Source organism: Bombina bombina, chromosome 3 (genome assembly GCF_027579735.1).
Source record: "Bombina bombina isolate aBomBom1 chromosome 3, aBomBom1.pri, whole genome shotgun sequence".
NCBI classification, from domain to species: domain Eukaryota; kingdom Metazoa; phylum Chordata; class Amphibia; order Anura; family Bombinatoridae; genus Bombina; species Bombina bombina.
Window position 1 is genome coordinate 524,179,709 of NC_069501.1, and position 72,089 is coordinate 524,251,797.

At 39.2% G+C, this 72,089-nt stretch overlaps 1 protein-coding gene across 1 annotated transcript; it reads left to right on the forward strand.

Annotated features, from left to right (window-relative positions):
• The first annotated feature begins 42,721 nt into the window (after window positions 1-42,721).
• Window positions 42,722-44,544, forward strand: LOC128653568 (posterior protein-like). The gene has a single exon (XM_053706949.1). The coding sequence runs from the start codon at window positions 42,722-42,724 to the stop codon at window positions 44,087-44,089; it is 1,368 nt and encodes a 455-aa protein (XP_053562924.1). The 3' UTR covers window positions 44,090-44,544.
• Window positions 44,545-72,089: the final 27,545 nt, after the last annotated feature.

Consider the following 72,089-nt stretch of genomic DNA (forward strand, 5'->3'; position numbering starts at 1 on the left):
TCACAGCTATTACAAAGTAAATGTCACCAAAACAGAGGCTTTACCAGTATGCATGCCAGCATTTGAATTGGATATACTACAAACAGCCTACTCCTTCCAATGGTCACAAACCACCATTCGGCACTTGGGAGTACAACTTGGTCCGGATCCGAAATCAGTCATTTCCATTAATTATACAAACCTCGTTAAAGAGGTCACTGAGCTTACATCCTCGTGGAGTCTTAAAGAAATCTCATGGCTGGGCCGCATCGCCTCCTTCAAAATGACGATCTTGCCAAAAATTCTGTACTATTTTCGCTGTATCCCTCTTAATATACCTACCGCTCTAATAGATAAGCTCCAATCTCTTGGATAACACTATATCTGGAATAAGTCCAGGCCCCGGATAGCGGCGAAGATACTCCAAAAAAGATATGACTTTGGAGGAGTTGCAATGCCTAGCATACGTGGATATTATGAGGCAGCCAGGCTTTCTCATATCTCAGCGTGGGCAGACAAGGGGGAACAGCAGGGCTGGAAAAGCATAGAAACATTGGCCCTTCCCCTAGGCCTAAAGTTGGCAGACTTACCCTGGGTCCCTCAGCACTGTGTTGACAGCTTGGGGTTACAAAATATCATTATCAGAGATAATTTGAAAGTCTGGTATAGTCTTAGAAACCTACGCGACATCGCTCCACACCCGTCTCCCATTCATTCTATACCAGCCTTACTGGCGGCTCTCCCTGACACACACATACAGCAGTGGAGTGATTGGGACCTGAAAGTGGTCTCCCGTGTATACCTCTCAGGCATCTTAATCCCACCCCATAATATCAGTACCATTATCCCAGAGACCCCCCCGTGGGCCTCATTCGAATACTCGAGGCTCTACGCCTTTATGATATCTTGGGGATTCCCCAAAGCCCTAAACAGGCCCCTGACTAACTGGGAAAAGCTATGGCAACTCCCTGTTAGGACTCCTAGGCTCATATCGTTCTACTATGATCTACTACAGTCGTCCACTAGCAGAGACAGACCATGGCAGCTAAGGGCTTGGGAGGGAGATTTATCCAGACCTATTTCAGATAAAGACCTATCCACAGCCATGACGTTGACTAAAAAGATGGTACACTGTGCAAATACATTAGAAGCTTACATGAAATTATTCCTAAAATGGTACTATACTCCCACGAGGTTGTCACAGATGTTCCCCACAACGCCCCCTCTGTGTTGGAGGGAGTGCCTGCAAAGAGGCTCTGATATGCATATTTGGTGGGACTGCCCAAAGCTAGCGCCTCTCTGGATACAGGTAAAAACCCTCTGCACCAACCTTGGGCTCTCTATCCCACTCACTCCTGCAATCGCCCTTCTACACATTTTCCCGAGGTCCGTTCCAACCCACGTCTCTAAATTGGTCATCTTTGTCCTAGCGGCCACAAAATTGGCGATAGCAAGGGCCTGGAAACAAACCCATCCCCCAGATGTAACGGTCGTTACATCTATAATGCAGGTATACGCCAACATGGAACAAAGTTTTTATTCCCATATGGACAAGGAAGAACTTTACTGGCAGATCTGGGAACCCTGGTTTAATTACCAAGGAGCTCAAAGCTAAATACCTAGTCGAATTAAAGGTTCCAGCTACCCCTACCACCATATTCCTGCCCCTCCCCCCTTTCCCCCTCCTCCCCCTCCCCCCTCATGTAGTGTGGAAACTCATACTATGCCTCCCCCTGCCTCTCTTCAACCCAGGCCCCCCCCCGCCTGGAGATGCGCACTATAATTACTAGTTGTAGTACACGGAGAAGCATCCCTAAGCTGACTTCACGAAATTCCTAGAAAGTTGAGTTACTGTGCAGGACTGAGGTACTACCCGGTCCTTGTATTCTAAGTTTGTTCATACTGTTTGTAAACGAGGTTTTCATAATTGTTATGTTTCTCAGTTCACATTACTCGAAAATGAGGTTTATATGGTAGATATCTTAATTCATATTTGACATGCTTGACCTATATGCTCAGTATTTTCATTAATAGCTATATCTACTGTGTCATTACAACGGCATAATGTCTATGTATATGTTCATCTGTAGGTCACCTACGCTGTGACATCTGCTGTAATGTTTAATCCTCAATAAAAAAATCTAAATAAAAAAAAAAAAAAAAGTAACAGACACAGAGGCAATGTTGTACATGGAGTAAGAGATGGAGGTGAGCAGAGTGTGGCCCTTAGTGGCATATTCATAGTACAGTACTGTAATCAGGTAATATATGTTGTTTTAAATAAATATAAACTGTTATTTACCTTTATAGAAAACAAAAATCAAACCAAAGGCAGAGAAGACGACTTACAGGCAGGGAAAAATATATATTTATATATGATTATTTTATTTTTTTAAATATATGAATTAAAACATTTGGATTTCAGAATAAGTTTGGATTTTGGAATTCCGGATTTGGGGATTTGTACCTGTATATTATTCATATGAATATACTTCTCAACATATTAACAGTATAACAATATACACAAGTAGCTATGCATCTATACACACACACACACACACACACACACACACACACACATATATATATATATATATATATATATATATATATATATATATATATATATATATACACACACACAATCAGTATATACATTTACGTATATATTATATATATACTGTATGTATGTATGTATGTATGTATATATATATATATATATATATATATAAGAAATACTGACTGACTCATCATCGCCCACCTCAAACCCTTTAACCTAGGAATGTGAAATTTGAAAGGTATGTTGTTTTTAGGATGTAGGCAACCACTGAGAGAGGATTTTTAGAAATTACGTCCTTAAGGGGGTGAAAAAGGGGGGGGGTGATTTTTTTTTATGAGGATACCTATATCTAAAAAACGAAGATGTTACAGACGTGAAAATTGGTATTTGGATTCTCCTTTAAAAATAAAAAAACACTTATTTTACCATTTCCCGAAAATCCACTTAAGGGGGTGAAAAGGGGAGGGGTTATTTATGAGGATACCGATATCTCAAAAACCAAAGTTGTTACAGGCGTGAAAATTGGTATTTAGACTCTCTAGATTACTAATCTGTCAGGTTGATAAGTATCTACCACCACTGTCTCCTCAACTAATCTTTACACCTGTCTGCCTGTTTTTCTCTCCTGTACCCTTTTTTTTCTTTTTTCACTCTCTTTCTTAAAGAGAAATTATAAAAGTCTTGTTTTCTAAATTAAATTAATGTATTTTTCAACAATATTACTATATTACTTTGAAACCAATACAAATAAAACAAACAGTGGGTATCATAGGGGCACATACAATATAGCATTTTATTAAAGAAAATTGATTAGATGTATATTTAGTTAAAAAGCCAAAAGAAAAAGTTCAATATAAGATGATCAACACTACGGTTTTACTGATCCAGGAAGGAAGCTCAAAATACAGCTACTCAAAATCCAAAGTAATGTAACTAGCATTACACAAAAATACAATTTATACCAGCTTTTTGTATATATATGTGTGTGTGATGAGAGTGTGTATGACGTCACAGAAAGTGGGGTGTGGCGGTGCACCGTTATATTCTGTTGGACAGTAATGAAGCTGTATGTGGGGGACTGTCACCTGCCGAAATAGGAGACATCTTCAGCCAGTATCTGAGGGTTTGGGAGTGGAAGCTTTGGGACCACAACTGGTGGGATCCCCTATTATAAGAAAGGTACCTTCCCCGCAGTAAGATTCCAGTGGAGATACCTCAGTGCCTTCATTGGACTCTCAATTACCCACCACTGCATTGGAAGATGGCTCTTGTAAAATTACGTCAAGTGGAAGAGTCTTGAAACTTCCAGCTCGCTACTGAGACTAGCATTGTAGTTAGAGCAGTAACCAGAAGAATGGGCAGAATAATCCCATGGTCATTGTGGACTAGGGTAGTCTATCCCGATGTCCAGGACAGAATTGTATTTTCAATATATATATATATATATATATATATATATATATATATATATATATATATATATATATATATATATATATATTCTGTTATATTCAGAAAGAAAAAAGTTTTTTGTTCTTCGAAAAGGTGGGAGATGTTATGAGATTGTGTGTGTGTAATGAACAAGCTCAATTACTCTCCTAAGCAACAGGTTTTGAATTATGTAAAAACTGATAACATCTGAATTAGTTACAATACTATTGGCAATAATAATTTGAAGCATAATAAATAAAGTCCCAACTGCAGAGCTTCTATAGGATTTGTTCCTAAATAAGGAAACACTGCTTGTAAGAATGTATGCAAGCTATGTTCCCAAATCTAGATACATACTCTCATAGACACTATTACTGGTATCAGGTGTACGCAACTCCTGTAGTGTTATAAAGTATATTTCAAGTTTAATCCAGTACAGCAGTAATGTGTATATTTATTTAATAAATGGCAAACAAAGTGTGAAGGATACAACAGCCTACCCCAGGTGCAGAGGTGGTGTTAGAATTTTAAAATTGAGCCAAGCTTTCAGAATATCCTCAGAGTGAATAACGTATTCAATACAATGTTTGCAGGCTGCAGGAGATGCAGAGCAGTCAGCTGTGGAAAGGCTCAGATAACAGCTCACACTGATGACGTCACAGGGAGTCAGTGGGAGGGAGGAGATGAAAGAGCTTTGCAGTACTTTGTTTCAATCAGGAACAGACAAGCTCAAGAAGTAAGGAGTTACAGCTGACAGAAAAATCCTCCAGTAAATGTCGGCAGATGAAACACAGCAATACAGCTTGGAGAAGAAATTAATCCTTGCAGAACAAAGGTAAAATCTGAAGTAGGAGTCACTACTTCAATACCAAGCAAGGAAATGTCTGACAAGCGTGCTTTTTATGGGGGTTAGATAGATAAAGGGTTTACTCCCCTTAAAGCCACAGTAGTATAGGCTGGCTAATAGAATACATTACAGTGTGTGGCATCACAGGAAGTAGGGTGTGGTGGTGCTTCATTATATTCTGTTGGACAGTAATCAAGCTGAATGTATGGTGCAGTCTGTTAATCTTATGCTCTGCAATAAAATCGAGTTGTACCCAGCTTACCGTGTCCTGCATCTTATGTGTCAGAAGTATGTACATGCACATCTGTTTTCTGATTAATGACGATGTCGAAATTCACTCCACCAGAGCTATTTGATTTATCCCAGCCTGCATCATGGCCAACATGGTGACAGTGGTTTTCATGCTTCAGGATCGCTTCCAAGCTGGACAAGGAGAGTGGTGAAGTACAAGTTAATTATCTCCTATACTCTATGGGGAAAGATGTGGAGCTGGTGTATAATGCTTTTACATTTCATGAAGGGGAAGAATTTGATTTTTAGATAGTTATGAATAAGCTCAGCACCCATTTTGTGCCCAAAAGAAATGTGATTTATGAGAGGGCCTGTATTCACAAATGCGCCCAGCATGTGGGGGAATCTGTGGAGTAATTTGTGCGCAGCCTGTATGAACTAGCAGAGTTCTGTGAGTTTGGAGCTGCTAAGGAAGAACAAATAAGAGACAGAAAAGTTATAGGAATTGCAAACACTGAGGTCGCACTGAAGTTACAGTTGGAGTCTGAACTGATGCTGATGAGGCTGTTAGGATGGCCTGCCAGACTGAACTGGTAAAGAAGCAGAGTGCTGATATGAGATCTGAGAGTACTGTAGATGAAGTGCAGCAATTCATGACTGCTGCAGGCGACAGGCAAGATGTGAGCGGCAGACCGATGGCAGCAGACAGGCCCAGAAATGGGTGGGCGCAGCAAGCTCGTTGTACGTGGTGTAACCACACCCATGAAGCAAACGATATATGCCCTGCTAAAGACAAGAGATGTAGGAAGTGTAACCGAATGGGCCATTGCAAAGTGGACAGTGACCAGGAAATTCAAGAAGTGTCTTTCGTAGGGTCTGTAGTAGAACAGTCTTGTTCAGATGAAGATTGTCGGGTTATCCTCACAGTGATGGGAGCCAGGGTTTCCTTTAAGATTGACACAGGAGCAGACATTAAGGTCATGTCCTTTGCAGCATTTATGAAACTGCCTCAATGGCTTCAGCTTGAAAAAGTCACGACAACAGTTCACAGTCCTGGAGGCCACATTGATTGTGGGTACATGTAATCAGAGGGCAGTGTGTTATTAACCTTTTGAGTTGGAGAGCAGCCTGTAGTCTGGGCCTTGTTGCCAGAGTGAATAAGATCACGGAAGACATGTTTGGGGAATTGGGCCTGCTGAATTGTGAGCCAGTTTGAACATCAGCTGAACTTCTGAGAATGAAGAACATGGGAGTTATTGAAGAAGTGGCTAAAGCAACTGACTGGTGTGCTCCCATCTTGCTGGTTGCAAAGAAAAAATGGGAAGGTACGCATCTGCATAGATTTGAAATGGCTGAATGAGGATGTGAAAATAGAGAGATATGTGTTGCCGACACTTGAAGATATAGCTCCGAAATTGTCAGGGGCAAAATTATTTTCTACACTCAATGGTTCCAGTGGATTCTGGCAGATACCCCTAGACCCGAAGAGCCGCAAACTGACTACCTTCATTACACCGATAGGTTGATTTTGCTTCTGTAGACTCCCCTTTGGGATATCCTCTGCCCCTAAAATTTTCCGAAGAGAGATGAGTTCCCTACTGAGAGATCATGAGGGCACTGAAGTCATCATGGATGATATCCTGGTGTACGGTTCCACCCTGGAAGAACATTATCAGTGGTTGTACTGTAGACCATAAAAGGATCAGGACTGAAACTGAATAAAGAAAAATGTCATTTTAGGAAATCTGAATTATGTTACTTTGGATATATCATTAGTAGATATGGTATCAAGTAGTGATGTCGCGAACCTAAAATTTTCGGTTCGCGAACGGCGGACTCGAACTTCCGGTATTGTTCACGAACCGCCATTGAATTCAATAGGCAGGTGAACTTTAAAACCTACAAGGACTCTTTCTGGCCACAATAGTGATGGAAAAGTTGTTTCAAGGGTACTAACACCTGGACTGTCGCATGCTGGAGGGGGATCCCTGGCAAAACTCCCATGGAAAATTACATAGTTTATGCAGAGTCTGCTTTTAAGCCATAATGGGTCTAAATCAACTAACATTCCCAAAGTGGCTGTCTCAAAACATCCCGGACAGAAGATAGATTGATAGATAGGATAGATAGATATACATAGATTGATAGTTAGATAGAATCGATAGAAGAGAAATAGATATATTTGTTAGATATATAATTACCCTAATAAAGTCTAATAATTAAACATGCGTTCTTGGACCCAACTAGCTTGTGTTAATTAGTACTTTTCTTAGCACTTTAATCCCTGTCCCCCCCCCCTATCGGGGGTGTTCTATATGGCCTGCCAGATTACCCTGAAAAATTATAATAATAAGACATGCGGTCTGCTACCTATTTTAACTAGGTTGTGTTTTAAGTACTACCATTCTTAGCACTTTAATCTCTGTAACTCCCCCTATTTGGTGAGGTCTATACGGCCTGGATGATTACCCATACAAAATATAATAAGACATCTGCTCTTGGTATGCGACCCATGGTAACTATGTTGTGTTAATTAGTAATGTCCTTCGCATTTTAATAGCTGTTACTCATACTCACCCTATTGGTGGAGGTCTATATGGCCTGCATGATTACCCTTACAAAATATAACAACCAAACATATGCTCTGGGACCCATGGTAAGTCGGTTGTGTTAAGTAGTACTGTTCTTTGCAGTTTAATACTTGTTACAACACCAAATGGTGGCAGGTCTATCTGGCCTTCATGATTAGCTGCACCCAAACCCAAAAAAAAGCTGAGTGGCCTTAGACTAACACCCATGGCTAACTCGGTTGTTTCAATTAGTACTATTCTTAGCACTTTCATCCCTGTTACGGGTGGTCTACACGGCCATCATAATTAGCCGAACAAAATACTACAATCCAACCTTTGCTCAGTCTTCATAGGCCCTTCATTGTCTGTATTTTGATAGTACAGTTCTTATTATTTTTATAGCTGATACAACACCGAATGGTGGCAGCTCTATATGGCCTGCATGATTAGCCGCACCCAATACAAAAATAAATCCAAGCGGTCTTGGATTACCACCCATGGCTAACTCTGTTGTTTCAAGTAGTACTATTCTTAGCACTTTTATCTCATCATCCCTGTTACTTCCAGGACTCTCGGTGGTGGTCTACATGGCCATCATGATTAGCCTAACCAAATACTACAATCCAACCTTGGCTCAGTCTTCCTAAGGCCCTTCATTGGGTGTATTTTGGTAGTACTGTTCTTATTAGTTTAATAGCTGATACGACACCGAATGGTGGCAGCTCTATATGGCCTGCATGAATAGCCGCACCCAAAGCCAAAAAAAAGCCAAGCGGTTTTGCACTAACACCCATGGCTAACTCTGTCGTTTCAAGTTCTACTATTCTTAGCTCTTTCATCTCATCCCTGTTACTTCCAGGACTCTCAGTGGTGGTGGTCTACATGGCCATCATGATTAGCCTAACCAAATACTACAATCCAACCTTGGCTCAGTCTTCCTAAGGCCCTTCATTGGCTGTATTTTGGTAGTACTGTTCTTATTAGTTTAATAGCTGATACGACACCGAATGGTGGCAGCTCTATATGGCCTGCATGATAAGCCGCACCCAAAGCCAAAAAAAAGCCAAGCGGTTTTGCACTAACACCCATGGCTAACTCTGTTGTTTCAAGTTCTACTATTCTTAGCTCTTTCATCTCATCCCTGTTGTAGTGGTGGTCTACATGGCCATCATGATTAGCCTAACCAAATACTACAATCCAACCTTGGCTCAGTCTTCCTAAGGCCCTTCATCGGCTGTATTTTGGTAGTACTGTTCTTATTAGTTTAATAGCTGATACGACACCGAATGGTGGCAGCTCTATATGGCCTGCATGAATAGCCGCACCCAAAGCCAAAAAAAAGCCAAGCGGTTTTGCACTAACACCCATGGCTAACTCTTTTGTTTCAAGTTCTACTATTCTTAGCTCTTTCATCGCATCCCTGTTACTTCCCGGACTCTCGGTGGTGGTCTACATGGCCATCATGATTAGCCTAACCAAATACAACAATCCAACCTTGGCTCAGTCTTCCTAAGGCCCTTCATCGGCTGTATTTTGGTAGTACTGTTCTTATTAGTTTAATAGCTGATACGACACCGAATGGTGACAGCTCTATATGGCCTGCATAAATAGCCGCACCCAAAGCCAAAAAAAAGCCAAGCGGTTTTGCACTAACACCCATGGCTAACTCTGTCGTTTCAAGTTCTACTATTCTTAGCTCTTTCATCTCATCCCTGTTACTTTCAGGACTCTCGGTGGTGGTCTACATGGCCATCATGATTAGCCTAACCAAATACTACAATCCAACCTTGGCTCAGTCTTCCTAAGGCCCTTCATCGGCTGTATTTTAGTAGTACTGTTCTTATTAGTTTAATAGCTGATACGACACCGAATGGTGACAGCTCTATATGGCCTGCATGAATAGCCGCACCCAAAGCCAAAAAAAAGCCAAGCGGTTTTGCACTAACACCCATGGCTAACTCTGTTGTTTCAAGTTCTACTATTCTTAGCTCTTTCATCTCATCCCTGTTACTTCCAGGACTCTCAGTGGTGGTGGTCTACATGGCCATCATGATTACCCTCACCAAAATATAACAACAATACGTGCGTGCAGGGAACCATGGTAAGCTTACTTCCTTTCGCAAAATCGAGTATAACAGTTGCAGGCAGAGTTTCTGACCCTGCATTATGGCTGCACCTCTCCCTAAAAGAGGCATGCATTACAGAGTCTGTGGGCATGTATGCAAAGAGCTGGCCTTCTAAAAAGAGGAGCAAGGCTGTACAGGTTGTTCTCCTTCAGTCGTTTTATACGCTGTCCCACGGCCACGACCCTCAACAACCACAACAGAATGAAACACCACATATGCCATCCTTTTGAACAACCGAGTACAAGTATGGCATTGATTTTAGTTACACGGCGATATTTATTATGAACCGTGAAATAGAAAACAAAAACATGATTGGACACCCAGTACAGTACAGGTCATTCTCCTTTTGCCTTTTTAGAATAGTGTTCCGGACCCCCAACAAAAACAACAGCATGAAAGAGGAGATATGTCATCCTTTTGAATAATAGATTACAGGAAAGGCATTGATTTTAGAATCCCAGAGATCATTTATATGACCCTTGAAATAGAAAAAAACATTGATTAGACACCCGTTACACTTATTTATCCTCAGGCATTTTTAATAAGAGGGTCCCGGAGCCTCAACCGAAACAACAGCATGAAAGAGGAGATATGTCATCCTTTTGAATAATAGATTACAGGAAAGGCATTGATTTTAGAATCCCAGAGATCATTTATATGACCCGGGAAATAGAAAAAAACATTGATTAGACACCCGTTACACTTATTTATCCTCAGGCCTTTTTAATACGAGGGTCCTGGAGCCTCAACCGAAACAACAGCATGAAAGAGGAGATATGTCATCCTTTTGAATAAAAGATTACAGGAAAGGCATTGATTTTAGAAACCCACAGATCATTATTTGCAACTGGCAACAAATGGCTAGGTGGGCCTGGCTCAAAGCAGGCTGCAAGGCAGGAGGAAAGTGCTATTCAATGGCACCAGCAAACTGAGGATTCACAACAACTATTACCAAAAATTTTAATTTTTAATTATTAGAATACTGTCACAACAAATATGATTGGTGTAACTATTTTTTAAGTAGGCCTGGCACACAGGCTTGGAAGGCTGTAGAAAAGTGCAATTCAAGGGCACAAACAAACTGAGGATTAAGATTATCAACAATCAAGAATTTTTTAATTTTAATTTGTAACTATACTGTGACAACAATTATGATTGGTGTAAATAGTTGGCAAGATGGCCTGGCACAAAAGGCTGGCAGGCAGGAGGTAAATGCAATTCAAGGACACTAGGAGAGTGATTACTGACAGTCAAAACAGTGATGATTGACAATTTTTGCAATACTGTTAACAGAAATATGATTGCTGGCAACAATTGGCTATGTAGGCCTGGCTCACAGCAGGCTGCAAGGCAGGAGGAAAGTGCTATTCAATGGCACCAGCAAACTGAGGATTCACACCAACTATTACCAAAAATTTAAATTTTTAATTATTAGAATACTGTCACAACAAATATGATTGGTGTAAATATTTTTCAAGTAGGCCTGGCACACAGTCTTGCAAGGAAGTAAAAAAGTGCAATTCTAGGGCACGAGCAAACTGAGGATTAAGATCATCAACAATCAAGAATTTTTTAATTTTAATTAGTAACTGTACTGTGACAAAAAATTAGGATTGGTGTAAATAGTTGGCAAGACGGCCTGGCACAAAAGGCTGGCAGGCAGGAGGTAGATGCAATTCAAGGACACTAGGAGACTGATTACTGACAGTCAAAACAGTGATGATTGACAATTTTTGCAATACTGTTAACAGAAATATGATTGCTGGCAACAATTGGCTAGGTGGGCCTGGCTCACAGCAGGCTGCAAGGCAGGAGGAAAGTGCTATTCAATGGCACCAGCAAACTGAAGATTCACAACAACTATTAACAAAAATTTTAATTTTTAATTATTAAGAATACTGTCACAAAAAATATGATTGGTGTAAATATTTTTCAAGTAGGCCTGGCACACAGTCTTGCAAGGAAGTAAAAAAGTGCAATTCTATGGCACGAGCAAACTGAGGATTAAGATCATCAACAATCAAGAATTTTTTAATTTTAATTAGTAACTATACTGTGACAACAATTATGATTGGTGTAAATAGTTGGAAAGACGGCCTGGCACAAAAGGCTGGCAGGCAGGAGGTAAATGCAATTCAAGGACACTAGGAGACTGATTACTGACAGTCAAAACAGTGATGATTGACAATTTTTGCAATACTGTTAAAAGAAATATGATTGCTGGCAATAATTGGCTAGGTGGGCCGGGCACACAGCAGGCTGCAAGGCAGGAGGAAAGTGCTATTCACTGGCACCAGCAAACTAAGGATTCACAACAACTATTACCAACAATTTTAATTTTTAATTATTAAGAATACTGTCACAACAACTATGATTGGTGTAAATATTTTTCAAGTAGGCCTGGCACACAGGCTTGGAAGGCAGTAGAAAAGTGCAATTATAGGGCACGAGCAAACTGAGGATTAAGATCAACACTAAAAAATGTTTTTATTTAAATTAATAACTATACTGTCTGTGACAACAATTATGATTGGTGTACATAGTTGGCTAGACGGCCTGGCACAAAAGGCTGGCAGTGGCAGGCAGGAGGTAAATGAAATTCAATGGCACTAGGAGACTGAATATTTGCAGACCAAAAAATTATGTTTTTTTTTTTTTAATTACTGTTACAAGAATTGTGATTGGTGCCACTAATTGGCTACTTGGGCCTGGCAGACAGGCTGGCAGATATGAGTCGTGGATGGTAGGTAGGGCAGCAATTTAACACAGTATGCTGTGTAAGTGACAAAAACACAGGACTGATAGAAAATTAAATTAGATTACACTAGCAAAATATTTTAAAATTTTAGATTTTAATATTAAAATTATGTTAAGAAGTGCAATGCACATATGACTCTATGAGTGGTCGCACTGGCTGGCTGCTACGTAGGGCAGCAATTATAACAACAGTATGCTGTGTAAGTCAGATAGACAGTTAGACACAGGCCTGATAGAAAATACAATTAGATTACACTAGCATAATGATTTAAAGACTTTTTGTTGTAAATTTTAAGAAAAAGGTTAAGCACATACATATGAGTCGTGGCTGATAGCCTTGGAAGGGCAGCTATTAAAAACAGTAGGCTCTGTAAGTCGGATACACACACGCCTGATAGAAAATACTATTAGATTACACTAGAAAAATGATTGGAATTATTTTTTTGGCGGTGGAAATTAAAAAAAGGTTAAACACATATGAGTCGTGGCTCATAGACTAGGGAGGGCAGCAAGTAAACACAGTAGCCTCTCTATGTCAGCAAAACACACAGGCCGGATAGAAAATTATATTAGATTACACTAGCAAACAAATTTAAACTTTTTTTTTTTATATTAAAATTAAGGTGAAGAAGAATAGATTTAAAATAATGTTATAAACGGATATTAACACTGGTGGCTGCTGGCTGGCACAGAGCAATAAACCAGAGTATATGCTGTGTGACACTGGCCTGATAGAAAATGAAAAAAAATTACACTAGAAAAATAATTAAATTTTTGGGTTAGTTAAATTTAAACTAATGTTGTTAGGGAGATATCAGTGGTGGCAGTAGTCACAGCATATGCTGTGAGCCTTAAACACACAGCTGAAAGCCAGGCAAATGCTAATAAAAAAAAAAGAAAAAAAAAAACGGCACGAAATATAGCCCTAAAAAGGGCTTTTTGGGGTGCTGTGCTTGCCGCAGAGATGAGTGGAGTCCTTCTGGACACTAAATACACTAGCCTAGCTATGTTTTTCCTTTTAATGTCAGGAGCAAAAACACAACACGTCCTCTCATTAAGAAAGCAAGGTCGTTATGAGTCTAAAATGGCGGATTCCGAGTAGCTGGGAGTGTCTGTGAGGGAGTGTCTGATTGATTGATTGGCTCTAATGTGTCAGGCGGCTGTGACATAAAGGGTCAAAGTTTCCACAATGATGACACATAGGGGCGGATCGAACATCGCCATGTGTTCGCCCACAAATGCGAACACGAACAAGCTATGTTCGCTGTGAACCGTACGCGGGCGAACAGTTCGGGACATCACTAGTATCAAGCCAGACACTAGTAAAGTCCTTGCCATCGTGCAAATGAAAAGCTCTTCAGATGTACACAAGCTGAAACAAGTATTGGGCCTTGTGAATTATGTGGGCAAGCCTATCAGGAGGCTTTTGCTCGAGTCAAGTCTATGTTGGGATCTGCCCCTGTGTAGGGGTTATATAACCTTACCAAAAAAGACTGTGGTAAGTGCTGATGCAAGCAGTTGTGGGCTATTAGCAGCCCTTCTACAGCTAAATGAGAATAAACTATAGCCCATCACCTATTGCTCCCGTACACTGACCGCAGCAGAATCAAAATACACCCACAACAAGTGTTTGACTGCAGTTTGGGCATGTGAGCACTTCCAATGTTATCTAGTGGGTCTGGAGATGTTTAGCCTGGGCACTGACCATAAACCGCTGATTCATCTAATTCCTATGATATTTACAAGATGCCCCTGAATTGTCAGAGACTCCTGATGAGGCTGCTCAGATTCAACGTTCAGGAAGTGCATATGCCGGGGGAAAAACTAGTAGTGGCATACACGCATTTCAGGCTCCCGCTGGCTGCTGCTGAAGGGTCCTTGACTCAGTCAGATGTGAAAGTATATGTGGATTCTGTACTGGCATCCAAATCTATCTCTTCAAAAAAATTAGAGCATATAAGAAGAGAGACGCATCTAGACACAGATTTTTAGGAAGTTTTAAAGTATATAAAGTAAGGTTAGCTCAAAAGCAGGGTAGCCTGGATGTCGATGAGCTCTTACCAGTCAGAGAGGGCACAGCTCATAGAACTGTTCTTTGAAAAGGGGGGGAGATGTGATGAGAGCGTGTGTGACATCACAGGAAGTGGGGTGTAGCGGTGCACCATTATTTTCTGTTGGACAGTAATCAAGCTGTATTTAAAGTGCAGTCTGTTAATCTTATGCTCTGCAATAAAATCGAGTTGTACCCAGCTTACCCTGTCCTGCATCTCATACAAATATATATATATATATATATATATATATATATATATATATATAAATCAAAAGTAAAAGTCACTGTTGCCGTCCCTTTAAGTAATTAGTTGTCTTGTCGACATAAACAAAGTCCGGTGAATGTGTATACTCCGTTCAAAGCAATGAGCCGTACGAAATATGTATTATGTTTAACAAGCTCAGAGCTACTGGAAAACAGCTTGACAAACCCCCTATATACGCCTGTGATGTGAATGAATGTATCAGAGACAGAGTGTACTTCAGAAAACCGGAGGCTTAGGAGCACAACAAGCGGTTACATGCAGAGTGAGTGGTACCTTCAAATCTCTAACATAAAGAGAGAAGACCAGGACTTATAATCCAGGTGGCGAAAACGCCTTTACTCACCACTCCTCTAGACCGCTGACCCCAAATGACTCAGTCTCTGTTTTTGATTAAAGACCTCCGGAATTCACTGTATCTGCACTCAAAAGTCTCCTCCGCGTTTCTTCGAAAAGGCGTCCTACTATGCAGGAGGGGGCGTGACGTACGTGCTGCAGCGCGGTGAATCCATGCGCTGATCCTTTTGATGTAGAAAACAGAGTTCCCATAGACCGGCTTTGGAGCTGTAAGTCCCAGACCAGCTGCTGCTGCCCGGAATAATTAGAATAAAGTAGAAAAAAAAGTTGCTAGCAGCGGTCTTAAAAGCAATAAGTCTTTATTGAAACATCAAAGGTAAAAAACACTCCAGGAGAGCAAATGTGCACACAACATTAGTCCGCTAACATGTTTCGGCCGAGGGCCGTAATCATAGCTACTGGACCTTGCACCTGCGTACCTTAAAAAGGACCAGGATCACCCTGATAGGATAAAAACAAAGTTACACGTTGTGTTGCTGTTTAACTCATTGAGTACTTTAACATAGAAATACTATATATCAATTGAGAATTATCCATTACACTGAACCTGTCACAGTTTCATATCAAATAGAAGTGGACACAAGCATATAAGACAGAAAATGATTTGATGTAAACTAATTATAAGGTCTTAAAACTTATTACAATATTACATATAACATGCAAAAAAGACACATAAATGCATACTACGTGGATTAACTGACATCCGGCCAACTTTTCTAAACCATTTAAATGCGATACAATACAAAATAATTTACTTATTTGAAGTCACTAAAACAGTTTACATGACACATTATTTCACTGTAAATAACAGTTGTACCGCATTGATACAAATAGTGGCAAAAAACGATACAGTTAAATATGTGAAAAATCTATGGAAAATATTATTACCTATTCTGCCTCATAAACAAAATCTATCAAATGCAAGATGGGGGATATGCTAATACATTGAAATGAAATACTAACCTAGAAAGAGAGGAAGCCTAATATTTACTTACATTGCTTACTATAATAATTAAATGATCCAGTATGTATTATATGGGCAACACACAAATATTTATGGCATTTATATAAAGCATTAATGAGAATGGATTCAAAGGACATTTAACTTCCAATATTTTAGAATCCCTTATGGAGAACACATTATATTGCCAATTGATACCTTGCCCACCAAAGCAATATGGACTAGGAAAAGGCTCTGTATATTATAGTATATGGAAGGGAATGGCTTGAGAAACAAATACACAATGTTGTAGTGTTACAGAGATTACAAAATTGTAGATTAACAAAAACCACAAAACTTCAGAATTACAAAGTGACTGGGAGGGAGGTAATTGAGTTGGTCACTGCAGGAAAGGGAATGAGGGCCCTGGTCAAAAAATCACTGCCAGTAGTTAATTAGGTCATACTCAGAGTTTAGGCCCGTAGGCACACGTGTCTGGAGTCTGAAGATCCAAAACATTTCCCTTTTCTGCAGCAACCTATCCCTATCTCCTCCCCTAGGAGGACAGGTAACTCTTTCAATAGCCTGCCACTTCAGTGTATTAACGCTACTACGATGATGTTTTGCAAAATGCTGCACCAAAGGTGTAGATGCAGTTCCTGCCTGTATGGTAGACAAATGGTTACGTATGCGGACCTTCACCTCTGTTGTAGTGAGCCCCACATACTGTAAATGACAAGTGGTGCAGCTGAGGACATAGACCACATATGTGGAAGTACACTTTAAACATGTTTGTATGGGAAACCTTTCACCTGTCACTTCAGACTTGATGTGATCGGCAGGGAGAACAAATTCACATACCCTACATTTATTGTGGCATTTGAAGATACCCCTATGTGTAAGCCAGGAGCTCTGTCGTATATCAGTCTTGGGCAAGACTGATGGTGACAACACATTCCCCAAAGTGCTGGTTTTTCTATAGGAGCACCGCAGACCTTGGGAGACACAATTCTCTAATTTGTCATCTGCAGCAAGAAAGGAAAAATGTTTTTTCACTATTTTGCAAATGTCCTGATATTCCTGACTATATTCTGTGACAAAGGTTACTCCTTTGTGTTGTCCCTCAGATGTTCTATGAACATTACTAGGTGTATCCAAAGTTTGCATCCTATCCAGCGCATCAACCTGATTTCTTGCTTTTTTTATGACGTGGGAGGTGTATCCCCTACTCTTAAGTCTGTGTGTCAATTCCTTAGATTGTTCTGCATATTTAAAGGGCAATGTGCAATTGCGTTTAACCCTGGTAAACTGTCCCTTGGCTACCGCATACGGTACATGCCTCGGGTGACAACTACTCACATGGAGAAGAGTGTTCCCAGCAATGGGTTTCCTAAAAATCTCAGTAAGCACTTTGCCATCATCTGTACCTTTAATAGTGATGTCTAAAAAGTTTATTTTACTTTCACTTAGTTCATAGGTGAACGTGATACCAATATTATTGGAGTTCAAATACGCCACAAAGGATGTAAACTGCAGTGTACTTCCTTCCCATACTAGTAATAGATCGTCTATGAAACGAACATAAAAACAAATCAAATGTCTGTAGGGGTTTCCATCTCCAAAGACGTGGGACAGCTCCCACCAACCCATGAAAAGGTTGGCATAGGAGGGGGCAAACTTGGCCCCCATAGCTGTCCCACGCCTCTGGAGATAGAACCTATCCTCAAATGAAAAATAGTTATGAGTAAGCAAAAACTTGAGTACTCTGAGTACAAAGCACCGAAAATCCAAAGAGAAATCAGAATAGCGCTCCAGAAAAAAACCAACTGCAGTTAGACCCTCTTTGTGAGGGATCGAGGAATACAATGCTACTACATCAATAGTAGCCCATTTATGACAGGCACTATTCCACTTTAATTTGTCTAGAATCGTTATAACATCTTTTGTATCCCTGATGTAACTATGTAAATTCTGTACGAGTGGTTGCAGGATACTATCAACCCATTGTGACACATGTTCCAACAGAGAGTTAATACCACTGACTATTGGACGACCCCTGACTTCTGTCAGGGATTTGTGGACTTTGGGCAAGTGATGGAAAATGGGCACAACTGGATGGTCGACTACCAAAAACTCAAAGGTTTTTAGGTCGTAGTGCCCATTCTCCAGCCCATCGTCCAAAATGTCCAATAGTTCTTTCTTAAATACCGTGGTAGGATCCCTATCTAAAGGGATGTAGTCCTCAATGTTGGTAAGCTGACGCAGTGCCTCATTTACATAGTCAGTCTTGTCCAAAACTACGACAGAGCCCCCCTTATCGGCTGTACGTATAACAATATCTTTGTTCTCTTGGAGCTCCTTAAGGGCCGCTCTCTCAGACCTAGACAGGTTAGGAGTCTGATAGACTGCTGAGTTTTTAAGTTTAACCAAGTCACGTTCCACCCGTTTAAAGAAGGTCTCTAGGGTGGAACCCCTGTTGTGAATGGGGTAAAACTCAGATTTATTTTGAAAACCACTTACTGCATTAATACTCTGTTTATTGGTCAGTGATAATGAATCATGCGACAAGCTCTCCAAATTAATTAAATCACACGTTTCACCAAAATTAAGTCTACTTTGTTTAGGGGCATATGTGAGCTGTACTGCCTGTGGATTAGGGCTATCCCCTTGTGTAGAGTACTGGGATTCTGTGAAAAAATGTCTCTGGAGGGTCATATTGCGTATAAGTTTATTCACATCAAGGATAGTGTTAAATACATTGAAGTGATTAGTCGGAGCAAAATTTAGGCCATGACTAAGAAGAGAGGTTTGTGGATCTGTTAAAGTAAATCCTGATAAATTGATCACATTATTTACATTAGTTATTTGTACTTCTTCCTTCCTCTCTGACCTCTCAACTGGTAATGGTCTTGACCTGTTTGTCCTATCCCTGTACGCTGTGGGGGAAGACGAAAAACCTGCTCTATCTGGCGCTGATCATCATCAGATATACCTGTTTGTGAAACAGTTGTATTATTGTCAACATACTTAGTGGAAGAACCCTTAGGTTCAGCATGTTTATTCTTAGGTATCACTACTTGTAACTGATGCTGATCAGAGCCAGACGCCTCACTAGCCACTTGCAATGATGAGTTCTGCTGGGCTTTTTTAAGTATGCTTCGTGGTGGTTCGTCACCACTTGAAGCCCCATTATCATCCCCTGATTCAAAATCAGTGTCTGAATATGTGACTCGCTTAACCTCTGTATTGTGTGTAGCCCCTTGATCATTGTTTGTGTTCCTATTCCTGCTACCATTACGTCTATTTCTAGATCTGCCTCTAGATTGCCTTCTTGGTTTATTATCTGCCCTTTTCCATATATATACAGAGTTACTATTGTAGTCTGTCTGGTCCCTTATAAACTTAGTTTGTTTTGTTTCAAGGACTGCTTTTTTCACCTGTGCAACTGTTACTTTAAGAATACCATCAAATTTGGCAAAGCTGGTTTCTAGCTGTCTTGAATTCATTTCTGTCTGTAAAAGCCCTATCTCTCCTCTAATGGCCTTCAAAAGATTAGACTTATATGAAATTAATAAAATTAATAACAGCATTAGGCGTGCAGAACAATCAGACAAAATATCATTCCATGTACTAATAAATTCTATATCAGTAACATCAAATGTGGGAAATTTATTCAATCTCAAACCACGTGGTATAATCTTTAATTTGATGTATGTTTCCAACGGAGTATACACATTCACCGGACTTTGTTTATGTCGACAAGACAACTAATTACTTAAAGGGACGGCAACAGTGACTTTTACTTTTGATTTGTTTATTCAGGTGCCTTGCCTGGTTGCACCTTACTGTTTCAGTCCGACCAATAGAGCTGTCCTGTTTTCTCCATGGAGGTCACTAATTTTTATTCATTATTACCTGTCACTGAAAGGGACTATCCGACACTGGAAATTGAGAGGATTTTTTCAACTGATAAGTCTAACTATTCACTGTCCACTTTGTTTGAGGATATGGAAAAGCTCTTAATAAGGGAACACAAATTACAGTGGGACATTTGGACTTTGGAAACATACATCAAATTAAAGATTATACCACGTGGTTTGAGATTGAATAAATTTCCCACATTTGATGTTACTGATATAGAATTTATTAGTACATGGAATGATATTTTGTCTGATTGTTCTGCACGCCTAATGCTGTTATTAATTTCATATAAGTCTAATCTTTTGAAGGCCATTAGAGGAGAGATAGGGCTTTTACAGACAGAAATGAATTCAAGACAGCTAGAAACCAGCTTTGCCAAATTTGATGGTATTCTTAAAGTAACAGTTGCACAGGTGAAAAAAGCAGTCCTTGAAACAAAACAAACTAAGTTTATAAGGGACCAGACAGACTACAATAGTAACTCTGTATATATATGGAAAAGGGCAGATAATAAACCAAGAAGGCAATCTAGAGGCAGATCTAGAAATAGACGTAATGGTAGCAGGAATAGGAACACAAACAATGATCAAGGGGCTACACACAATACAGAGGTTAAGCGAGTCACATATTCAGACACTGATTTTGAATCAGGGGATGATAATGGGGCTTCAAGTGGTGACGAACCACCACGAAGCATACTTAAAAAAGCCCAGCAGAACTCATCATTGCAAGTGGCTAGTGAGGCGTCTGGCTCTGATCAGCATCAGTTACAAGTAGTGATACCTAAGAATAAACATGCTGAACCTAAGGGTTCTTCCACTAAGTATGTTGACAATAATACAACTGTTTCACAAACAGGTATATCTGATGATGATCAGCGCCAGATAGAGCAGGTTTTTCGTCTTCCCCCACAGCGTACAGGGATAGGACAAACAGGTCAAGACCATTACCAGTTGAGAGGTCAGAGAGGAAGGAAGAAGTACAAATAACTAATGTAAATAATGTGATCAATTTATCAGGATTTACTTTAACAGATCCACAAACCTCTCTTCTTAGTCATGGCCTAAATTTTGCTCCGACTAATCACTTCAATGTATTTAACACTATCCTTGATGTGAATAAACTTATACGCAATATGACCCTCCAGAGACATTTTTTCACAGAATCCCAGTACTCTACACAAGGGGATAGCCCTAATCCACAGGCAGTACAGCTCACATATGCCCCTAAACAAAGTAGACTTAATTTTGGTGAAACGTGTGATTTAATTAATTTGGAGAGCTTGTCGCATGATTCATTATCACTGACCAATAAACAGAGTATTAATGCAGTAAGTGGTTTTCAAAATAAATCTGAGTTTTACCCCATTCACAACAGGGGTTCCACCCTAGAGACCTTCTTTAAACGGGTGGAACGTGACTTGGTTAAACTTAAAAACTCAGCAGTCTATCAGACTCCTAACCTGTCTAGGTCTGAGATAGCGGCCCTTAAGGAGCTCCAAGAGAACAAAGATATTGTTATACGTACAGCCGATAAGGGGGGCTCTGTCGTAGTTTTGGACAAGACTGACTATGTAAATGAGGCACTGCGTCAGCTTACCAACATTGAGGACTACATCCCTTTAGATAGGGATCCTACCACGGTATTTAAGAAAGAACTATTGGACATTTTGGACGATGGGCTGGAGAATGGGCACTACGACCTAAAAACCTTTGAGTTTTTGGTAGTCGACCATCCAGTTGTGCCCATTTTCCATCACTTGCCCAAAGTCCACAAATCCCTGACAGAAGTCAGGGGTCGTCCAATAGTCAGTGGTATTAACTCTCTGTTGGAACATGTGTCACAATGGGTTGATAGTATCCTGCAACCACTCGTACAGAATTTACATAGTTACATCAGGGATACAAAAGATGTTATAACGATTCTAGACAAATTAAAGTGGAATAGTGCCTGTCATAAATGGGCTACTATTGATGTAGTAGCATTGTATTCCTCGATCCCTCACAAAGAGGGTCTAACTGCAGTTGGTTTTTTTCTGGAGCGCTATTCTGATTTCTCTTTGGATTTTCGGTGCTTTGTACTCAGAGTACTCAAGTTTTTGCTTACTCATAACTATTTTTCATTTGAGGATAGGTTCTATCTCCAGAGGCGTGGGACAGCTATGGGGGCCAAGTTTGCCCCCTCCTATGCCAACCTTTTCATGGGTTGGTGGGAGCTGTCCCACGTCTTTGGAGATGGAAACCCCTACAGACATTTGATTTGTTTTTATGTTCGTTTCATAGACGATCTATTACTAGTATGGGAAGGAAGTACACTGCAGTTTACATCCTTTGTGGCGTATTTGAACTCCAATAATATTGGTATCACGTTCACCTATGAACTAAGTGAAAGTAAAATAAACTTTTTAGACATCACTATTAAAGGTACAGATGATGGCAAAGTGCTTACTGAGATTTTTAGGAAACCCATTGCTGGGAACACTCTTCTCCATGCGAGTAGTTGTCACCCGAGGCATGTACCGTATGCGGTAGCCAAGGGACAGTTTACCAGGGTTAAACGCAATTGCACATTGCCCTTTAAATATGCAGAACAATCTAAGGAATTGACACACAGACTTAAGAGTAGGGGATACACCTCCCACGTCATAAAAAAAGCAAGAAATCAGGTTGATGCGCTGGATAGGATGCAAACTTTGGATACACCTAGTAATGTTCATAGAACATCTGAGGGACAACACAAAGGAGTAACCTTTGTCACAGAATATAGTCAGGAATATCAGGACATTTGCAAAATAGTGAAAAAACATTTTTCCTTTCTTGCTGCAGATGACAAATTAGAGAATTGTGTCTCCCAAGGTCTGCGGTGCTCCTATAGAAAAACCAGCACTTTGGGGAATGTGTTGTCACCATCAGTCTTGCCCAAGACTGATATACGACAGAGCTCCTGGCTTACACATAGGGGTATCTTCAAATGCCACAATAAATGTAGGGTATGTGAATTTGTTCTCCCTGCCGATCACATCAAGTCTGAAGTGACAGGTGAAAGGTTTCCCATACAAACATGTTTAAAGTGTACTTCCACATATGTGGTCTATGTCCTCAGCTGCACCACTTGTCATTTACAGTATGTGGGGCTCACTACAACAGAGGTGAAGGTCCGCATACGTAACCATTTGTCTACCATACAGGCAGGAACTGCATCTACACCTTTGGTGCAGCATTTTGCAAAACATCATCGTAGTAGCGTTAATACACTGAAGTGGCAGGCTATTGAAAGAGTTACCTGTCCTCCTAGGGGAGGAGATAGGGATAGGTTGCTGCAGAAAAGGGAAATGTTTTGGATCTTCAGACTCCAGACACGTGTGCCTACGGGCCTAAACTCTGAGTATGACCTAATTAACTACTGGCAGTGATTTTTTGACCAGGGCCCTCATTCCCTTTCCTGCAGTGACCAACTCAATTACCTCCCTCCCAGTCACTTTGTAATTCTGAAGTTTTGTGGTTTTTGTTAATCTACAATTTTGTAATCTCTGTAACACTACAACATTGTGTATTTGTTTCTCAAGCCATTCCCTTCCATATACTATAATATACAGAGCCTTTTCCTAGTCCATATTGCTTTGGTGGGCAAGGTATCAATTGGCAATATAATGTGTTCTCCATAAGGGATTCTAAAATATTGGAAGTTAAATGTCCTTTGAATCCATTCTCATTAATGCTTTATATAAATGCCATAAATATTTGTGTGTTGCCCATATAATACATACTGGATCATTTAATTATTATAGTAAGCAATGTAAGTAAATATTAGGCTTCCTCTCTTTCTAGGTTAGTATTTCATTTCAATGTATTAGCATATCCCCCATCTTGCATTTGATAGATTTTGTTTATGAGGCAGAATAGGTAATAATATTTTCCATAGATTTTTCACATATTTAACTGTATCGTTTTTTGCCACTATTTGTATCAATGCGGTACAACTGTTATTTACAGTGAAATAATGTGTCATGTAAACTGTTTTAGTGACTTCAAATAAGTAAATTATTTTGTATTGTATCGCATTTAAATGGTTTAGAAAAGTTGGCCGGATGTCAGTTAATCCACGTAGTATGCATTTATGTGTCTTTTTTGCATGTTATATGTAATATTGTAATAAGTTTTAAGACCTTATAATTAGTTTACATCAAATCATTTTCTGTCTTATATGCTTGTGTCCACTTCTATTTGATATGAAACTGTGACAGGTTCAGTGTAATGGATAATTCTCAATTGATATATAGTATTTCTATGTTAAAGTACTCAATGAGTTAAACAGCAACACAACGTGTAACTTTGTTTTTATCCTATCAGGGTGATCCTGGTCCTTTTTAAGGTACGCAGGTGCAAGGTCCAGTAGCTATGATTACGGCCCTCGGCCGAAACATGTTAGCGGACTAATGTTGTGTGCACATTTGCTCTCCTGGAGTGTTTTTTACCTTTGATGTTTCAATAAAGACTTATTGCTTTTAAGACCGCTGCTAGCAACTTTTTTTTTCTACTTTATTCTATATATATATATATATATATATATATATATATATATATATATATATATATATATATATATATATATATATATATATATATATAAAATCTATAACCAGCTAGTGAGGATATGAGTGGCTAGGGACAGGGCACCACTTGTATAATTAATTGTGGTGATCCTGGTGCAGGACGTTTAAATAATTAAATTGATCAAAGAGAGCACTAACAGTAAAGCTAATCCTGCAACCCCCTATTAAGCCAATCATATACAAAAGTACAGACACCGTCCCTTTAAGAACAAATCAGCGTATACATCAAACTCATATTGAGATAAATCAAATTAATATTTATTAGGGCAATAAAAAACAAACAAATTCAACTGAGCCTATATCAGGGATCCCTGAATAAATGTTACCGGTATAAATGTTGCATCTTAAAATATATCATAGCCATGTAATGTGGCACAACGTAATCAGCAATCTGTTAAAGTTCCGCCTGGAATAGTGAACAATGTATCCACAACATGTTGCAGTTTATATAAGGGCTAAGTAAGCCTCTCTTCTTAGTGACAGGGAATTCACAATATAAATCACTGCAGCATGTAAACAGACCAGCGGTCCTCCTGGAGACCAAGCTCACCGGACCACCAGATCTTCTGCAGGGACTCACCAGCTCGGACTTGGTATATGTTAATATGCAGGTATTCTTACCCCTTATGCCAGGACCGGCTTTTTCTAAAACACACTGACTCTGTGTTTGTCTATAATTCATGATGTCACTGGCTGGGTGTTGCTGCTGCGTTTTTCCAAGACTGGTGTCCCATAATCAGGAAAAACATGATGCAAATTTGTGCTGTATGAATATTGGTACAAATACAGTTCAAGTAGAAAGTGTCCCTTCAATCAGAGGAGAGGAATAGGCTCAGTGAACAGAAAATGTACACACTATTTAGTTGCTCATAGTGTGTCTATCCAGCTTCCAGCTACACGTGTTTCACCCCACAGCTGATAGCTCTCAGGGCTTCATCAGGCATTATATTTGCCTTTATTTATACATGCCATGGGTGTATTAACTCTTGATTGCCCTAAGTGTAGTACCATAATATTAACTGTTTAAATACAATCACAGTGTTTGAGAATGGCAACCACCAATTCAAAATGTTAACAGTAGGATTCTGTATATATACAACACCAAAATAGTAACAAATCGGTGCAAATCAAAAATTCTTACCAATACATGGGAGCAAGCTTACTTTATCTATGTGCTTATTACCTGCATCAAATATAAGGCGGTATATATATATATATATATAAATCTTCAAGCCAAAAGCACTCTCACCTAACCAGTCTTTTAAGCACCAGGGTGCTAGTAATGATAAACTTCCAAGAAAAAAAAGCACTCTGGTTTTAAAAACAAATAGAATTTACTAGGGTAATGTTTCGAGCGATTCACCCCTTCCTCAGACCTGAGGAAGGGGGTGAATACCTCAAAACGTCACACTACTAAATTCTATTTGTTTTCAAAAACAGAGAGTGCTTTTTTTCTTGGAAGCTTTATATACAGGGTCAGGCAGAAGTAACAGCCCTTTTTCATGAGCTTGTAATCTTTTTTTAACAGACTTAGAATCTTACAGAGTTCTTACAGAAAATAAATAAGCATATAATTATGTAATTTAACACAACCACATTCTTAAGACATTTTATGTGTAATGTTAAAAAAAAATGTCATTGAATTTGCCCTGAATTGTGTTTTTCAATTCATCAATGTTTCTTGGTTTGTTCTTGTGCACAAGATCTTTAAGGACACCCCACAAAATAAATTGGGCGGCTTCAGGTTGAGCTGGCCACTTTTAGTGGCCCACGTCATCCTATCCATCTACCTTCAAAATTAATGTCCAAACATTCTCTGACTCCGTTATGTTCAATTCGAGGCAAAAATTCTGTTTGTAGGTAATTATGCTGATTGACAGTACCATAAAAAACACTAGCCCAAATATACCAGTGACTGAAATTACAGCCTAAACTGTTACCTCTTTAAAAAATGGGGCTGATAGAGCAAAAATAGTATTTTAACTTGAAACACAATGGATATATAGACTGGACACTATTACTCCCTGCGATTAAATGTACAACAGAGTATAGTTGTTTTCATTAAATTAACTCCATTGTTGCACTCATACTTAATGTGCTTTATTCTGCATTTTTATTACAGGAGCTGGCGCAACCCATGGGGTTATACTAAAAGCTGAACTGTAAGTGTACCTATCAGTATCAGGTTTGAGCCAGGAAAATTAGGTATAATTCCGATTATCCTAGCTTTGTGAAGGTATAATCTAGATTTTATTAAAGAGACAGAGACGAGTATTTTTGCTTTATATCTTTTCTCTTTACTGAGGGCAGCATTTTAAAGTACATTAAATTTAAACAAACAGAGAATACAGTACAGAACAGAACAGAATGAAAACAGAGTTTGACATGAACTGGACAAAGTTGACCAATGAGCGTAGTCCAACACATCATAACATAGCCAGTAACTGTCCAATCTTCCTCTTTGATCTTTGTTGCGAAAACCAAAAAGGAAATTGTCCAAAAGGTAGAACATGAAGACGAGAAGGAACAGGAACAATGAAGAAAAACAGTTTTGCTTGAAGAAATTCTTGAATTCTTGAATAAGGGAAGACTTGCTTGTAGATGATAGAAATCTTATAGAGGTTGATTGTAGTAGTCGTAAATAATCATCAGAAGGTTCCTTGAAAACCTGGAGTGGGATTTTGCACTAAAATAAAATATAGTAAAACAAGGTTAATAAAAAATAATTATAACAGAAACTTTAATATAAAAAAGGGAGGGTAAAACATCATGTAAACATAAAAAACAGTAAAATGTGGGAGGGAAAATACTCGTCTCTGTCTCTTTAATAAAATCTAGATTATACCTTCACAAAGCTAGGATAATCGGAATTTTATTACAAGGACAGAGACTCATATTTTGCTAGTTTAAAGCAAAGAACTTATGAAACTAAATTAAAAGGAATAGAATGAATAGGTTTAAAATAAAATTGTCTAAAAACTGAATCTGATGACCAGTCGGCAGCATTAAGGATATCTTGAAGGGAAGCAGATTTTGAGAAAGCCTTTGAAGCAGAAGCTCCTCTTATTGAATGCGAAGAGAAAAAATTTTCAACACCTGCTTGATTCATAACTCCTTTTACCCATCTACTGATAGTAGGAGAAGAAACGGGTAAATGAGGTGGAGCATAAGAAATAAGAAGTTGATTGTGGGAAGAAGACCTAAGCAAGGCAGTTCTCTGTTCATACTCTTTAAGACAGAGAACTACGCAAAGTTTAGGATGTTCATAAAAATAGGGATAAAAAATGGATGAAGATAAAGTTTTTGTTCTTCGGGAAATAGAAAAAATGACACCTTGAGGAGAAAAAGATTTTGAATTGAAATCAAAAGCCTTGACATCAGAGATCCTTTTACAAGATAAAAGACACAGTAGAGTTGTTAATTTGACTGTACATTGTTTGAGAGATAAACTTTCATTATTAGGCCAAGAATTAAAGAGAGAAATAATTAAATCTACATCCCAAAAGGATGAAAATTTGGAAGAAGGAGGACGTTTAAGATGGATTGATTTGAGAAGTCTACAAATAGTAGGATGTTGACCTATAGGGATATTATTAATTAGTTCATGACCTGCAGATATAGCTGATCTAGCTACATTAATTGATCTGTAAGCTAAACCTGATTGAAAGAGGGAAGATAAAAAATTAATTACTTGATTTAAAGGGGCTGAAATGGGATCCAGGTGTCTAGAATTGCACCAGCTAGACCATTTAAGCCAGGAGGATAAATAAAATTTTTTGGTTCCAGGGGCCCAGGAATCTTGAAGGAGGAGTCTAGCTTCTTCCGATAATCCAACGCCAGACCAGGAACCCCTGAAATCGTCCAAGCGATTAGATGAAGTTTGTCTTGAAGGACTAGGGGATGAAATTGGTCTGAAGGATCTGTTAGAAGATCTGATCTGGATGGAAGTAGAATTGGATGAAGGAAAGATAATTCTAGTAGAAGAGGATACCAGACTTGGGTTTGCCAAAAGGGGGTTATTATCAGTAGAGAGATCTGCTGACGTTTGACAAAAAGTAGAGTCCTGAGGATCATTGAAAATGGAGGAAAAGCGTATGCTCCTGTGATCGGCCATTGTTGCAGAAAAGCATCTATTGCTAGAGCTTGGGGATCTGGCCTCCAACTGAAATAAGGAGATATCTGATGATTCAGGCGAGAGGCAAAGAGGTCTATTGAGAAGGGACCCCTTAGGGATTGAATTTTTTGGAAAATTAAAGAATTCAATTTCCAATCGCTGAAGTCTGTAAGATACCTCGATCCCCAATCTGCCATTTGATTGTTTAAACCCGGAATATATTCTGCTTGAATAGATATATTCTGGGATAGACAATCGTGTATAAAATATTTAGTTAAATCTGATAAAATTTTTGAGGCAGTACCTCCTAATCGGTTGATGTAACGGACAGCAGAGATGTTGTCCATTCGAAGAAGAATTGTTACAGGGTTTTTGTGTTTGACAAAACTTTGAACTGCGAAGGCCCCTGCAAGAAGCTCTATACAATTGATGTGAAGATTTTGTTCTGCAGGGGACGATTTTCCTCCTGTAATAAGGGGACCGCATCTTGCACCCCAACCAGATTTGCTCGCATCTGATTCTATTATTATGTCCGGGGAACTCACGAAAATTGCTTTGCCATTCCAGGCCTCTATATTCAGGAGCCACCAATTCAATTCTTCCGAAGCTTCCGTTGATAAGGATATTTTGTCTTGGTAAGAGATAATGGATTTTTAGTCTTTGGAGAGCCCTGTAATGAAGTGGAGCTGGAAAGATTGCCTGAATAGAAGAGGAGAGAAGGCCTATAATCCTGGCTAGGAGACGAATAGGAAATAAATCTTTTTTCAGAAGATAACAAATCTCTTTCTTGATTCTTTTGATCTTCTCTAGAGGGAGACTGAGAGAGGCTGGGATAGTGTCCACATTGAATCCGAGAAATATTAGGTTCTGAGAGGGTACCAGAATAGATTTTTTGAAATTGATAATGAAACCCAGGTTTTGAAGGAAATTTATCGTAAGGGATAATTGATCGTTCAAAACAAGGGGAGAATGGTGGATAAGAAGGATATTGTCTAAGTAAATTATTAGGCGAATTCCCCTTTTTCTCAACCAGGCTGTGACTCGTTTGAGAATCTTTGTAAAAGCCCAAGGTGCAGAAGAAAGGCCAAAAGGCAGACAAGAAAACTGCCATAATTTGTTTCTCCAAAGGAATCTGAGATATTTCCTGAAATCTAAATGGATTGGGACTGATAGGTATGCATCTTTTAAGTCTAGTCTTACAAGCCAATCTTTGTTGTAAAGACAATCCCTTAACAGATGAATACCTTCCATCTTGAAGTGATTGAAAACAAGGAATTGGTTTAATTCTCTTAAATTTTTGACAGGGCGAAGAGAACCTTCTTTCTTTTTTACAAAGAACATGTTGCTGATGAAATAATCTATTGTGGAAGGTGCAAGTTCTATTGCATTCTTCTCCAATAGATCTGAAATTTCTATATCTAGAAGGGATTGATCCTCTATAGAGAATTTTATGGGAAGAGGATGAGATTTTTGGAAGGGAATTTTGATAAAATCTAATGGAAGGCCGGATATAGCCTGAATGACCCAAGGATCTGATGTAATCTTTTGCCATTCTTTTATAAAATGCATGAGTCTGCCACCTATTTTTGGAGGGGAAAAATCTGTGGGAATAAAGATGGGAGAACTTACCTTGGAAGGGTCTCCTTGTGTTTCTGATGTTCCTGGATACTCTATTAAAGTATGATCTGCTTCTTGATGGGAAGAAGTTTGCATGTGTTGAGGTTGAAGGTGTAGAATTCTGGAAGTGGAACCTTGAAATGTTTGAGTAGCGGCTGGAAAAGCGGTCCCTGCCTTTTCCAGCCCTGGAGAAAACCTTAAAAGGTTGAGCTTGATAAAATATTTTCTTGGTATTTGTTTTTATTTTGTTAAGGCTATTGAAAGTATTTACATAGGAGCTAAGCTGCTGTAAACCAGCGTCACCACATAGAAGACCATCAGCCTTAGGGCCCATTTCAGTTGAGACATCTTAGAATAAGTCTTCTTCTTTGTGTAGATAGGGAAGTATTGGCATCCCCTAAAAGATATACTAATCTTTGTATCCATTCTCTAGATACATATGGGTCTAGCATAGAGTCTGAAGCGATAGCTTCTTCTGAAAGTTCAAAAAGTTTGGTCACAGGACCTAAAGTATCAAGTAATTTATCCTGACATGATTTTAAAAATCTGTCAGGACCTCTCCTTAAGTTGGAATTTTTATTTCCTAAAAATTTTAAGAAATTTTCATCAATGTTGGGAGTTAGGTGGGTATTGTGAGGAAGCTCAGGACAGGGGCATTCAGCTTTTAGAATACTTTTGGCTTTAGAAGTAAGGGGTTTGCGAATATAGTGGTCTAAAAATTTTGAAACCCTTTTAGATGGCTTCCATTGGGCTGATCTTGGGTGTTCTAAATCATTTGGATGAGTATAGGGATCACCTAAATTATCATAAAGTTTAACTTTTTTAGATTTAGACATAAACTTAGGTTTTTTAGTTTTAATAATTTCTTCTTCAGAGGAAGAATTGTCAATAAAATTGTCCATAGACTCATTAGAAATTTCTTCATATTATGGATAATATTTTTCTATTTGCATGTCTGAAGCATCCATATTATCTGATGAATCAGAAGCAATTAAATATTTTCTTTTCCTGGTCAGTCTCTTTTTAACTTTTATATTTGAGTCACTTTCTGAGTCTGATGATTCTAAGTTGCGCTGAGAAGGCAGGCTGGGAAATGTCAGAGCCGTGCTGACGTGTATTAACTCCTTTATAAGTGACATGAGATTTGTCATAAGGTTTTGACTTCACATTTTTTGGTAAATGCTTCTTTTTAAATGAAGCTTTTCTAGTCATATTTTCTCTCAATTCATTAACAGAGTTAATAGCAGATTGGAAATGCAACATCTGCTGCTTAAAATTCTCTAAAGAGCTGTCAATTATATCTTTGACAGATTTCTCAGAAAACTGAGACTTGTCATCATCAGACATGTTTTTGGAAGTAATGTATTACAATTATAAGTCTTATTAAACTATGGTAATAAATTTAATAAATTAAAATAGAAAAAACTGAATTTTTTTTTAACAACTTAAACTATAACAATATTTTTCTATGTAAGCATATAACTTAACAGCTAATTGTTAATGATTCTATTGAAGAAAAACTTCTATGATAGATAACAGCTGCAAATAAATACAAATGTTGCTAATTCGTGAAGGGAAACTGTTCCGGTCACTGAGTGAGGAGGAATGAGGGTGGGAGGGAGGAAAACCTGTGATTGACAGGTAGAAGGGCGGGTAACTGAACGTCACGCAAAATGGAGGCGTGACTGAAAGGGAAAGAGATAGCTAAGATGGCGGCCGCAACCGGAGAGCGCAGTTAGCAAATGGATAGATTAGACAAGAAAAAAGACAGGCTAAAAGTCTGAAAAGTAAAGAAAAAGGAAGCGGAACAGGTAAGGATTAATGTTGGGTGAAAAAAGATTTGAAAGAAACCAATGAATATAATAAGGAAACGGGGAACAAACTACGAACAGAAAGAAAGTAAAATAAAGTAACATGGCTGAAATTTGCATATGGGTCCTAGGTTTCCGGAGGAGGAGCACAGGTGTGAGCTCAGGTGATGCACCTGTTCTGATCTGATTTCTCCTACCTGCAAGCTCTTGGCGAATTCCGCGCCTAAACCCTGGTGTCTGGGGTGGCTTGTATTGCCTTACACCAACGCTGCTGGAAACCCCATAGTGCCTCATCATCGCACTAAAGCTGCTCATAGCAGCCCTGAGAGAGGTCCCACTCTGGTGGTAAACTTTATTCTATTCTAAATAAAGCCAGTGTCACGATACAGTGTTCCCATGCAGAGGAGGCTCCTGCTGGGAAAAATATAAACTACTAACAGGTGCTTCAGTCACCCGCTTGTTACCTGGAAATTGTGGGCTTATGCTCACGCTGAGCCAGAGGACCGAGGCTGATGTGACTGCTGTTGGAGCTGTGCTACCTCCAACTCTTTGTACAGCAAGCTGCCATCTGTTTCACCCTGAACCGTGAGTTCCGCGGGGACCCGTGATTCCCTGCATCCTTCAACGACAGCGGAGGGAGAGTCGTGGCTGAGTCACCGGTGTACCTGAGGGAGAAGATCTACCTCCTTAAATCCCTGCTCCCTTATCTTCTGATCCATAACCGGCAGTGAGTACTACAAGCGAGCCGAGGATTCTTGCATCGCTGGGCGGCAGCAGAGGGAGAGCTGCGCTTGAAAACCCGGTACAGTGTGTGTGAAGTCTGCCCTCGGAGCTTTGTGTTTCTTCCCTGTCTTGTGTACGGCTGTGTGTGCCGCAGGGAGCCGGGACTCTTTGTATCCCTGGTTGGCAGTTGAGAGCGGCAATTGGTGGGGCACTCTGTCTTGAAGCTGCTTTTCGTCCTCTTCTGGTCTTCTTCACGGATCTATAAGCAGCTGTTAGTATCACAGGGAGCCGGGTCTCTCTGTGATCTTTGTTGTCAGCGGAGTGAAAGCTGCGATCGAAGTGCCAGTGCAGTCCCGGTGAAAAGCTTGTGTTGCCTTTGGCTTCTACACATCTGGTGAGTGGTGACAGATACCGGTACTCCCTGGGGCTGCTCTCACTTTTTCTGAGGATTTCCCAACGGAGCCCCCACTTTTCGGAGCACGGCTCCATATCTTGCTACCTTTGCTGGCCTACCTTGGAGAGGCACTCCCCCTCCCACCGGAGCTGCGTGAGGGGGGGCTGCTGCAGTCAAGGGTACTTAGTCCACTGGCTAAACACTTGGAATAATGGAAGGGTAACGTAGATCTGTTTTGTATGTGACTCATGATAGCCGGCTAAAGAGTTATAAGCATAAGAGTGACTGAGCTATATTTTTTACCAAATATTCTTCTATATATGTACTTTATTTTGCTGTTTTCCGTTTACTCTTGCTGTTCTAGGTCTGTTACCCTGATAAAACAACAAGGGCAAAGCAAGCTACTACCTAAAGGTTATGATCATTGTTCTGAGCCCAATGGACTTTAATGACTTTTAAACATATAAGCTTGCTGTTTATCTCTGCTGTATGTCCTCACTGGTCATTGCAAGCTAAAAAATTTTTTGGGTCATAACATAGTGTTTTATCTTATTTCTATATTGTTTCTTTTTTTTTTTTTTTTTTTTTTTTTTGTGTGTCTCTAGGGTTTTTTTTTTTTCTCATGTAAAGCTATTTAAGTATAAAAAATTCACACAAATTGCTTGAAAATATATCTAGGCTGATGACTGTATAGAACTAATGCAACTGTGAAAAACTGGAATTGTTCTAGGAGCTCACATAAATTTTAGGCTGTGAGTATACGTAGCTAAGGCTCAGGGACATTTACTGATTATTCCCTTTAGTCACAGGCAGGACTGACCTTATTTCACGGTTGATTTCCACTTAAAAGAAGGTAGAAGAAAAAAGGAGAAAAAGAAAAGAATAATAAGAAAAAAGCACTTTTCCCCACTCCCTTCCCTTTTGTGTTTTATTTCTTTCCCTTGGGGTCTTTTCCCCCCTCTATCACTTCTGATTATTTTTCCTGTTGTTTGTTCTCCCCCACTTCCTTTCCTCACAAGTATATGGATAAGTTTTTACACTCACAATCCAAAACCCCACCTTCAGTCATGTCAGCTAGACAAAGGGATAAAAGAACTAAGCCTAACACTGAGGCGGCTGGCGACGTACAGCTGGCCGCTCGTGATTCCCTTAGTGCTCACGAGTCTATCAACCTACAGTCTCTAGTCTCAGATATATCTATGGCCCTTGCGCCTAAGTTTGAGTCACTTAAAGCAGAGATAAAATATGATATTGCTCAGCTAAGCACAGATATTAAACAATTCTCAGAGAGATTCTCTGAGGTAGAACAAAGAGTATCGGATCTTGAAGATCTTATCACAGCTCAAAACACTAAATTAGAAGTTACCTCCTCAGCCCTTTCTAAATTACAAAACAAAGTAGAAGACCTGGAAAATCGGCTAGACGAAATAATTTAAGAATAATAGGGGTCCCTGAGGGGAAGCAGTTCGAAGATCTAAATAAATTGATCACTAAAACACTTCCAGCACTGCTGAATATCCCTGAGACCTATCATGATATTGTCATAGAACGGGTACATAGGTTAGGAGTAGCATCTCCTTCAAGAAATAATATGAGGCCAAGACCAATCCTAGCCAAATTTTTGAACTATCAAGACAAATTGATTTTCTTGCAAGCCTTTCGTAAGAATCAGCCCATACTTCTGGAAGGAACAAAAATATTGTTGTTCCAGGATTATGCAGCAGACACTGCTTCAAAAAGAAAGGAGTTAGCACCAGTTTGCACCAAACTTATACAGCAGGGATTGCGTGCAACAATTGTTCATCCTGCTAGGCTTCGATTGGTCTATGATAATACTTCATATTTTTTTGAGTCTGCCAAAGCCGCAGAAGCTTTTTTTTCTAAAAACAACATAGCTCAGTAGATTGGTCTTTAACTATGAATAGATCCACTGTCTTATCACCATGATGGGTTCTTTTCAGGTTAGGGCACCAGACGGTCTAGACCCTCTAGACGTCTGGTTTATGTTTCTTGGTTGTTTGTGTTTGTTTGGGGTGTATAATCGTGTTTTTGTTTTGTCTTACGTGGTGGGTTTGTTTTTTTTTTTTTTTTTTCTCTTCTTCCCCCGCTACCGCCTCCCGTTTCGAGTCCTAGAGATTGTCTAAAATGAACGGGATTAAATTTGTCTCCTGGAATATAGGAGGTCTTACTTCCTCTATTAAGAGAAAAACGATTATTTCTTATCTTAAAAAAATAGGCTCTTCTATTGCTTTTTTACAAGAAACACATTTGAAAACACAAGAAATCCTTAAACTTAAATCTGCATGGGTAAAGGAGGTTTTTTTTCCACCTAGTCGTAGTCGCAGAGGTGGAGTTGCTATTCTTTTGGGGAAAAAATTTAATTATGAGGTAATTCAGAGTCAGTCAGATGAAGAGGGGAGATATATTATTTTGAAAATTAAGATCGCTGGTATTCTGTATACGTTATGTAATGTATATGCTCCAAACGTTTTTGATTTGTCTTTCTGGGATGCGTTGCAGGCCAGGCTTATGACATCTGCAGAAGGCTTCCTTATTTTAGCTGGCGATTTTAACATGGCTCCGCAGTGCCCATTAGATAGAATGAGGCAGCAGGAGTTTTCTAAAAAAACTAAAAGGGATAATCTTGAGGCAAAGTTGTTTTCTAGGATCTTTTCTAACTTGAGAGTAAGGGATATCTGGAGGCTTCAAAACCCAGATACGCGGGATTTTACGTGTCTTTCAAAAGCACATAAGTCATTGTCCCGGATTGATTTATTTTTGATTGATGAAAGACTATGTAAATACAAAGTATCAGCTCAAATATTGCCTATCGTGGTATCTGATCATGCCCCTATATGTTTCAAATCTGAAATGGGTACATCCTTTCAGGCCAATAATCGTTTCTCTTATCCTAAGTTTTTGTCTTCTGACGTTAAGTTGAAAAAATTTCTGGAAACTAAATTTGCGGATTTCGCTATGTTTAATGCAGAGGCCATGAGTCGGCCTTCCCTGTTCTGGGAAACGGCCAAAGCAGTGATGAGAGGGGAGATTCTTGCTTATACTATCAGGCGCACAAAGAGTCTTAAAAATCGTGAGAATGAACTGCTTCGGGCAGTCACAAATTCTTATAATCTATATTTAATGGAAAAGACACCACAGAAGTGGGCCAAATATATTACTGCACTAGAGGCGAGAGACTCACTGCTAATATATAAAGCCACTCAAAAGGATATACGCTTTTCCGCAAAATTCTATAAGTATGGGAATAAGACGGGAAAACTCTTAGCTAGATTAGTTAAGCAGGATCTAGGATCCCAGCTAATTGACGTTCTCCACAGAAAGGGGCAAATAGCTAGCTCTGCACAGGACCTCCTTCAAATTGTTTTTGATTATTATAAATCTATATACTCGGCTAAATCATCTGATACTTTGGAACGCCAGAGGTTTTGGTCAGGCATCACATTCCCATCATTACTAGCACCATCAATTGAAGATCTTGAATCTCCTATTACTGAAGCAGAAGTGGCTAAAGCGATTAATAAGCTGGGATACAATAAAGCACCAGGACCGGATGCAATACCTAATGAATTCTATAGATCGATATCAACTATTATAACACCGTATTTAACTGCATTATTTAATCACATATATATAGAGGGTAATGCTCCTTCATCTAGCTTTACCGCATCATTTACGTCCCTGATTTTAAAGAAGGGAAAAGATCCAAAAGCAATAGAATCTTATAGGCCAATTGCCCTCATGAATACGGATTATAAATTGTTAACTACAATCCTTGCACAGCGGCTGCAGTCCCTTCTTCCTTCTATTATCAATTCGGACCAGGCCGGGTTCATGAAAAATAGGAATTCCGCTGCCAAGATAAGGGAACTTCTGCTAACTTTGGATTTTTTTTCCAATAATACGATCCCTGATCAAATGGGACGAGTAAATGAAGCGGATTTGGCAATATTAGCCATAGATGCCGAAAAGGCCTTTGATTCAATTTATCATGACCATCTTTTATTATCTTTAGAGAAGTTTGGGTTTAAAGGCAATTTCACGAATTTTATAGAAAAATTATATCACACGGCCTCTACTAGACTAATAGTTAACGGTCAGTTGTCTCCAGAGATAATTCTTCAGAGGGGAACGAGGCAGGGGTGTCCCCTGTCCCCGCTCCTTTTTAATATCGCTATTGAACCTCTTGCATTAATGATAAGACAGAGGCTTGAGGAGATTGTAGTAGCTGGACGGGAATTAAGAATAGCATTATATGCGGATGATATTCTTTTGTATTTAGCTAATATACGTAGGAATCTGCCAATTTTGGTGGCTATTATACAACAGTTTGGATCCTTCTCAGGGTATAAGGTAAATATAAGTAAATCTGAATTTCTTTGGGTTAGGCAGACAAGTAACTCTCCTACAAATATACCTTTTTCCATAGTGAAGGACTCGTTTAAATACCTGGGTATAAATATCTCTAGTAACCCGGATACCTGGTATTCGCTGAATATCCCGCCTGTTTTAAACAAAGTTAGAGCAGCTCTCAAGAATTGGCAGAGTCTACCTCTCTCATTATCTGGACGCATAGCAGTATATAAAATGATCCTACTACCTAAAATATTGTATGTTCTACAGAACACCCCTTTGTTATTGAAGAAAAAGGATATTACTTTATTTAATTCATATCTTCGATCCTTCTTATGGCAGGATAGGAAGCCCAGAATGTCACTGGCAAAACTCTCTCTCCCAATAGGAGCTGGAGGTCTGGCTCTACCTGATTTGAGGGCATATAACTACGTTTTTCTAATTCGCATTGTAGCGGACTGGTTATTTCAGCGCAACTATGTTACAAATACTGATCTTGAGATTAGCATCATGTACCCCTTCGCACCGGTGGCACTTATGCATATGGACACGCCCGATATTCCACCCCATATTAGAAGATATAAAACTATTTATAACATAATCCTGGCCTGGAAAAAAGTATGTAATCTGCTTGGAGTAGAATACCATGTATCACGATATTTGCCATTGGTAGGGAATCCACAATTTCAGGACGGTTTACCTTCTTTAATTTTTTCAAAATGGAATACTCGAGGGCTCGTTAATGTCTTTCAGTTGCTTGATATAGAAGAAGGTTGTATCCAATCATTTGATGCACTTAGATTGAAATTTAATCTCCTACATAGAAATTTCTATGCCTATCTCCAAGCCAGACACTATGTCATGAAATTAGTGAATGAGTATGGGTGGAACTGGTCACTAGGGCAGTTGGACAAGTGGCTTATTCTGGCAAAGAATGGAATTACGTCAATCTCCCCATGTTATATGATACTGGTATCGGATAGAGGTACAATTAATCTTGATAAAATTGCGGGTAACTGGGCTAAACTTTTAGATAAAGAAGTTGATTCTAAAATACCTTCTACCTCAATTCAAGAGGTTGCTCGGACAACTCTCTCATCTACATGGAGAGAATCCCATGTTAAGTTGTTACATAGGACATATTTTACACCAGAAAAGGGAATAAGATGTGGGAAAACTAATTTTACTATCTGTCCCAAGTGCTCACTTCCCTCTGCAGATCTCTTGCATATGCTATGGACTTGTCCAAAAATCAGGAACGTTTGGTTTAAAGTCCAATTTTGGCTCTGTAAAGTACTAGGTCTCCCCTCGATAAATCTGATAGATTTGAATGTAGTCTTTCTCTTTTCAAATCCAGAAGATAAGCAGCTTAATACTAAATTGATTAATATAACTATACTGGCTGTTAGATACCTTATTTTTAAAAAATGGAAAATGAACACCGGTCCCAGTATCTCTGAAATTAAAAATTGCTTAAAAAAGCAATGTATTCTTGAACAATATAATGTTAATATTGATAATGATAATGATATCTCTAGTTTTTTTTTAAAAATGGTCAGCATTTCTAAAAACATTTCCCCCTGCTGAAAGGGAATGTTTGATATATCCTTTACGTAACACTGAACTAGTCCTCTTAGGGAGGTGGTGACGGGGGTCTGAAGAGTTGTGTGGGGTTTTTTTTTTTGGTTTTTTTTTTTTCTGGTTGTATTGTTTTGTGTTGTCTTGTTTTGTATTGTTTTGCATTGTTTTGTATTGTTTTGTTTTTGTTTGTCGTAAAGTGTTTGGGTAGTTATGTTATGGGTAAAATAATACAAAATCATCCAACAAGGAATTGAGTACTATTGTAATGAAGGAAAATTATTCTATTTCTGGGCAAGTTTCAGCTAATGAATGTTATATATTTATTTTGTTTTTTTGTGTTAAGCTGTAAACGCCTGAGGTTTTTATGGCCATGTATATTGTATGTTTTCTATTATGACGCTTAAATATTGGTCCATTACCTAAAATTTATTTATTTGAAACCCAGAGTGGATTGTTTTTGTTTGACTTTTGTTTTTCTTCTTTTTTCCTTGCTACTGATTGTCAGCTTATCATGTTGGATATAAATAAAGACTTTAAAAAAAAAAAGTAACATGGCTAATAAAATGGATAATAATGAAAACGAAAAGGCAAAGAATATGATAGAAATAAGAAACAATAAGGAAAAAATGGAAAAAATGTAAAAGAACTAAAATAATAAAACAAGATAAAATAAAATAGACAAGGTAAATAGTAATAAAAGTGTATATATTAGATAAAGAAATATATAGACTTAAATATCAAAGAACAACAACAATAACAAAAAACGTATTTAGTTTTATTATAGGATACAATAAAACACAATATACTTATCAAGAGATTGAGCAGCAAAGAGAAAAGAGGAAGATTGGACAGTTACTGGCTATGTTATGATGTGTTGGTCTACGCTCATTGGTCAACTTTGTCCAGTTCATGTCAAACTCTGTTTTCATTGGTTAATAAGTTCTGTTCTGTACTGTATTTTCTGTTTGTTTAAATTTAATGTACTTTAAAATGCTGCCCTCAGTAAAGAGAAAAGATATAAAGCAAAATATGAGTCTCTGTCCTTGTAATAAAATTGCATCTATACTACTGTCACTTAGTACTCAATTTAGTTAAAACTATCAACCACTAGGTGGAGACAAAGTAAATGTCATGGAAATAAAAGTACATTAATGGAGTGCCGAGTTCTGTTTGTGATTCCTGTGTTATAATTGCACCATGAGTTGATTATTAGTCAAAGTGCATCCTTTGTATACACAGTTGAATCAAAATAAAAGCTAAAATAAGAAACAAAACAAAAAAAAAAACATCTGATTTGAATCTGAAAATAGGTATGTTTAGAGATCCTGCTTGTATAGTTGTATAGCTGGTGTTATACACATATGTTAACACATATAGCATCACATACATTCCCAGTTGTATGTACACCGTTTGTAGGTCCGAACAAACTTATGAGTAAATAGATGATAGATAGATGTCATCATATAATAAAAGCTAAAAAGGTGGGACATAAAACTAATTTTCGAACCCTAATGACTTTACATTTAGAAAATAATCAGCTCTATCTTTATAGAAGTGGTACCTTCTATATAGTTTAGTTGGATACTTCTAGTTGCCCATATACTCACTACATATAGTAACTGCCTAGCTTGCTTTATTCCTTACTCTAGTCCTATATATAATGTGGCACTAATATGCATGTAGCCTTTTCCTTATCTTCTGTACTTGACATTACAAAAGCCAGATGATAGCATAGTTAACTATGGGAAAAATTACAAGTTTTGCGGTACGGCTATACCGCTACAAAATTTACCTTTGTGCACGGAATGGCAGGTCTCCCGTATTACAAGTTGCGGGGGTACAGCTATACCGAAAGCGTTTTAGCCTGTACCGCAACTCTCCATTTCGCACTTAAAAAAGGGCTTTTCAGTGTGGAATTTTCACTGCACCTGTATTACAGGTTGTGTGGTCCCGCTATAACGCTAGCATTATAGATTATACCGCCGTAATCCAATCCGTGATCAGAGACCAGTAGTTATGTATTTTGTGAAACAAAAATGTTTCACAAAACTCATTACAAAAATGTTACAAAGTACACTAACACCTGTTGTATTTTATGAACACACCTAACTTTAATATCAGACTGTTATTTCCATGGACATTATTGAATAATGAAATGCTAAGGGACATTTGTCTACAACATCAAGGATACAAAGGGTTAAATGCACACTGACCTACAGTTACCAGCTTATCCAGTTCAGAGGTGACAAGGCAGAGATAAGTGGAAATCTGTTGAACCACTGTATATAAACAATAGATCAAAAGGATACCACAGGATTCACTAAGACATTTTACAACCCAATATTTAGCATTTCAGCACAGATGGCCGTTTCATCACAGATGGTGTACAAGGCCCTGATTTTATCTCTTTCACCAATAGCCTAAGGAAGTGACTTCTACCGCCATTCATATAATGATGTCATCTGGTCTCTGAAGAATTGATAGAGTGTGGGCTGGGCTGTGAGAAAGAATGAATGACTATATAAGTTAGTTGCCATTGTAGGCTTAGCTCTCTCTTCTCACTCACCTCTCCCCTTCCATCTCTCCCTCTCCCCTTTTCCAACTCCCCTTTCCTTCCCTTACATTAGTTAGCAACGTGTTTCTATGTAAATACTTATTTTCTGTCTAATAAAAGAAATAATTTCATCAAGCAGCGTCCTGATTTCCTAAGCTAAAGGTAATATTAGTGTGGAAATAGTAACTAAAAAGTTAGCAGATTCTACATTTGGCACCCCAGATGGGACGTGGATAAATCACTAATTCCACGTTGAACTACAGCTGAATTTGCTAAACTGAGGTGCGGGAGCTGCAAGAATTCTTTGTGAATAGAGGCCAGACCGGACCTATCTGTGTGGGAAGTGTGCAGATCTACAAGACACTGTGTAAAGAGAAAGCTGCAAGTACCGTAAGTATATGTTTCTTTATGTTTATGTTATGTTCCTGTATGCTACAGAAAAGTAAATGTATTAATTGTTTCTTGCTGAATTAAGTTTACTAAAATCTGAAAACAAGAGAGTAACCAGACATCTCTGAGGGTAAAGTGTAATAGGCATAGCCCAGTTTTACATGCAGCTCAAAAGGAGATCCCTCTAGGTCTAGATTTTAGGCTAATAATGCAAAAAGTTTGTTGATGTTAGATGTGTATAGTGTGTTGTGTGATCAGTGTGTACATCTGTACTGTGTATAGTTTGTTGTGTGATCAGTGTGTACATCTGTACTGTGTATAGTGTGTTGTGTGATCAGTGTGTACATCTGTACTGTGTATAGTTTGTTGTGTGATCAGTGTGTACATCTGTACTGTGTATAGTGTGTTGTGTGATCAGTGTATACATCTGTACTGTGTATAGTTTGTTGTGTGATCAGTGTGTACATCTGTACTGTGTATAGTGTGTTGTGTGAATCTGGTGTGTGTATTGTTAGTAAGAATGGAACTGGTTGAGAAATACATTAAGAAATATGCCTCTGTCACATTTATTACATGTGCAGAAGATCCATTGACACATCAGTTTTATAATGTAATTAAACAATGTGAAAAGCACAATAATGAACTAAGTAGAAAACTGTTTCAGAAAGACATAGAAAAAAGAGAGCTAAGTAATTTACTGAGTATGTTTCTAAGAATAAAAGAGATTGCTGAACAGAAAGAGTTGGAATGGAAGGCAGAAAGAACTGATATCATAGAACAGCTGGATAAACTTGGTCAATCTATTATGGCTGTTGCTAGTCACTCTGAAAAGAGATGTGAGTGTGATACACTGAGTGAAGAGATAGACAAACTTACTAAACTGAATGCTGAGCTACAAGAGAGGCTTAATGAATGTGAAGTGAGGTGTGGCATGGGAGAACAATTAGTAATATGTATGGAACAAAAGGAAATGCAGAGAGAGAATGTTATTGCATCACTTAAGGCAGATTTATGGGAGTCTGAATCACAGCTTTTAAATAAGGAACAATGTATCTTGTCTCTTAAAGCACAGGGGATACAAGACAAATGCAACTGTTACAGGAGTAGTCTAGCACATGTGTGTCCTTTAGAAGTAGATGGTAATGAAAGTCAAACTATAGAACTAGTTGGACAAACCCCTAACATTCCTGACAGTTCTTTGTTAACTTTAAACCAGGTCCCCTCTACTCTAACTCCTCAAATAGAATGCAGACAAAGTAACCCCCAATTACAAACTAAAGTAAATAATCATAGTAACTCTGCCCCCCTTACAATACAAGACCATAATAATTTGTGCCATATTTTAGGTCACTTTGATACCTCCACGCCACCTGTAATCCTTTCTAATAAGTTAGAAGCTGTTATTACTCAGTATAATTTAGGCAACAGAGATGCCTGTGCTTTGCTTCGGGCCTGGTTGCCATCACAAGTAGCTGCACAGCTAAGGGCACCAGTAGGCACCCATAAAGGAGTGTCTCCTGATATTGATGCAAACTGGGGAAATTCAGGGGACAGATTAAAGGAATTACAGTATGTTATGTGTTGTCGTGATGCCAGAGGTACCAGTGCCATAGCAAATGCAAGTTTAAAGGAAGGAGATGACCCGATTTTGTTTTGTACTGAGTACCTTGCACTGTATAAGATAACTTATAACTGCCCTAACATGTCCCCAGATGATGCAGATTTTCTGTATTCTATGGCAAATAAATGCACATTAATTGACAGTAGTACAAGAATCACTCTTAGAAATGCCAGCTCCTATACCAACTTTGTTAACATACTTAAAGACTGGTTTAAAGACTCAAAGCATAAGAATGCTACTCATAATAATATATCTATGCTAACTTAGAGTCAGGGGAAGCAGAGATTTTTGAGACATTGTTTTAAATGTGGAACGTTTGAGCACATCATGAGGGAATGTGTGACATCAATGAGAGATATCAGGGATAAAAATTACATTAGGAGGCAGAACAAAATATCATATTTAAGTAAGGAAGGAAAATACAGTGCTATATTTGAAGGTGAAAAGGAACAGAATATATCTTCTTTAACAAAGAAAGAAATAATAGAAGAACCTACTAGGGAGGAAACTTGCAAAGAGCCCCCATCTAAAAAAGACTCTCAGCAAAATTGCAAAGAGCCCTCATCCAAAAAAGAAGGGACAAATGTTCAATTTCAGATGCCTTACATAAACTGGCCATTTTGGGCACTGTTTAATTATACACAATTGGCAATGCATCTATTGATATTGAATTTAGCTCAGCCTGTGTATATTGCCAATTGATTGCAGAAATCTGTTTTATTCTCTACATTCTATTACCCTGTATTCCATGTATAGTGATGGTAGATTTTTTACTATAGGCAAGTAGAGATTTATTTTGTTTCATTTATTTACTTTGTATTTATGTCTATATTAATGCTATGTTTCTTTTTTTTAGGGCTATTACTTGAAGAGAAGTGAACTTTGTACAGTCTACTTCTAGAAATTAAGAATTTTGTAATTGTTTATTTTTATTCACAGGTTGTTGCTATCCATGAATAAAATGTTTATAGTATAAAGAAATGCATTTCCCCCTTTTTCTTAAAGACCACGTGGTACTTTATGATGAGCTCATCAGTTACATAAATGTAATATAGTCACAATGAATTGTTTGCAAACAATTGATCATAACCAGTTTATTTTAAAAGTCATGGTTTCAAGTACTGTTTTATATGTCTATGTTATTTTGTTTGTGTTATTAATGTCATGAACTAACAATTCTGATTACTTACAGAAGCAACCTATACCATCACCTAAAGAAGCACAAATCATTTACTGTAGAGAAGACTAGATATTTTAAATTGGATAATTTAATGCAAAATCCAAATTTAGTTATTTAAGAACGCTGTTATATTTAAAGAGAACAGCAACATGTTTTGTGTGGCGTACTGTTTTTATGTTGTGTTTGTTCTGTGTTGTCTCTGTTTTATATGTGTAAAATGGATTATTGTTATTTTTTGTAATATGGTTCCTTTTCTATCAAGGAACCAAACGGGGGATCCCTTCACTACCATTTTTGTATTTTTAAGGACATTTTTTATTCACTACCATTTTTGTATTTTAAGGACATTTTTTTTTATTCACTACCATTTTTGTATTTTAAAGCACGTTTTTTTTTTTTTTTTTTTTTTTTTTTTTATAAAAATAGGTAACATTTTTTTAAATGCTTCCGTATTAGTTTTTTTTTAAATTCTGTTTCGCCACACTGGGCAATGTTTTTCAGTAATATTTTTCATAAGCCAAAGAGTATAACATTGTCTACTTATAGGTCTCTAAGTGCTGACCAGTAGATTATAAGACTGTGTGCATGCCTTGAAGCAGATAATGATACTGTGATTTAATGTTAAAGAAAGTAATATAAATGTTTGCTAAGCTATATGCTACGTTTTGTTTATGACCTCAGAGAGCAGGCATTTTGTATTAATAAATTATAATCTGTCACAAATGTATAACATTCAAATCTCACAAGATGCCAGAAAATAATTTGCAAAGTTCGAGCACTACTCCTAGTAGTAGTCATAAAGATTGTGTGTGATATGTAACAATTCATTTGTATCATATGTATAATTATTCTGAAAATGCTGATGATTTTATATACATCTCAGATTATTGTTAATTCTAACAGGGTAAAATATATATTGTATTTGTAAAATTGATTTAATCATCATATTCATAATGTGATTGTTAGAATGTGCTACACATTGTAAGGGGATTGTATTTTAGTATTTATTTAGAGTATGGATGTAAATGAATGGTTTTATTTCAGGTTGCCCCACTCACAGAAGAAACTATAAAGTGAGCAGTACAACGTTATAATCATAAGTGATTTAATGATCAAAGAGGGGAATGTTGTATTTTATGAACACACCTAACTTTAATATCAGACTGTTATTTCCATGGATATTATTGAATAATGAAATGCTAAGGGACATTTGTCTACAACATCAAGGATACAAAGGGTTAAATGCACACTGACCTACAGTTACCAGCTTATCCAGTTCAGAGGTGACAAGGCAGAGATAAGTGGAAATCTGATGAACCACTGTATATAAACAATAGATCAAAAGGATACCACAGGATTCACTAAGACATTTTACAACCCAATATTTAGCATTTCAGCACAGATGGCCGTTTCATCACAGATGGTGTACAAGGCCCTGATTTTATCTCTTTCACCAATAGCCTAAGGAAGTGACTTCTACCCCCATTCATATAATGATGTCATCTGGTCTCTGAAGAATTGATAGAGTGTGGGCTGGGCTGTGAGAAAGAATGAATGACTATATAAGTTAGTTGCCATTGTAGGCTAAGCTCTCTCTTCTCACTCACCTCTCCCCTTCCATCTCTCCCTCTCCCCTTTTCCAACTCCCCTTTCCTTCCCTTACATTAGTTAGCAACGTGTTTCTATGTAAATACTTATTTTCTGTCTAATAAAAGAAATAATTTCATCAAGCAGCGTCCTGATTTCCTAAGCTAAAGGTAATATTAGTGTGGAAATAGTAACTAAAAAGTAAGCAGATTCTACAACACCCATAAACTACCTATTAACCCCTAAACCACCATCCCCCCGCATCGCAAATAAGTAGGTGTTTACAGATAGTTTTACATACATCATAGTAATCCGAAGTGTATTGTGTAACAAAAGTAACATTCTCTTTTTTGAGGGACCTTCTATTATTAGTTATTTTACTGCTATCTTGCAATAATGTATCCCTTTTAAGTACATCCAAATACTTTCTGGTCCTATTGATTGTTTCTTTGTTAAAACCCCTATCAATTAATCTAACAACAAGTAATCACTCTGATTACTACAATTCTATTTAATCCTAATAAATTGCCCCTTAGCTATGGAGTATGGGACTTGTTTGGGATGGTTACTTTTCACATGTAGTAGCATATTTCCTGAAATTGTCTTTCTATAGATCGTGGTATCTACCCTCCTGGTCTTCTGATTGGAAATTAAGGTTACATCAAAATAATTTATACTGGTACAGGTGGCCCTCGTTTTACAACGGTTCAATTTACACCGTTTCAGAATAACAACCTTTTTTTCCAGTCATGTGACTGCTATTGAAAAGCATTGAGAAGCAGTGCATTTATTAAAATAACCAGTAGGTGGAGCAGCAAAGCCAAGCAAGCTGAAATTTATCAGTTTAACCAGACCTAAGCGATCAAGCAGATTTCAAAGGAACAAGATCTTCCTGTCTAAATCAGTCCAGATTGGAATGTATAGAAAGAACTGTTTGCAGAAAAATGCAAGTGAAATCTGTTGTGTGATTATTTTATTAGGTTTATAATGCTGTTTAGCATTTAAAGTCTTCATTTCAAAGCTTTAAAAATAATGTATTAGGTGTTACTTATGACAATTTTGAGAGGGGTCTGGAACCTAACTCCCTCACTTCCCATTTACTTACATTATAAACTGGGTTTCAATTTACAACGGTTTCGATTTACAACCATTCCTTCTGGAACCTAACCCCGGCGTAAACTGAGGGCTACCTGTATTGTGAAAATCATGAGTAAACTTTAAACCAAGTTAGTTATTATTGAGGTACTGTACAAAATCATTTATTTCAATACTTTCACCTAACCAAACAAATATCAAATTTTCTATACAATGATGATATATGCTTATGTTTTGAACAAAGGGATTATTATCTCTAAAAATATACACCAACTCCCACCAACCCATAACTAAGTTGGCATAGGAGGGGGAAAACTTTGCCCCCATAGCTGTGCCTGGAATATGGAGATAACAATTATCCTCAAATTTAAAATAATAATGAGTTAGTAAAAAATATGTAACCTATAATAGGTAGTTAATGAATTCAGTACTGTACTCAGTAAAATTAGTTAGAAAGTATTTTATGGGCTTCATACTAACCTCATGTGGTATGGAGGAGTAAAGCGATACAACATCAACAGTAAGCCAAAAATTGTGGGGATCCCAGATGAATTGATCAACATTTTGTAACAAATGCTTAGTGTCTCTGAGATAACTGGGTAGTCTCAACACTAATGCTTGCAGATTCAGAATACTATCTAACCTTTCTGATAAAGTTTTACATAGTAAGCCTATGCCAGACACTATGCTGTAGGTCTATCCTTTACTTCCTTAAGGGACTTATGCACCTTAGGAAGTATGTGAACAATGGGGATGACCAGCTGTTGAATAAAAATGTAATCAAAAGTATCTTGGTCAATATGACCTCTATATAAACCGTCATCTAACAATGATCTCAATTTAGTTTGAGAAATATTTGTAGGATTATGTTGTAAAATGACAGTATTCTATGTTAGTCAGTTGTCTGAGTACTTCACTGATATATGAACTATATGAAAACTACACCACCCTTATCAGCAGATTTTATGACCAAATTGGCATTAGATTTTAAAGATTCTATGGTTAATCTTTTCTCCTTTGAGAGATTAAAGTTACGTTTTTTTATGCTGTAATGATATATTCACAAGGTCTGCTTCAATTATTGTTTTGAAAATTTACCAGAATCTCTCCCCTATATTGAACAGGGTAAAAAACAGATCTAGGTTAAAAACCAATGTGTGAATTTATCATTCTTTGTTCAATATTACTTTCTAATCCCAATTCAACTAGACCATGCACATCTCCTAGTTTAGGGAAATCAAGCTCAATATTATTCCCTTTGAAATCTGTTGATAACACTTGAGTTTGTGACTCTTGTGAATTATTTTCTTGTTCTTTAGAATAATACTTTTTCAATGTTAACTGACGGATTAATCTATTTACATCTACTAAAGTTTGAAAAAGGTTAAACCTTGAGGTAGGTACAAATCCCAAACTGTAGCTTAATATTTATATATATATATTTTAGTTTCCACATCATTCAAAACGTAATCAGTTAAATTAATAACATTTGTAGTGTATGATTGATCATAATAATAATAATAAAAAATGTTAACATTCTACTTGTTGGACCTCTTTGTAATACAATCTAATACAATTTATAGGCTATTTTCCTAAATGATCATAAGGAATAACTTCTACGGATGTAAAGACAAAAAGGTACCTCATAGGCTAATAGCGTTAAAACCAAGTGAAAAGAGCAGAAAGATTTTCACTCGCATGAGTGAACCACTGGATAATGCTATTCACTCATGCTAGGTGCTTAAAAGTCCCCAGCTGAACTTACATCTCCTCACCCATAGTTGAATGCAGGTTCCGTACATTCTCAGTAGTTAGTGCTAATATAGTCTGATTGTTGGTGGTGTTATCTTAATTGAAACATATATTGTATCATCTATTTACTTTCATGAAAACTGATGTCACTTTTTTTAAATATACATTCTGGTATAGTTTGTTCTTACATTGGTCCTGGGTTAAAGAGTGGCCCCTTATATGATGCATAAGGTTCTTCTATGATATTTGGCATAGTGTAGGAGGAGTAATTTATTTAATTACCAGTGTTTTTCATGTCACATTCTTTAAAAAGGGGGCTTACATTTGTTATTAGTTGTTTACTTGTTTACACAAGTGTATGATATTACCCGTGAAAAGTTGAATATTGTGTTGAATTTTGTACCTGGGATGATGCTTGGTTTAAATGTCTAATTTTGTCATGAAACCTCAATAAAAATGTCACACACTTAAATTCTGTTAAACTAAGTGTGCTAGAATTGCCTTAACCAGCTACATACTCAGTCATTACTTAAATTAGTGAACAAAATCATATGCAGTTGGCCTTATTTAATAGTTTATTCTAGCATTATGCAATTTAGCAAATTATTACTACAGTGAAAATTAAAAAAATTTAAAACACTAAGGCCTAGATTATGAGTGGAGCGCAATATTGTGCGCTGCTATTAAAAGTTAGGCCTTGTGTTTGCATTGCCTGGAAGCCTTGCGCTCACGAGATTGCGCTTCCATAGGCTCCAATACGAGCCTCATTATCATGCCATCAGGCATGACAAATCACCTTGTCATGATCCACTACGTCAATTTCCTTCTCCGCTTGATACAGAGGTTTTTTTACACCATGTTGCATAGCAACGTGACATAGGCCATATTCGCCGGCTTCCTGATGACATCACACACCTATTTAGCCATGAGCTGCAGGATTTCTGGTGCCCGTTCTTTGTTGCTTTCAACTTTGTGGCTACCTGTTAACCTCTCTGTCTGATCGTGAGCAAGCTATTTGCCTAAAGCTATTTAGTAAACGCCTATGTTAACTTGCTACTTGCTTAAGCTGACTGAAACACCTGAAGTGTTTAACTCTGCATTTAACCTGTATAAAGCTATTCAGTCAAATCCTGCTACTTACCTAAACTGCCTGAAATACCTGAACTGTTTAATTCTGCATTTAACCTGTATCGAGCTATTCAGCCTGTATTAACCCGTTACCTAAACTACTTAAATTACCTGAAGTGTTTAACTCTGCATTTTACCCCTATCAAGTTATTAAAGTTGAAGCCTTTATTAACCTGTTGCTAGCAAAACGTGTCAGATGGGAATTGGGGAATGTATGGTGTTCCTTGTTTTAATGTTTCACCTACTGTAATTCAAGCATTTAATAGTTTGGCTTAACTAATATAACCTTTTTAGAACCATTAATCAGGAGACCTGTGAATAGCGTAAATGACGTACAATACACTTACATTTAACAGTTTAGAAGTGCACGCTACCTAAAACGGCACTGACTTTTGAATACAATATAATGATGATGTTTGGTGGCCAATTATTAGTGTTGGGCTAATTGCACTTTAAGCATTATATTTCTAAGGATAATGATAGAATATAGATGTACACACAAACACTATGTTGTAGATGGTACCGACTAGTGAATATGTAACAACAATCCTACAAGACAATCATTTATAAGCACCAGATTATCTTTTGCTAAAGCACAATTAATTCGATATATGAAGAAATGATAACACACAGGCAGGAATATAAAAGCTTATATTGTGTTACATATTTTACAATACAAATGAGACTTGAACTAGGTATCATATTAATTTATATGAGGAGATGGTATTAATAAGGAGGTGATACATACATCAATACAAACTCAAGTAGAAGGATCAGCAAATAATATGCTATGGATTGTATTTAACGGATATTGTGATGCGATTCTTTTCCTTGAGCTTTGATACAATTACTGCCAATACAATTAGCGTTTAGCAACAATAGGCAACTATTTAATTTAGTAACAGTAGATAAATCACGCACTTTAGGGAATACATGTATCCTTCGTCCAATACAATTACGGCTCATACCTTATCCACTTTTCTTTTCACATGCATGCCTATTTACAGAGCAGTGATAACAACACTTTAGTAATCACATCTCACTCACAATAGAGAATGAATCCCCCTCATTCGAGGGTGTTCAATTCGATACATTCTACATAGTGACTTTACTCTATCACACCCACATTCACTTGTTTCAAAACAGATAGATATTTTACATACAGCCTTACTAGCATTTAATAATGTTTTGTTCAGTCAAACGGGATGAATTGATTTTTTCACCAAGACCATCTGAACAAACCCACTTTATACAGCTGACAGTAGGTGCAACCACTTTTTAACATTAATTTTTTTTCTTAATAATTTTTATTATTAACCATAATAAAAGTTATGTTTTAACCAACACTCCTTAGTGCCATGTATAGATTTCAGAAGCATTTGTACCAATCAATCTTTTCTTTATCCTGACTTTTCTTATGTGTGAATATTTGGGGGAGTACTTACGAGTGCACACTTTTTTTGGCATCTTTACTGAAACTTTGGGACTATTAATCTTATACACTGCACCAGTCCAGATCTTAAACATCACAAACAAGATAACATTAAGTCAACATAGGGAAACCCACATTTTAGTGCCTTTTGGTTTTTGTTTATTTAACCTGTTACTTACCTGCCTGAATTACCTGAAGTGCTTAATTCTGCATTTGACCTGATTCTAGCTTTCATTCAGAATCAGTGAATTGCCTATTTTCCTGTCATGATTCTCCCTATTCAACAGCATGTCAGTTATTCTAAAACACTAAATAAATTCTTCCCAGTTGTCTCTGAGGGTCACGTCCTGGATTCTGTGTTTCTACCGACTCTGCACCTTTCTCCCATCTATTAGGGGTAGCTGTAGCCCCTAGGATTCTGCTTCCGGAAAAATACGCTGGGAACCCTGAAGAATACAGAGGTTTCTTAAACCAATGTTGTCTTCATTTCAAGATCCATCCTACTATATTTTCCTCCTCCACAGCTAAGGTGACATTCCTGATATCCTTATTAAAATGAAAAGCTCTAGCTTGGGTGTCTCCTCTGTTAGAGGATATTGATTCTTCAGAAAAATATCCAGCAGTTGTGTGGACCGAAATGCCTTGTTGATGTCAGAGGTCAGAGGAGAATGGGCAGACTGGTTCGAGATGATAGAAAGGCAACAGTAACTCATTACAACCAAGGTATGCAGAATACTGTCTATGAATGTACAACACATTGAACCTTGAAGCAGATGGGTTACAGCAGCAGAAGACCACACCGGGTGCCACTCCTGTCAGCTAAGAACAGGAAACTGAGGCTACAATTCGCACAGGCTTACCAAACTTGGACAATAGAAGATTGGAAAAATGTTGCCTGGTCTGATGAGTCTCAATTTCATCTGCAAAATTCAGATGGTAGGGTCAGAGTAGGCCTGGGTCCATCCTTCCTTGTTTCAATGGTTCAGGCTGATGGTGGTGGTGTAATGGTGTGGGGGATATTTTCTCGGCACACTTTGGGCCCCTTAGTAATAATTGAGCATTGTTTAAATGCCACGGCCTACCAGAGTATTGTTGCTGACCATGTTCATTCCTAATGACTACAGTGTACCCATCTTCTGATGGCTACTTCCAGCAGAATAATGCATCATGTCACAAAGCTCAAATCATCTCAAACTGGTTTCTTGAACATGACAATGAGTTCACTGTACTCCAATGGCCTCCACAGTCACTAGATCTCAATCCAATAGATCACCTTTGGGATGTGGTGGAATGGAGATTCACATCATGGATGTGCAGCCAAAAAATCTGCAGCAACTGTGTGATGCTAGCATGTCAATATGGACCAAAATATCTGAGGAATGTTCCAACACCTTGTTGAATCTATTGTATAGAAAAAAGGGAGCACAACAAATGAACCTAAGTGAAAACGTGAATAGAAAATATAATTATATTATGACTGTATACAATATATAAAATATAAAATTTATTTAAACATCAAAATTAGTTAAAAAAGTTAACAACAAAATAGGGTACTCTATAAAAAATATATAAAATAGCTATATTAAAAACAATGATGTTGTAAAAGAACTGAAGGAGCCTACTATGTTAGACATACAGAACAGTGTGGTCTAACTGTCCAGATACTGATATAAAATAAAGTTCAGAGAAAAATAATTAGATGATGGGACTATGATATATCCCAAATGTGTATAGAAAAAAAAATTCAAATTGATGGAAAAATGTTTAAATTGATGACAATTGTGCCAGATGGGGAAGATATGTCCCTCCTGGTGTGTAGATTATAAAATATAATTCATCTTAGTGGTAAAAGAATTGATTAAATAAAAATAAATGAATTGAATAAAAAAAGTAAAAAAAAAATCCAGAATTGAATACCTATGGAAAAAGAAAATACACAAAATAGTGCAATAACGCTAAAAATTCAAGGAATATGCGATTGAAATAGAGCTCGCAATATAGCAAACTCGAGCAGTGCCTTCCTTAACGCTTTTTGGCCCTGGCATGGGCCTTTCTCAAGATGACTAATGCTCAAGAATCCTGAGCTTAAATGACTCTTACTAGCCAATCAGGCTGATAGCTTTTTCCTGACAAAAGCGTGACCTTATTGGGACCGGAATGGTATTAGGAAACAGTATGCCCATATCTAACTTTTCAATCTTAATTAGTATAGTACATCTATACATATATTGCCCTTAGACAAAATGGCTACGATAGCCGAGATAATGTCAGCATGGATTGTGCGTCACACGTGATGTCACTTCCGGTTCCGGAGCGGCTCATCTACCATGATGTCACTTCCTTTACGGGTATAAGGCCTCCTGGGAATTGTAGTCAAATATCATTTAATTAACTTTTGTGAAGACTAATACGTCAAGGGGATAGTTAGAGCATATGCCAATTACCCTCTGTTATGAATCCAAGTGTTGGAAAATAAACATTTGATAAATCTGGGTGTTAGAAAAAATATATCTAACGGTGTGGTAGAAATTTGAAATATTTAATGTCAATTGTATATTCATAGTCAAATTCAAAAGCGTATAAAAATATTTATAAAGTGCTTGTACGATAAATATATCGTGATGTGGATAATATTACATAAAATCACAAGAATCTAGTGCATTTTAAAAGCAGGCTTATGGTTCATAGTAAAATACATAAATAAAAACTTATTTAAAAATAATTACCATAATACTGATAACAATACAATTAAAATTAGGTCAAGAGAGTATTTATGTGTCGATATCAAGATCTATGCGTCCACCTACATATCAATACGAATAATGGGGAGTGGGACACATTTATTACATTTAATACACAAATACATAGTACATGGGAAAGGGACAGGTTAAGAATGGATGAGGAAAAGATAATCTAAAATAGATGGAAAACCTCAAAATCAGCATTAAGACCCCTTGGATATAGGTAGTCTATATGAAGATCCATTTGGCATCAATTTGTAATACTTTCTTACTGTAGTTTCCACCTCTCCAATCTTTATGTACTTTGCAGATACCCATATATCTTAAACTGGAGTTATTAAGATCGGACTGATTGCTGTCAGCCACCTTAGAGGTGGCGGACGAGTTAAGGAGCTGTGGTCTTAGAAGCGCTGCTTCTTAACTTCCGCTTCAGGAGTGGGTCGGAAGCAGCATCCACTGCTTCATAAATCGACCCCATGATCTTTGATCAATACCTATTTTGTTTTTTCCATTTGGGGCTGTACAATCTTCTTAAAGTTATGAGGAAATCTTCCAAGAAAGCTCTGGAAAGCAATGGAAAGAAGCCTGAAATCCATGCATGGTATCCCCCCCCCCCCCCAGTATCCCATGTGAGACATTTTCAGATTTTAAGACAGATATCTAATTCCCATTGATAAAGAAAACATTTATTTTATGATTTTATACATCTGGAGGTAATCTATATTGTCTCCAGTCAGAATAAGGGTCACAGTATTGATTCATCATTTTCAGTGTTACAAAGAAAAACACTAATAAGTGTGTGCAGACTATCATAGTGGTGTCTGGAATCTGTTGACAAATACCTGATGATAATAATACGAATTCTGACACGTTCAACATACCATCTTGTGTCTTGTGGGGACTAAATAACTTAGCTGTTCATAATATAGTACCCAGTATGGTTTACAGGTATGTAAAGTCACTGCTGGAGATGCATGCTCCTAAAACTGTGTTACAGGTCAATCCTTGGCTGTTCTGTTCAGCCACTAAAGCTGCATCTTTTCTTGGGTTACTGAGTTCCATATTTTCCAAAGTGTTAGCTGTTCTGCCAAGTTTTCTTACTTGTGTTTTCTGCAAATTACATGTGCCTTTTAAGTGAGGTCTGCATACCTATGCATCCTGCATACCTTCTTTAATTCTAAAATGAAGCCTGCATTCGTATGTGTCCTACAAATAATATGTGACTTTAAAGTCTGTTTACTAGTGCACCTGTCTGTTATCTGTCACATTTAAAGTCTAGATACAATCTCTTTTATGAATCATTGTATTAAAAAAAATATCTCATGCTTCTGAAAAGCAGCATTTACACTCTGAATATATATATATTTATTTTAATTTTTTTCTGAAAAAAACAAAACATCTTAACATTGTTTAAATAAAAATTAAAACTAATACGTCAGTGTTGGTTTGTACTTCCTGGCTGACTGGCTGATAAGCACTATTGCCACAACCCTATTGGTAGAAAAGGAACTGGTTTATTCCAGACAGGAACATTTATTTATTTATTTTTTATAAAATATTAAATATATATATTTTTTGTAAATAATCTTTTATTGAGGTTTTTTGTGCATGACAATAACATAGAATAAATGTCATATGACAAATATCTTAAAGTTTTCACAAAATACAGTACAGCAGTACAAGTTGAAAGCAAAATAAGTAACATAGTATGAACATTAGAAACCTCTATTTTTTAATTTTTGTAAGCATTTATGAATGGCTAATAAGCTGGCCACTCATGGACCCTTTTATACAGGAAATTCTGGTATGGCAAGTTAGCCATTTCGGGGACCCTGTTAGATCCCATGTCACGTGCTAGTTATGAGAATGAAATCTTGTTATGAAGTAGGATATAAGTTGATATTGTAAATAGTATATAAATTTGTATATTAGGTTTTAGCGGGTAAGCACCGCTTGAGAAAATGTAATAAGCGGACAGTAGCCGCTTCTAGGTGAGGGGGCGGAGCCTTTTAGACAGCTTGAGGCATGTGGCAAGGCTAAAGGAGTAAGTGTAGCTGAGGAGAGTTAGATAACTATTAGTTCCTCTAAAGTTACATTGGGTTTCACATGGATCCAAGAAAAAATATAGTAGTAATATAAAGGAGGAAAGCTAGTGTAAGGAACTTTAGGATAGAATATTAACATGTAACTATTATCATGACTACTAATGAGCCAAAGATGACTAGCACCTGCAACTGGTGTGAATTAAACTATAGCAGGTGTAGACAAACATAAAGTATTGTCTACTTTACTCTGATGCCTGCTAGAGGAATGAGCTGAATTGGAGTTATAGTAGGAATGCACAATAATGAACAGATTATGCAAAATAGCCTTCAGTTACACTAGCGTGGCAAATTATACGTAGGATGACAGCAACAGTATTGGTGAGGAATCTAAATTCAGAGAGTCTCTAATGAAGAGTTAATCTAATAACCTTAAGGATGTGGAATTATACTTATGGGGCAAAGGTAGCTAGGTGTGAATAGTATACAGTACGTCTAACTTACTCAAATTTTCCAGGTAATTTTTAGGGAAGAATATTCGACGCCTGATGTTGTATTGAAACCTCTATGTGGAGCAATTATATACAAAAATGTAGGTGTATATGCAGAACTTAACATTGTAACAGTACCTCCAAAGTTAGATTTTCTCATAGGCTCTAAGGATATATTAAATAGCAAACACCTTTACAATATATTTGTTTAGGCTATAATAACTGGCTAGACTGTAGTGAACTGTCACGGCCGCAGACAGCATGCTTGTAAAGTGAAGTAAGTTACAATAGGCCAGCCATTAAAATGTGATTGCAGCATCAGGATTTATAACAAACAAGCTGCCTAAGTGGTATATGAAAATTATATATCTTATGTGAGTCTGCAGGACTGTAAAATAAATCCAGTGGTAGAGAGTTGAATACCTCCTCACAAACATTAATTAGTACAGAGTTCATTACATCACCCTCATACTGCAAGTAGGTAAGCAAAAAAAACAAAAAACAGAAAGGGAACAAGACAATAATGGAGTGATAACAAATAAATGAAAAGGGATTATAAACCTCCAATGCTAAGTACTACATCAATTCTGGGGACTACAGGATACCGACATGAATCCAGAGTTGATATGTTAATGGGAGCGTAGGAGGGTATACATGACATACACATACAACATACCTATAAATCAATTAAACATTTCAGTATGCATTTACAGCGTATATAACCCAAAGTCAAACGTTTTGATACATTTAGGGCACATCATATAACATAGATCTTTAGATATGAAGAAACAACTAAGATTGAAGTGACTGTCCCTTACTGCCTGGGGAGACTAATGCATCCAACATCGCTGCCATCATAGATATTTCCCAGTGATAATAGATACCTGCAGCTTATCTATTTACTCCTTGACAGCTTTGAACATGTGTAATAGTAGGATTATATACTCCAATGCAAATCACTTAGTATATATGTAGCGTCTTAATATAGGATAAGGAACTCTATAATAAGATGATATAGTTGCTGTGTTGGCTAAATGGGTAGCATGATAAGTTAGAGTGGCTGAACTTCCAGAAACCTCAGTGTTAATGAGAGTGGATATCTAATTACTCTGCGTACATTGCATATGAATCTTTATGTATACATGGTAGTTAACAATGACTAATAACTATCAGAGATAAAGACAAAAGTACATTTTTTTCAATGCTGGCAACATGAAGCGTCAGAACAAATCGTATCTCAAATAACTTTATACAAACCATTAATGTGCGTAATAGTCAGGTATATCCTAAGAATGTCCATGGGGATTGTTGTTTATGCAGATAGCCCACCATAGAAATTCAAGAGTGAAACGGTGGTATCAGCCAATGGCGCAAACCATGAGCATAGAGAAATATGTGGCTTCTAGAGACCAAACAGTTCCCCTTGCACGCCATTGAAAAATTGAAAAGTGACGATCAGTTATAGGGTTAGGGGCATGGGAGGTGTCCGGCTGTATTCTTGGTTTCCCAATGTCCAGTAAGGGACTGAAATCCCTTATGTAGCTGCCACGAGACCACCCGCCCAGGTAAGAGCCAGATATGCAGTATGGTTCATCTACCCATAAATCCACCCACGTTGTCATCTCACAAGCGAACCAAGACCCCCCAGCAAGTGCCCGCATCACCAGGGGCTCAGGGCTCCACATCCTATATGTTAGGAGTGACTAGCAACCATGATTTGAAAGAAGCAGGTTGGCTCCCATGACAGCCCTTGTCAGTTGCTTAGCGGGATTCCCCTGGAGCTTGGTGGGTCTGTCAGAGTCGGAACTGGCATAGGTCTCGCACATCTCACCTTCCATGTCCAGCGATTGCGTAGGAGTCGCTAAAGCGTGTCTCTTCTCATCATCAATATCGTCGGTGAGTGAGTTGAATAGGCACTCCATCTTGCAAGCCAGCTTATGCAACATGGAAGCGACTAAGGGTTCAATCTTTAAGATCTTCTTGAATTCAATGCGCACTATAGAGCAGTACTTCACTCTTTTCTGGAGTCTGGAAGTTCAGCTAGAAGTATACCACATAAAGTCCCCACTGAGTGTAACAACTTTACCCGGTTACCCAGCAAACCCGGGGGGAGTGTTGATGAAGTGTTGTTAGGCTGCCGCCATGGATCGTGGGTAGTCCGTTTTGAAGTTTCCACTTAAGAAATCTGAATAATAGCGATATCACCCTGCTCTATGTTATCTTCTCAGTAGGGGTTTGAAGATTCAAGCCAGGAAGACATAAAATGAGCAAGATAAATAGTTTATACAATGAGTAGGTAGAGCTCCTTAATATTGCGACTCAACATGTCCGTGGTCAAGCCACGCCCCCTGAAATACATTTTAAAACGCCCCCTTTCAGATAAAAAAAAGTGACTATCATGTTCCTTTAAAGATTAGCCTGTGTACCATTCTAAGCCACATACCATTTGGACTTTGGGTGCTTGTCCAAATTGTACTCGAAAGTGCTCCATTAGCTTCAAATTTCCTCTATGTCTGAGGCAATTGTGATTTACAATATCTAGAACCTCGTTACCATTCTCTTACAGTAATAGAAATTCACCAAAGACAAACTTTTATTCTTTACAATGAAATTTTGAATTTTTTCCTATAGTTTAAAGCTTGTAATCTAGTGGCTTCATGATATTCAGTGTGAGAACAGTTAAAAACCTGATAGGTGAGTTAAGTTGCAGGCACTTTCTTTTTAAAAAAGACAAGTAAATACAGTGGATTTGCATAATCAACAAATGCATGACAAAAATACAATGCAATAGTACTTAGTATGAACTTCAAAATGAGTAGTAGATTTTTTTCTGACAATTTTCAAAGTTATGTCTATTTTCACACCTGTATCATGTGACAGTCATCAGCCAATCACAAATGTGTATATGTATATGCTGTGAATTCTTGCACATGCTCTGTAGAAGCTGATGACTCAAACAATTTTGATTATCCTAATTATTTGAAGGTATAATCTAGATTTTATTAAAGACACAGAGACGAGTATTTTGCATTATCTTTCTTTTTTTTTTTTTTTTTAATTGTATTTTTTATTGATTTTTGTTGAAATAAAAGTAGAATAAATACAACTGTACGAGACAATCGTACGTCAAATATAAGTACTGCAAATATCAAAGCATTTACATAATCAATACAAACATAATGTAAATTTCAATGAAAAGTGAGTCAGTGTCCTAACAGGACATAAGCTATCCTCAAGAGAGGGGGGGGGGGGAGGGGGATGAAAGGGTTTCGAAGGTGGGGAGCCAGAGGGTATCAAAACTGCTTTTCCAATCGGACCAGATCAATTCAAAGAGATCAGTCCTACCCGAGGCGTAGTAGATACTCTTCTCCATAGAGTACATGTATGCCATTGTGGATATAATATCCGACCAGGCTGGGGGAAGGGATCTTTTCCAAGATCTCGCTATATTAAGTTTAACTGCTGATAGCAGGTAAATGCAAAGTGCACCATAATGTTTGGGTAATGTACAAACACCCAAGTGAAACAGAGCCATCTCGGGAGTTCTGGGTAGGTTAATACCAAAACTGGTTAGTGTAGAGAAACACTTGTTCCAGAGAGGTTTAAGTCTGGGACAGCTCCACCAAATGTGGATCATATCTCCAACGTGCGAGCAGTCTCTCCAACAAGTGGGGGAGGCCTCTGGGAAGATTTTCGCAAGCCTAGCTGGGACATAATACCAGTGCGTGAGCACTTTAATGTAGGTTTCCAGGATGGTGATGCAATGAAGGGTTTTCTTTGTGAGAAGGAGCGTGCGTTGCCACTCTAAAGAGGGTTTCGTAAAGTCTAACTTCCGTTCCCATTTCAGAATATGTTGGGCTTTGTCAACTGGGGCAGCGCCTTCCATGAGGGAGTAGTGTAAGGACATTGGTTTGCCTGTTGCCATCTAGCTTCCCAAATGGTAAGCTGTCGAGATAGAGATGGTTTGAAACCCCACCTAGATAAGAAACTAGTAACTCTGGAGTATTCAAATTTCATAAACAAAGGCGTAGATGGAATTATGTTGAGTTGGGTGTAGGGGGTGAAAGTTGTATGTAGTGGGGTTGACCAAAGGTCTCCCACCTTCGTAATACCCAGCCGGGCCCAAGCTTTCGGGTGGGAGTCCGGTAAACTGGACAGAAGGCCAGTTACGGAGGTAATTGGGGAAGGGTGGGGGGCTACCTTGGGGTTTTGCCTTAGGCGGTCCCAGGCAGCCAGGCATTCCTTAATAATCGGGTTAGAGGCACCTAGGTTCCTTCTGCAGTGGGATGGCGTCCATATTAGGTCCCTTAACGTAAGGTTATATGGTAGGGAGGCTTGCTCAATAGACCTCCATTTGCTGTCCGATTCCTTAACGCCCCATTGAGAGATATGAGTGAGCATAGCGGCATCCGCATACCTAAAAATAGAGGGGGAAGCCTGCCGTGTATCTTGGGGTATTGTAGGACATTATGAGCAACTCTAGGGGGTTTACCCTGCCAAATGTATTTGGTACAGGCACTCTGGAACTGAACTAAAAGGGTTCTGGGAACTCTTAATGGTAGGCAGCGAAGGGCATATGTGAGTTTAGGGAGATAGCTCATTTTTAGAGCTGCTATGCGTCCTAACCAGGATACACATTTGAAGTTCCAACGTGCGGGCAGGGACCTCAGCTCGGTCAAAAGTGGTTTGAGGTTATCTTCAAGAATGTGGGGGAGAGAGTTGGATAATTTAACACCAAGGTGGGATACATACTTATGGCTGGGGATACATTTATATTTTTTACATAGGTTTTTGGAGACCTCCTCGGGTAACCCAGAGGTGAATAATTCGGATTTCGAGTGATTTAATTTATAGTACGATAGGGAGCCAAATGTCTCTAAGAGGGACAAGAGTCTCGGAATCTCTCGTAAGGGTCTGGAAAAGAATAGGGTAGTATTATCTGAAAACAAGGCTACTTTGTGGACCGTACCGTGGAGGGTGATTCCCGAGATCTCGTTATCTGTCCTGATGGCCGCAGCCAGAGGCTCCATGGCCAGTGCGAACAATATCGGGGAAAGGGGGCAACCCTGACGGGTGCCATTAGAAATAGGGAAGGGAGTGGGGTCAAACCCCAGTCCTCTCACTGAAGCCACTGGGAAGGAATATAGAGCCTTGATTGCTAGAATAACACGCAAAGGGAACTGGAAGTTCTCCAAGACCCGCCAGAGATATTCCAGGGAGAACACCGCAAGTGGCCTATTCAGTCTCTTGGCCTCTAGGAGTATGTTAAGGAGCCTCCTGGTGTTATCTGGGCCTTCTCTCCCTGGTATGAACCCGACCTGGTCTGGGTCAATCAGCGTTGGAAGTAATTTTGCTAGCCGATTAGCCAGTATTTTGGCGTATATCTTAACATCAGTATTGATGAGTGAGATGGGTCGGTAGCTAGCGCAAAGGGTAGGATCTTTATTGGGTTTGGGGATGGTGATGATGGAGGCCTCAAGGAATTCCCTGTCGAATGTCCCTGTGGACATAGCCTTGTTGAAAAATCTGGTAAGCATAGGGACGAGTTCTGTTGGGTATGTCTTGTAGAAAATGGCCGTGAAGCCATCAGGTCCAGGGGCTTTAAGGGATTTTAGTTTTTTGATAACCGATTTAACCTCCTGGCTAGTAATCGGGGAGTCGATGCACTCTTTATGGGAGTCATCTAGGGTGGGGAGCTTGAGGGAGTGAAGAAAGGAATCTATGTTTTCCGAGGGGGCTTTCTCTATCACCTCTGTATTGCCTATATTGTAAAGTTCAGAGTAGAACTGATGGAACTGTTGGCCAATCTGGGAAGGAAGTCGGACTGAACGGCCGCCCTGTTTAATTTCATGAATACGAGTGGCACCTGCACGCTGTCTGATTTTATTGGCTAGTAAAGAGTCTGCTTTATTGCCCTTGGAGTATAGGAGGTGTTTCAGCCGAAGGAGATTGGACTGTGTTTTACGGAATTCTAATTGGCAAATATGTCGCCTAAGGTCTTCCACCTCAGTTTTGTGGGTTCCCGAGTCAGGGGTCCGCCTTTGGGTTTCGAGTACCCGCAGTCTGCTATGTGCTTGTGAGAGGGAAAGGCCTGCCTGTCTCCGGAGATGAGCCTGCTTACGGATGAAAAGGCCTCGTAGAGTAGCTTTAAATGCCCCCCATATAATATTATCACTAATTTCTGGGGTATCATTGGTCTGGAGGGTGAAGCAGATCTCCTTCCTGATCTCTTCCCTAAACGGGACATCCGAGAGGAGATGGTGTGGCAGTCTCCATGGGGCTCTGGTTTTAGTCGTATGACTGGAGTCTATGTCTAAGGTGATAAGGTCATGGTCTGACCATGGGGTGAGATGGATGTTCACTGAACGGACCAAGTCCAGGTCAGAGGGGTGGCAGAAAAAGTAATCAAGTCTAGAGTGTGTAGAGTGAGGGTGAGAGAAGTGGGTAAAATCTTTATCTAGAGGATGTAAAGACCTCCATACGTCGAAGTATGTGAACTGACAGATAAGTTCCCGGAACCTACGACTGGTAGGGTCATGGTTGGAGAGGAGCCTCTTAGAGGAGCCTGTTTTCCTATCTATCTTTTCGTCCCATACCATATTCAGGTCACCAGCGAGAATAACTCTGCCCTGTTTGACCTTCTCCACATGCAGAAGGACCTTCCTGAGGTATCTGGATTGGAGAGAGTTTGGGAGATAGACCGAGACGAGGGTATATGTGACATGATCCAAATTACAAATAAGGATGAGATATCTAGCCTGTGGGTCTCTGAATATAAAGAGGGGCTCGTAAGCCACTCTGTTGTGTATTAAGACGGCCACCCCTCTGGCTTTCTTTGTAAAGGAAGCCGCCTCAAAGACTGGGAAGTCCTTGGAGATGTGGGGGGGGGAGTCCGCCAGGAGGTGGGTCTCCTGAAGGAATGCCACGTCTGCACCGTGGTGACGGAGGGATCGTGATAGGAGACATCTCTTGCCCACAGTGTTGAGGCCTCTGACATTATGAGTAAGGAGTCGGAGGGAGGCCATTTAGGGATCTTGGGGGGGGGGAAGGAAGGGTAAAATCAAGGGTAGGTTAGGAGGGGGGATAAGGGATAAAGGGAAGCAAGTGGAAATAGTCCACCTATGTGGGGCCCTAGAATGGGCACCAGAAATTGGGGGGGAGTTAACCTTGTCTAAGAGACAGAGGGACTAGTGCGAGTAGCCCCGCTCAACTGTAAAGGAAACACAAAATACATAATTAACCATACGTAACAGTTTGAACTCTAACTTAAATTAGTTACAACAAACATTGTAAATAGAAGCAAATCACAATAAATTAACCTGACAGTGGTGTTGAGGTGTATACCGACAATCTCAGGTGGGTGAGGCTTGAGGCCTCAGGGTGTGGTCAGGAGGGTTCGGTTTTGACCGCTTTGGTCTCTGTTCTTTGACAGACCATTCAGGAGCTGTAACCCTCAATCTGGAGCGAGAGTCCTGCTGGTTGCTGGGGGCAGCTTGAAGGCCCTAATTAGCTAGTAGAGTACCTCCCATAGAGGGTGAAGAGACTGTGTGGGTTTGATTGTCCTTGGTCACAATCAGCTTAGTGGGGAATCCCCACCTATATTTGATCCCTGCTTTCCTCAACTGAGTAGTAATTGGAGCATAGAGCTTTCGTTGTTGCAAGGTATGTGAGGAGAGGTCAGGTAGGAGCTGGATATCTTTGAGATTATCGGGTAGACTAGGTCTGTTGTATGCTGCCTGCATCAGCCGGTCTTTGAAGGTAAAGTGGTGGAAGCAGACGACCACGTCTCTCGGTCTATCTGAAGCTACGGAACGTGGCCGAAGAGCCCTATGGGCCCTCTCCATAGCATGCATGTTGCCCTCCAGGGGGCCCAAGTATGCAGTGAACAAAGTAGTGAGAAATTCCTGTAAACCACCCGGATTTATCGTCTCAGGTATGCCCCTAAATCTTATATTGTTCCTCCTAGCTCTGTCCTCTACATCTGCCAGCTTCAGCTCCAGCTGGGAGATTTGTTCGGCCAGATTTTCTGCATAGGCCAAGAGGTTCGAGTTATCAGTGGCCAGGTCATCTTGTTGCCGCTCGAGAGAGTCGACCCTGTCTCCTATTTCCTGAATTTCCTTCTTAAGTTCATTCGAACTTATCTGGATCTCAGCAGTGATAGATTTAGTCTGAGCTGCGAGGAGTTTCTGGAGAGTACTTTCCGTGATGTAGTGGTTGAGATGCGCAACAGACTGGGAGCTTGATTGCGAACCCTCATCTTGAGATTCTGGGTCGCTAATGTCTTTACTCATGGAGGGAGGTTTCTTGCTCGGTTGAGAGAAATGATCTAGAACAGTCTGCTTCGGGTCCGCTTGGGACTTGGTATTTTTTCTAGCTGAATGTGACGTGATTGGTATTTAAAGGAGACCAAGGAGTTTGTCGGTATGGTGGAGGTGTGGTCCACCCTGACCACGTACCCACAGAGAAGTCGTTAGAATCCTAGAATAACCTCAGGGAGAAAAAAGGGTTAAACTTCAACACATGGGTGGTACATTAGCATAATATGGTATATTGTAAGAGCGGGGCCTGCACTGTCCTCAAAAGGAGTGACACCTAGCACATAGTTCTACACCTCAATAATGTTGGCAGCTCCAAAGGGCCCCCACGCACCTCGGGGAGAGGGATACGACCAAGAGGAAGGGGAAAGGGGAAGTGGAAGTGACCAACCCAGACAAGCTGGGCCGGAGCGGTGGAGGCGCGAGGGGGACCAATGCGGCCCGTCCCGTTCAGCGGGACCCACAGAATTATCACAAAAACACAAAGCAATAAGGGCACACAACAGAATGTTTCAATGTTTAGAACAACTCTAGTTAGCAAAGGTCCCAGTAGATAACTGGGTATAAGTGATGGGGAGCTCCTCACCTGAGGTGTTGGGAATTAAGTACTCTGGGGCCAAAGCTATTAGGTTATCCTCTAATATACTGAGTAAGGGCCTAAGTGTCGGGTTAGTAGGAAGAGGGTGGGTAGGTGAGGGGAAATTACAGATGTGACAGATTACTGTAGTTCTCTATGTAGCTAATCCAGCTAAAATGATATTCTAGGTGAGTTACATCATTGGTATGCAAGAGAAAAAAAAAAAAAAACGTAGCCAAGGAGTGTGACACTCGTGTTAGCCCCTCACCTCGGGAAACCTGGGGATACTACCCGAAGGAAGGGGAAAAGGGAAGTGGAGGTGACCCACCCAGACTAGCTGGGCAGGAGCGGAGAGGTGAGGGACCCACGTACACAATTTGTGAAGACAAGAAGTACTACAGGCCTAACTAAAAAGTGAGAATTTAGCAGTCCACTCCTTAATATAGACAACCTGAAAAGGAAGAAATGGTAAAGCAGAAGTACAATGCACACAACCTGTTAGGGGCAAAAGTGGTTAGCAAAGCAAATATATGAAGCTACACTCCACTTTAGGTTAGGAACCTAAAGGCACATAAGCTGTTGCAGCAGCCAAAGGTGATCAGTAATGAACCGAAATAAGCCAAGTTGCAAAGTGCACCAAGTCAGTGTGAGTTTATACACGGAAGTTCCTGTGTGTAGGAGGCAGTTTTGATGAAAATTGGCTCCTGGCAGCCTATATCCTTTCGCAGAGGGTCCCCATTATAACCGTGTGAATACTAATAAGGCTGATGGGGCTATAGAGCATATAGTCTAGGCTCCAGGACTCTAGTGTCTCTATTACTGTGCCTCTGTTAGGTGAGAAAGGAAAGGAGAACAGCAGGGAGACTTGCAGTAGCATCCAAGGTTAAATCTGGTTTTCTGGCGGCCGTGCACAAGCTGGTTATGTGAAGGGGTAAGCCCAGGCCGCAATGGTCCCTTAGTTAAAGTCTAGCAAGTGTGCAGTGACCCTTTTCGGAGACCTACACTAAGATGGCCAGCTAATAGGTCACTTTATTGAATCCCACTATTGTGGCTAGGGGCCCAGCAGACGGCAGTTAACTCAACTCTGCTATGGGGTGCAGCCTGATAGAAATGCTGCTATGTAGTGCCTTAGAGTGTAGACATGGATATACTCAAATAGACACAAATAGTTCTTACCCTTATTGTCCAGAGTGCTCTGCTCCTATAATGCCGCTCCACTGCACAGGCCCCTCAGCTGAGTCTGAGGAGTCTGATGATCAGGCCGCAGTGTGTTGGAAGTTCACGCCACAGGGATTGTGGCGCACCTAGAGGTCTAACTTACACACCGTATCCTCAACAAAGACCAGCGGAAGCTAGTCTGCGGGGTCAAGAGGGCAGCTGGTCAAGGTGACAGTCTGGCTCCAAGGCAGATCCTCTCCATGTAGGCCGGTCCCCGCAACTCGGCAACTGACGGTGTCACAGCAAAGGGAGACAAAGATACCTCCACAGGTCCAGGTAAGCAGTTAGGAGCACAGCGTTCCGCTCTCAAACGCCACTATGTCCAAAGTAGCGTAGCGGATGGGAGTAAAAGCTAGGCTTTAGGCTAGTCCTCCAATGAGCAGCAGGCAGGTAGGCCCAAGATGGCGTCTTTCCGCGCCGTTTACCACATCAGGCACCTCTCCAGGGGCACCGGAGACAAACTGGTGACTAAGTTCATCAGGCAAGGGGCAGCGACTTGAGGGTGCGGCCAAGCATAGCACCCAACCTCCAGGTCCTGTGCAGTGGACGGCCGGTCTTCTAGATGTGTGCTCCGGAGCGGATCCCCGACCCTCCGGAGCAATGCGGAGAGAAGCAGGTGAGTGGTGTCAGCTGGGGTCACAAGGGTTCAAGTCTCCGGAGCGGAGCCCCGACCCTCCGGAGATGCCAGCCCTCAGCAACGTATCCCTGTAGGAGACTGTAGTGTTTGTGGGTTGGTAGCTCTCCTCCAGTGCAGCGCGGCAGTCTGTCTCCAAAGGCTCCGTATAGGGGCTGCTCCCGGTGAGGCCAGATGTTAAGTCCTCAGTTAACTTTTTTTTTAATCCGAAAAAAGTCAGCCAAACTGTAGAATGGGGTAGGGGTCCACATTTATGCCCACTTATCACTGATTTAGATGCAAAAAAGTCAGTTAAAAGGGTATTTACACCTATAACTGCTCAGGAGCTCAGTCAAGCATGTCCATGCTGTGCTGCGGCTAGCTCCGCCCCCGCATTATCTTTCTTTACTACTCATATGCAGCCTTTTAAAGAATAACAAGATATAAACAGAACAGATATTGAAATAACAATAAGAAGCTAAAAATCTTACTTATAAAAGCAAGAAAAAGTAGCCAATCAGAAAACGGAATTGACTATAAACTTACCCATATGCTGTCAATCCTCCTCTTTCTTAACTGTTGCTCACAAAGAACAAAATATTAAGAACCATAAAAAGTCCAAATAGTCCAAAACAACATAAAATTATAAAAGCCAACGAATTGAAGAATTTATTGAAGAAACTCCTGGAACTGATGAATTTGATTGAAGACAGGAAAGAAGACCAGGATCCATTTGAAGATTGGTGATCTTCTTGGATTGAAGGTATATATCCAGATATAAGGAAAGGATTGTATTCAGATGGAAACTGTTAAAGACAAGAAATATTAATAATATATACCAACAAAAAAAGGGGGGGGGGAATAATAACATATTTGAGGTGGGAAAATACTCGTCTCTGTGTCTTTAATAAAATCTAGATTATACCTTCAAATAATTAGGATAATCTGAATTTTATTACAAGACCAGAATGTTTCAATGTTTAGAACAACTCTAGTTAGCAAAGGTCCCAGTAGATAACTGGGTATAAGTGATGGGGAGCTCCTCGCCTGAGGTGTTGGGAATTAAGTACTCTGGGGCCAAAGCTATTAGGTTATCCTCTAATATACTGAGTAAGGGCCTAAGTGTCGGGTTAGTAGGAAGAGGGTGGGTAGGTGAGGGGAAATTACAGATGTGACAGATTACTGTAGTCCTCTATGTAGCTAATCCAGCTAAAATGATATTCTAGGTGAGTTACATCATTGGTATGCAAGAGAAAAAAAAAAAAAAAAAAAAAACGTAGCCAAGGAGTGTGACACTCGTGTTAGCCCCTCACCTCGGGAAACCTGGGGATACTACCCGAAGGAAGGGGAAAAGGGAAGTGGAGGTGACCCACCCAGACTAGCTGGGCAGGAGCGGAGAGGTGAGGGACCCACGTACACAATTTGTGAAGACAACAAGTACTACAGGCCTAACTAAAAAGTGAGAATTTAGCAGTCCACTCCTTAATATAGACAACCTGAAAAGGAAGAAATGGTAAAGCAGAAGTACAATGTACACAACCTGTTAGGGGCAAAAGTGGTTAGCAAAGCAAATATATGAAGCTACACTCCATTTTAGGTTAGGAACCTAAAGGCACATAAGCTGTCGCAGCAGCCAAAGGTGATCAGTAATGAACCGAAATAAGCCAAGTTGCAAAGTGCACCAAGTCAGTGTGAGTTTATACACGGAAGTTCCTGTGTGTAGGAGGCAGTTTTGATGCAAATTGGCTCCTGGCAGCCTATATCCTTTCGCAGAGGGTCCCCATTATAATCGTGTGAATACTAATAAGGCTGATGGGGCTATAGAGCATATAGTCTAGGCTCCAGGACTCTAGTGTCTCTATTACTGTGCCTCTGTTAAACAGGTTGTTCCCCTCTGAGCAGGTGAGAAAGGAAAGGAGAACAGCAGGGAGACTTGCAGTAGCATCCAAGGTTAAATCTGGTTTTCTGGCGGCCGTGCACAAGCTGGTTATGTGAAGGGGTAAGCCCAGGCCGCAATGGTCCCTTAGTTAAAGTCTAGCAAGTGTGCAGTGACCCTTGTCGGAGACCTACACTAAGATGGCCAGCTAATAGGTCACTTTATTGAATCCCACTATTGTGGCTAGGGGCCCAGCAGACGGCAGTTAACTCAACTCTGCTATGGGGTGCAGCCTGATAGAAATGCTGCTATGTAGTGCCTTAGAGTGTGGACATGGATATACTCAAATAGACACACATAGTTCTTACCCTTATTGTCCAGAGTGCTCTGCTCCTATAATGCCGCTCCACTGCACAGGCCCCTCAGCTGAGTCTGAGGAGTCTGATGATCAGGCCGCAGTGTGTTGGAAGTTCGCGCCACAGGGATTGTGGCGCACCTAGAGGTCTAACTTACACACCGTATCCTCAACAAAGACCAGCGGAAGCTAGTCTGCGGGGTCAAGAGGGCAGCTGGTCAAGGTGACAGTCTGGCTCCAAGGCAGATCCTCTCCAAGTAGGCCGGTCCCCGCAACTCGGCAACTGACGGTGTCACAGCAAAGGGAGACAAAGATACCTCCACAGGTCCAGGTAAGCAGTTAGGAGCACAGCGTTCCGCTCTCAAACGCCACTGTGTCCAAAGTAGCGTAGCGGATGGGAGTAAAAGCTAGGCTTTAGGCTAGTCCTCCAATGAGCAGCAGGCAGGTAGGCCCAAGATGGCGTCTTTCCGCGCCGTTTACCACATCAGGCACCTCTCCAGGGGCACCGGAGACAAACTGGTGACTAAGTTCATCAGGCAAGGGGCAGCGACTTGAGGGTGCGGCCAAGCATAGCACCCAACCTCCAGGTCCTGTGCAGTGGACGGCCGGTCTTCTAGATGTGTGCTCCGGAGCGGATCCCTTACCCTCCGGAGCAATGCGGAGAGAAGCAGGTGAGTGGTGTCAGCTGGGGTCACAAGGGTTCAAGTCTCCGGAGCGGAGCCCCGACCCTCCGGAGATGGCAGCCCTCAGCAACGTATCCCTGTAGGAGACTGTAGTGTTTGTGGGTTGGTAGCTCTCCTCCAGTGCAGCGCGGCAGTCTGTCTCCAAAGGCTCCGTATAGGGGCTGCTCCCGGTGAGGCCAGATGTTAAGTCCTCAGTTAACTTTTTTTTTAATCCGAAAAAAGTCAGCCAAACTGTAGAATGGGGTAGGGGTCCACATTTATGCCCACTTATCACTGATTTAGATGCAAAAAAGTCAGTTAAAAGGGTATTTACACCTATAACTGCTCAGGAGCTCAGTCAAGCACGTCCATGCTGTGCTGCGGCTAGCTCTGCCCCCGCATTATCTTTCTTTACTACTCATATGCAGCCTTTTAAAGAATAACAAGATATAAACAGAACAGATATTGAAATAACAATAAGAAGCTAAAAAGCTTACTTATAAAAGCAAGAAAAAGTAGCCAATCAGAAAACGGAATTGACTATAAACTTACCCATATGCTGTCAATCCTCCTCTTTCTTAACTGATGCTCACAAAGAACAAAATATTAAGAACCATAAAAAGTCCAAATAGTCCAAAACAACATAAAATTATAAAAGCTAACGAATTGAAGAATTTATTGAAGAAACTCCTGGAACTGATGAATTTGATTGAAGACAGGAAAGAAGACCAGGATCCATTTGAAGATTGGTGATCTTCTTGGATTGAAGGTATATATCCAGATATAAGGAAATGATTGTATTCAGATGGAAACTGTTAAAGACAAGAACTATTAATAATATATACCAACAAAAAAGGGGGGGGGGGAATAATAACATATTTGAGGTGGGAAAATACTCGTCTCTGTGTCTTTAATAAAATCTAGATTATACCTTCAAATAATTAGGATAATCTGAATTTTATTACAAGACCAGAGACTCCTATTTTGCAAGTTTAAAGCATATTAAGAGAAAAAATTAAGAGAGGCGTGTTGAATGGGTCTGAAATAAAATAGCTTGAAAATGGAGTATGAAGACCAATCTGCCGCACTCAAAATTTGTTGAAGCGGGGCAGATTTTAAAAAGGCCTTCAAGGCAGCAGAACCTCTAATTGAATGAGCTGAAAAAGACATATCAATTCCGGCTTCTTTCATGACCCATTTAAC

Bases quoted from the DNA above. Each gene is read 5' to 3' on its own strand.
- LOC128653568 (XM_053706949.1), top strand. From the start codon at position 42,722: ATGGAACTGGTTGAGAAATACATTAAGAAATATGCCTCTGTCACATTT.